Here is a 72,089-nt window from a genome sequence, read left to right as displayed (position 1 = left end):
TCTCACTCTTAAAATGGGACTAAACTAGTTAGAATAAATGAACACCTCATACCTTAGGTTAATGTAGGATAATAGGTAGGTTGATCTTCAATCCAAACACATATATGTTGGAGGTGCCTATGCAATGTGCATTACCCAAAAGTTGAAAAACACATTACCCTTATTGCAGGTATTCTTTCTTCTGTCATCACATTTTGTTTTAGACCTATCATAGGGCATTTCAATGTTTTTGAGTAATGTCTAACACTAAAAGAAAAACGTGGATTAGCGATGGACGCTATCCATCGTTAATCCGTCTCTAATCTGTCGCTAAAAAGTTTAGCGACGGATTAACGACAGATAGCGTCTGTCGCATAATCCTGGTCGCTAATTAGTGATAGAACTTATTTGTCGCTACTTTCGTTGCTAATTTGCGATAGATTAGCGACATACATGAGTCGTCGTGAGTTTGTCGTTATTTTAAATTAGCGATGGTTCTAGAGAGAGGAAAAATTGAGTTTCGGTGTGGTTGGTGCTAAAAAGAAAGCTTGCTAATCACGCACATTAAGAGCGTGATCACGCCTATATCACATGGGTGCGGGTACGGGTGCGACACGGGTGTGAAGCAATTTCAATAATTTTGGACACGGGGACACGTCTATATATATGTATATATATTTTTAAATATATATATATATATAACAATAATAAGAGTCGGTCAAAGTTGTGCCCATTAGGGGACACGACTATATATATATATATATATATATATATATCATTTTTTTTTAGTTTTTATACGTCTTTTGTCCTAAAAATGGATAAAACTAGACTCGGTCAAAGTTCACCGAGACCAAAATATGGACGGACTTGGCCCCGGTGCCTTGACCGAGTCCGACACTTGGTTGATCGTGTCTGCCCCGTGTCAGAGCGTGTTGACGCAGGTACGTTGACCTTACAGTCGAGTCTGTGTGACTTAGGATCACGCTATTTGTAGCTGATCCGAGTTGTTGTGAGTTCTGGTTTCACGTTATTTATTTTGATTTGTGTTAGTTTTATTTCAAAAAGAAATGTCATCCTGTTTTGCGTGATTTGCAGATAACGTGACTATCAAAATAACGCAGACAACGTGTTTCTGTAATGAAGTGGATCGAATCCGACGAATGTGCAAGAACACACACCTCAATCAAGTGGGAACATTTGATTGAATAATCACACCACCCACACAAGGGTCAAATGAGAAAGTATATTGCTTACAAAACTCTCTTGAAAAAGAGATGAAATAATACAAAGGCCATGAGGACTATTTATAATAAAAGAGGCTAAAGAGGGCAGCCAATATGGCTGTTGGGCTGCTCCCAAGGTCATATTTATGACGGTTGGAAGCAGCTCCAACAGTTATATTGGAGCTAGCCCAACAGTCAAAAACAAAAAATTATAAAAAACAAAAAATAAAAAGGTGAAAAAGGGTTGCCAACCCCTAATGGGCTAACACCTATTATAGTGAAAAGATTGAAATACCCTTATTGGGTATTTCAGTTACAATATATATATATATATATATATATATATATATATATATATTAACACCCCCTTCAAACTCATGGTGGAACAATCGAGAGTTTGCCAAGAAGTGAAATCTTGGAGACGGAAGTGTTTTGGTGAAGAAGTTTGTTAATTGATATTCAGAGGGAACATAGGGCAATGTGATGGTCTTTCTCATAAATTCTTCACGAACGTAGTGGCAATCCATCTCAATGTGTTTCGTCCTCTCATGAAATGTATGATTGCTTGCAATGTATACGGCGCTCTTGATGTCACAACATAATCTTGAAGGTTCTGCAATATGAACCCCCAAGTCTTTGAGAAGTTGTCTTAACCACACTAACTCAGATATAGTTGTTGCCATGGCACGATACTCAGCTTCAGTGGAGGAGAGTGACACCTTCTGTTGCTTTTTGCATCGCCATGAAATTAAGGAGTCACCTACAAATACACATAAACCAATGGTTGAGCGAGACACCTCTGAAAATAATGCTTGTAATGCTTTTGTATGGGTTCAGCTTGAAAGTCATTCCATACCTGCTTCATCAATGCCTCCTTCGACCTCCCTTTTTGGAATTAGCAATCCTATCCAATCCCGGTATCCAATTTGATTTCCAAAGACTTGAACATCTGGGGGTGGTTGTGGAAAAGGTCAAGGTCAGGCCAATCGATGCTGATCAAGCTCATATATTTTCTCTGGTCCCTCATAACCCTCTTGGAGTTTAGAAGGTGATAGCTGATCATCCTCATATATTGTTCTCATCGCATTTCCAACTCTATTTCCCTTTTCTGGGTGACCTTCATTCAAAGTTTGAAATTCTTCTAGGGTTAACTGTTCCAGCCTTCTTTGGAAATACTGTTCCCATGTTTCTTCTATGAGATTTTGCTGGTATTCTCTTTGGATGATTTTCTTCCAAGCTATCTACTATTTGAGACTGTATTACCCGATTCAATTGTGGTACCCGACATTAACATGATTTATTCGAGTTGGAGATGACAGAATCTTTAGATCATTGGAAGAGCCAATAGAGTCCAGATCCAACCAACCTGTGATTGAAGAACTCTTCATGACCGAAGCCTCTATTTCCAAATGGTGCGATTAGGTCCATGGTAGTATCTCAAGTCCAAATGAAATATATAGCAGCACAAGAGTTCTGTTAAGTCCTTAGCCAAGTCTTTTTGTTTCTTAGCTAGAAGATTTGAGAATTATGGACACCAACAAAACTTGAGGAAAGTAAAGGAGAAAAGTGATAAGAAAACAACAAATAAAACAAAAAACTCCTTTGTCTTAATCTCCATGACTGAAATCCTACAAAATCACCTCACAAACTTAGACTTTTATTGTCCCAAGGGGGTTGGCGTAGTGGGGTGGGGCTTTGGCTGCTAGACGGGCAGTCAAGGTTCGATTCTCATGGGTGTTGCCCTTATGCGCAAGCCAATAGGTATCATAGTTCCTCGAGAAAAGGGTCGAAGTTTTACACTGATGGCACAACCACCGTAGGCATGGCAGGCTGAGCCAGCCTGATGTGGTCTTTGTGCCGGATACAGTTTCTTTGGGTTATAAATTCAAAAAATAATTAGACTTTCATTGCCTATTTTTTCTTAGCATCTGATCATAAGGATGCATTATACATGCTTGATTTTGTAGGAATTAGCTATATGAGTAATTTTTTTAGGGCTTGAAAATCAAGAACACAGAATTTTAAGCTTAAAAAAAATCGTTTTTCATTGACATGATCCAAGTATTGATTATTAGCAAATTAATGGTGTTGGGTTTGCAAAAAATGTTCAGTACTTTGTAGCTTGTATATTTTGGTTCCCAAAAATCCAAGTATTTCTCTTTGGTTAAACTCTCTCTCTCTCTCCACCGATGTGAGACAAAATAGTGATCAAGGTGATAAGATTTGTGGTTCTAATGACTCAGGTCTAACCCGAGCCATCAACTTTGCAAACTATTCAGCCACATATAGCACAGCAAATGGCTAATGTGCCTTTTTTTTTTTCTGAAGGCAAACTGGGTTAGGCCGACCCCACCAGTTATTTTTGAACTTGCAACGTCCCAACACATGGTGACGTGCACAAACAGCTCCTACCAAACAAGTGGAGGCCCTATTGGTACGGACAGCAATTTTCTGTATAAAACAAAACATAAAAAATAACTAGAAGCGCAATGATGTGACTGTATCACCATGGGGTTTGAAGGCACCAATTGGCTTGTGACACTAAGGACGTGATGTATAGTGGGACCATTGAATTGTTAAGGCAACCAAGTCTGGGTTAGGAGACTCGGCGTGTTGGAAAGTCTGGCCCTTCACCCACCAAGAAGCATGCTGCTTTACCAACCAAACTCTGTTGGGTTATATATATATATATAATGTCACAAAGGATGGGACAGCCAACCTATGGACTCCTACTGTATTATAAATTCCTCTTAATTTTAAAATTTCATTCCATCAAATTAATTTTAAATAAATTCAAATAAAATTTTATAAAAATTCAAATGTGAAATTGCATAAAATGACACTAAATAAATTTGAATTAGACTTAAGTGTAAATAGATTTTATCTATACATTTTTGAACTTTTATTTATTTTAAATGTTCCTTAAAGGTTTAATTTGAATTCTTCAAAAATAATTTATGAAAAATTTAAAGCTCAATAGGGTTGATGGGACCCTTGGGCATGTAGAGTATTTTTTTCACACTTAATATATTTTTTTCTAAATCCTACAAACCCTCTAGCACAGTGCCTACTACAATTTAAAATTTTGATTTACTATTCAATAAAGAAAAATGCAAAAATTCACAAAAAATCTTTAAAAAATTGCTAGTATTACATCTACTTCCCTTAAAAAAATTTGCTCTCAAAATTTGGTTAAGATTAGATATTTCACTCTCATATCCGCCTATCCGCCTCGAGCTCTCAAGTGCAATCTTCAATCTCATGGTGCTGTTATCAAACTTTCACGAGAAGGATCATCTTATGTCATAGCCCATGGTGCTTGCACCATATTATTTTAGTGAGATGATAGATAACAATGTGTTCTCGATGCAGAATGAAGGAGTCAATTCTAAGAGCACCGAAAGTTATCAAAAAACTAGTGGAGGGTCACAATTGGACCCTAATCGAGAGGATGAACTTAATTTGGGTCAATCGGAAGAGGGAACCCTTGAGATTTTCTGGGGAAAAGTCCAGGAGAAGGGCCTCCATGAATCAATCTACAAGCTTGTGTGGAGCAACAAAGCTAGGCCTAAGGCAGCAATCACATTGGGGCCATTAAGAATAGATTATTAATGAAAGATAAACTTCAAAGACTAGGTTTCCATATGACAAGCAGATGTCCCTTGTGTAATAGTGCAGTGGAATCCAACCCTCACCTATTCATGAAATGCCACCCAAACAGATAAGTCCTCATACCTGTTTGGAGTAGGTCAAAGAGTGAAGATCAAAGTCATGACCAGATAAAGCCGTCCTCCATCAAGCATTGTGATAAGCAAATCTAGAGGGGATAGAATAGAAGGTTAATTATATCATTACCATGTGTAAAATGTAAAAGCGTAAAATGTATTTTAAGTGGGTTTTCTTTAGACATCATGGTGTGTTTTGATTTGATTGAATTCAAGAGAATGAGAATTCAAATTACCTACCAACTCCAATTATCTTATTTATTTCCACCTTGAGATGTGGCTGTTAGAATTCTCATGTCCCTCAAATTCTTTGTTTAGATTTTCCACCTCTAAGTGAGAATTCTAATTCTTGGAACCTTCAGTACCCACAGTGTTTCAAATGGGTAGGATACAAGTTAGATCATGTTAAATCAAAACCTGAACCTAAAGTATAAGATATATATCCATATCCAAATATAGATCTGAATGATATCCGATGAGATGGATTGAATCGAAATAAAAATAGGAATATTGGATCCATAAAAAGGTTCAAGAACAAGCTTTTTACATGTAAAGATGCAATTAGATTAGATTTGATCTGAAACCGAACATAAATCAAGTAGAAATTAGGATTTGAAACCAAAAAGTATTCTGATCAAGTGACCTAGATCTGATCCAAGACACTTTTGAATCTCGTGTTAAGGGTAAATACCTAGAAGTATCTGACTTGGATCAAATTTTTTTAGTTCGACTTCTAAACCAATCTAATTAGGCAATATCAGATCAAGTTAGATTTAGTAACATATATATACAAATGGATTTAGATCCATTTACAAAGCTACTAGTATACCTTAGTTTTTGGGCTGCTTTAACACCAAAAAATGACAATTCTCACATCAGTTCCATGATAAATCCATATGATAAGAATTCTGAAAAAAATAGGAATGAGTGCATCTAGATTATCCAAACACTAGAAATCTAGAGATTGAGAATTCTACTTGATATTTCTATGGATTGAGAACTCTCTTTTCTACAAGAATTCTCCTCCAAAGTATCCAAACGCATACTTGGTTGGTGCTTTAGGCATAGCAACGAAACCCCACCAAATGTGAGGGACAACCTAAGTGACCGTTGCAATTGTGAACAGCAGCATCCTCCACCACACGAGCGCCTGCAACAACCTCAGAAACAGTCTTTTCCATTACAGAAAAAACCCACATCCTTTTCTTCCTTTTTTGAGCGTCCAACGATCACTTCAGCTAGATTACAGGTAATCCTAATTCTAGAACAAACGAAATCTGATCGAGGTGTCTTAAAATTCAAATTCCACAATGTGTGTGTGTGAGATCTGTAGTGTCGCCTTCCAAACAGTGCCCATCAAAATTTGGGGAGTTCAAGAAGCTGTTTTGCCTCAGCATTTCCAAGATGTTGACATGTAAAAGAGAAGCCAAGTTAAAAAGTACATGCATCAAATGTATAGATTATAAAGGATACCCTCTCTCAAGTCATTGCAAATCGACACACCATATAACTTAAGGTAAACGCATCAAATAGCAGAGCCTAAAACATACTCAGATAATGGCCGACACAGAAATCAGCCTAACACATGGTCGACATATATAACTAAAGCTTCAGAAGCCATTTTTATTATTCTTCCTCCTCAGCCTCCTCCAGCCAGTTTACAAAAGGCTCCAGCGCTTTCACGAAAGTTTGCCTGTTCATTGGGAGCATATTGCACCAGCAGAGAACAAACGAAATCAATATAAGAACAGGTTAGGAATGCAAGCGTTCATACAGTAATCAGAGTTTTGACTCGAAAACAACTCAACAAGGGTGTTGTACCCTTTGTCCACACTGGTACTGGTTCTGCTAATTCATAGGTACGGGTCAGAACAGATTTAGATCTGACCCAATGCAAACCTGACCCATTACCAATCATGTCATTTATTCATCATGGTTTTCTTAATCTGTTGTATACTGTTAAAAATATATATTTATCTATCTATTTATATATAGACACAAGCATGTGCACATCATATAAATATATGCATATATGCAACCTTTTACCAAAAAAAACATTACATAACATATCCATATCCATATATAAAATAGTCCAAACTCCGGTACCATGTTTTTATAAATTTGCTTGACGTAAACTATACATCCACACCTGAACCATACTCAGACCCGTATCTACATTACAGTTTTCTCTACAGATGGTAATGTTTAAAGACTACTAGTTACATAATTTTTCGGTCAAGAATTAAATTTTATTGATCAGACAACAGGCGATAAGATGTCAGCCTTAGGTAATATATATATATATAGAGAGAGAGAGACTCCTTGTTATATAATTGCAACATAATCACGGACGACAAATCTAACTGAATCTGACTCCCATTATTAGTCGGATTTGGTAAAGCAAGTTAAATCCAATGAACAATCGGATTCAGATTCAGTTTCGGATTTTCATCCAAATTCGATGGATATAAGAATCCAGATGTAAAAATCCAGATTTGATACAAGAATCTCCAATCCAAATTGGAATTTGACTCCGGATATGATTATAACCAATATCCAATTAGGTCAGGTTCAGCTAACACTACATCTAAACCAAACCCATCCATTTACATCTCTGAACCTAATAAATAGGCAAAATAACATAATTTGTGCCCCAGCAAGGTAAAAGGCAGATAAATACCAGAAACATATAGAGAATTATGAAAGTTCAGAAACTCTGACAAGTAAAAAGAGAATAAAAATAAACTCAGGTGCTTTTCACATGTTTCTAACGTATTCTTATGGTAAATTTTTAAAGTTTTAACCATTTTAGTAGTACGAGTTCACCTACCTTAAATTGCCCTCAAGGCAGAAGCTTTTTTGTGGCAAATTCTTAAAGTTTCAACCATTTTAGTACAACTACCCTAAAGTACCCTCCACGTAGAAGCTTTTTTTTGGAACATTAGTTATTACTTTAAGTGTTAAACGAATCATTTTTGGATGTTTTTCCAATTATCTTGCTATTTTAAAGAGGGGCCGTCATGCGTCATTTCATTGACTAATCGGTTGTTGTTTACCCACCATAAAATTAACAAATTTTTCAAGATCGCAGTCACCACCACAGGGCTAGCTTGAAAAATTATGCTAACTTAACAGAAAAAGGGAAAATGAAAATAGTCTTCCATACCTTCCTTTTGGGTTGGTGCCCCTACGAAACCACATGAGAATTGTGTCCTCTGCAACCACATCCTGATCATAAAGAGACCTTATAATTTCAGGGAACAGTTTCATGTGCTTGGCATCCTCATAGCATTGAATCTGAACCTTGTATATGAGCTCAAGCTCGAGTTTTGCATTCACACAAAATGTACTCAACAGTTTTGCCCATGTCTTCACCTGTTAAACAGAACAAAAATACTAATGAATCTTTCGCGCGCACACACACACACACACACACAACCCCCTTTGGCAGCATATTCAACATTTACAATGTCAGCGTCCAACTTCACAGTGAGCATGCATGAGCACGTGTTCTATCTTTTACTACCCATCTTCATGATTCCCTAGTTTACCTTTATGCTTTCTATATTTTATAAGTTAATCTTTTTACAATATTTTAAATGCTTAGCTCTCGTCAGTTTTAAAATTATAACTTGCACCATTTGAATGATATCATTTTCATATAACTTAGACTCTTGAGATTAATGGTACCCATAATGTTTCCAATAGTTGCATAATATCAGTAGTCTTTCTAGTTCAGCACATAATGCAAAAAGAGAGGAGGAAAACAGAGGAAAAGTCAAGAAAGATTAACCTGGCGAAGTGCTGCATTTGCATTCTGCTGCTGATTTTTACCAGACCATTGGACAGCCTCCATAATGACATCCCACAACATCCTGACGACATCTATATCTGGTAATTTAGCATCCCTGACACGCTGCTTCACTGTCTCTATAACTTCAGATATGTCAGCCTCCTCTGATATCTGTGCTATAAGAGCAGATTTCATCTCCTTCAATTTGACCTCAAATATCTTCTTTTCATTGTATTCAACCAGAGGTATGATACCTTCCTTTCTGCAAAAATGCAGCATCCACTAATAAAAAATACTGACCACAAAGAGAGATCAACTTATAAATTTCACTCTCATTCACCCACACACTGCCAGCACGTGCATGCAATAATAAAATTTACTGAAGACAAAGAGAGATATCTACATATAAAACTCCCTCTCATCCACACACACATATAGAGGCACAAATACATGCACATATGCATGGACACATTGACACGTGCACGCATTCACACACGTGTGCCCGCCCACTAATACACATGCAAGATTGAAAAAGAGTAATAACTGTAGAAACATAAATAAAATAAAACAATTCACCACATAAGCACACCGGCTCAGTTCCCAACCATCAAGATGTATCTTCTCAAATTTATTGTTATACAAGCAAAACAAGTATTTGTAAGCCAAAGATCAAAATCATCATGAGATGGAGATGACGGTTACATTGCTAACTGCTTAATATCTCAGACCAACTGAAAGAAAAGGGATACTTTATCACAAGAAAAAAAATCCCACAAGTCAACATTTAAAGTGCAAGTCCTCTCATTCAACATTTTAGAAATGCTCTGGCAAATTAATAAAACCACTTGTTCTATTAATCCGATAAGATGGAGAACTGGTAAAAAACACAGGAATAGACAGATGGCTCCACTATCTATATACCACTTAGAGAAGGGTACCGTGAAACACATGGGAATACGTACATGGGTCCACTAGTTATACTGCTTAGAGAAGACAAATAAACATTCAACTTTCAGCAACGTTTTAAGAAACACTGCAATGTTATAATGAATGGAACACTTAATTAGTCACTGGCTAGCAAAACTATGAACCATGAAAAAGAATATCCACCTGAAATGCTCAGAGAAACCTTCTGCAGATCGTTTTGCAGTGGGCAAAAACTCCAAAAGATTGTCTTCCATTTTCCCCCGCTTTAGAAGGGATATCAGATCATCAAGACTGTTCTCAACCAAATACTCTTTGAAAAATTCTGTTATGAACGAAAGAACAAGCCCCTTGGCCACAAGGCTGTCATTGAGCAGCGGCTGAAAAACCGTCTCTGGCGGAAGCCCCGATAGCTTCTGAGAGAATGTAAGGGCTGTGAAGATGGCAAGTTTCTTCCTTTCATTCTCCTCAAAAAGTTCCAGTGACTGCAGGAATCTTCGCATAACATTTTCAAGATTCTTTATGAGAAATGGCCTTCTTCGCAAGATCTTCTGTATGTAGAGAACATATGGGAGGATTGCTTCACGCTTTGGCTCACAATCTAAAACAGAGTATGTGTGACGCTGTCCTTCATCGGGCTTTACCGTTCCAGGTTGTGTACGTCCACCAGTGAAGACCACCTGCAGATTGCAATTTAAGGCAGGCAACATACAAATAGACTATAAAAGATTACACTCAAAAAGATCTTCTACAAAAATTTTGCAAACCTGGAGTAGGTAACATTTTGTCAGGAAAGCACAGAATCAGAACAGATTGCACTCAAATAAGAGAAAAGTTCACTATAACTGATTCCCTATAGTCTCGTTGCGCAGGGAACTCCTCATTCTGGTTCTTTGTCATGATCTTAGTTTTACCTTATCATGTATTTAATTTATCAAATTCAAGATCAAAGACATGTCAGGCTGAAAATCAAAACTACAAGTTGTTAAGGTATGAACCAAGGTTGCCAGAAAGAGAAACGGAAATGGGAAACATCTTGGGACAGAGAAATGGGAAATTAGGTTTTTCAGGCACATGTGAAACGGGAAACCAGAACAAATCGGGAAACAAACTGGGAAACTATTGGGAAATGTGTGGGAAACTATTGGGAAACAATGAAAAAAAAGGCCTTAATAACATAATAAATTAATTAAACAAAACATGAGAAACATGTATCTCATGAAAGGGAAATACTTGGGAAATGCATGGGAAAAGTGTGGGAAACTAGTTTCCCAAATATGGGAAACGTGTTTCCCTTAAATTTTTTGGTGTTCACCAAACATTTTGGAAACACAGCATTTCTCGTTTCGGAAACGGTTTCCCAGGAAATGTGTTTCCCATCCTATTAGGGCATTTCCGGTAACCCTGGTATGAACTATCAACCAAATCCCAATAAAACATCCTTGCTATGTCCAACCTACTCTGAAATTTTAGATATAGACTGCTGTCATTATCAATGACTAATCCAAATCATAGTCACAAATATCGTGATATTATCACTGTAAATTCAGCAAACGATAATATAGGTAAAATATTGTGATATTTTGAAAATATCACCAATTTGATAATATTGTGATATTATCGGGAGAATATCATGATATTCTCGTGATATTATCAATCAGTTTTACTGTTTTTATTTATTTTTTACATTTTAAATATGTTTTTCTTCTTTCTTTTATAATTTTTACTTATTTCCTTTATCATTTATTTATTTTTTGTCTAAACATGATATTTTCTTACTTATTTTTGTTATTTTTTATATTTTTTAAGCCCAGAGATTTATCGCCAAACCTATAATATCATGAGAAATAGCCTCGACGAGATATACCTGATACCGATATTTGTGACTATTATCCAAATTAATTATACTGGGGTATTCAACACTAACATAGGGAATTATGATGAATTAATTGTTTTTGACTGAAGGAAAATATTGAATCAGGCAGTTCATAGAGGAATCACCAGGACGTAAGCATTAGATTGAACATTTCTGGAGAATGAGCAAGATCTAACAAATGTGTATCAAGATTCAGAATCACCACCCATTTATGTCATACAAACCCTTCACCCAGCATATTTGCCCAGTATTGGTACTTCAAATTTTATAAAAGAAAAAACTAACAACCGAATAGCATCATACCTGCATCACTATTATTTTACAAAAAATTCTAACATCCAAATGGTTTCATGACTTGGAATCAAGATTCCCATGGCTAACCTGCTTTTCTTTTCACATGTTGCAAAATAAAACTACAAAAAGTAACAATTGAACAGGAAAAAAAAAACAAGTTTTCCACTGAAAGGGAAAAGCACCCTTTCTTCCTTTATGCACTCACAAGATTTTGCAAAAATAATTCTTCCATTCTAAATTCACCAAAATTAATGTGCACCATAAAATTCATAAGATAACAAAATTACAATAAACGGACCAAGAGATTGATATGATAATCATCATCCGATCAAAACAATGGTCAGGAGGACCTTGCAATGCAAAGAAAAAAGAGAAACAGAAAAAAAAAAGGAACAAAAGATACAAAAGCAAACACAAAAGGGAATAACTAGAACTGCAGCACGAAAATGGATCTTATATATAAGATGGGAAAGAAATTGTCATCTCTATGCACCTCAAGATGCTTCACACCAGAATTTATTGTCTAAAATATTTTCTTTCGTAGTTTTGAAGGAGAAAAAAGGAAAAGAAAGAAAAGGTCCAAGGTACGGCAAAATCGTCTATTCCCATGACTAAATAAGTGAAAGAAATGTAAATATCCATTCAGCGCTTAAAGTATTTGAATGAGCAAGCCTAATAATAAGTACCTCAATAAAGGTGTCACCATATCTTGAGAAGTCGAGATCTGCTGATTCAATACTCTTGGCAACAAGTTCCTGGATATTAAAAATATATATAGCAAACAAAGTAATCAGAAATAAGTGAGTGTGTCTTTAATTGTGCATGTCGTAGTCAAAAAATCTCCCAGTATTTTCAAAATATAATAATTTAAAGGTTCGTTGACAAAAAAAAAGACTAGAAATATTTTAAAATTGATATCTGAAAATATCACGACAATTGAAACATTTTGTAAGAAATTCAATCTTTTGAAGTTTCAGATATTGATTTTTATAATTATTTATTTTAAACTTCCCAATATTTTGCTAAGAAAACCAGTGTTTTTAAGTTCTTCCCAGAAAAAATGCTGCACAATATAATTGCAAGACCCAGGTTAGTGACTATGATGTACAAAATACAACAAGAAAATAAACTCCATGTGTGAGATGGCTGATGACCAACTCATCAACAAAGCAAGAAATTCTCTATTTTAAAATTTTTTCAATGAGTAAACCAGCTCCCTGAAATATGCATTGCTATTATTCACTAACAAGAAGTTCAATTAATGAAGATAGAGTAGTACGAACCAAATCACCAGCATTATCCAAATAGACCTGGACCACTGCATCTGCAAAAGTTGCAGGGTCCAAAGGAGCTGCGATATTCCGTTTGCGGGTCCTAATCCGCGTGCCACTAGAAGGAAAAAAATAAAAATGAAACCATCAGGAAACACAATTTCCAGCTAAGAAAGAAAAGCCAAAAAACAATAGTAATAACAACAATAAGGCAACCATGAGAGGAAAAAGATTCAAAGAAGCAGCATCTCCGGACAAACACAAATCAAACTTAATAGTACACAATGTGATGGTGAACTCATTTCAACAGACTCATGGCAAGAAATAATGTCTTTTGAGTCGAACCAACAAAAAAAAAACTATGGCAAGTAGAAGCATTAATGACAGAGATAAATTTTCCTCCTGAAGAAGCACCAAAATCCAAGTGCACCAGTTTTCTTCATGATCACATATATAGCAAGAGTACACATTTGAAATTAAGCTTTCATAAGGGATATTGACTATTCAAACAAAAATTATCGAAAGCATAAACCAAAAAGCAAAAAAAACTTAGTTCGGCCAGATCTTGACAACAATTTTAAATATCGATATTTTATATAGTGGTAAAGGCAATCGATAAAAAAAAAAAGTTATTCATATGTCACAAAGCAGCCAGCATAAAAACTGTCATATCCTATGAAAATGAACCAATATGAGAATTTCGTTGGGGCGTTCCCTACTGAGCGACGCGCTGTACTCTCTAGGCCCGGAGGCAGTGATAAATGTGCAAGGGTTGCTAGGTCGTCGCCCAGAAGCGACGCGTCACACCGGCGCCCGGGTGTGGTGTCAAATAGGCAAGGGTTCCCTCACTTTGTTGGACGGGTGGGGGTAAAGAAGTTAGTCCAAGACCATAAAATTAGGTTAGCCACTTGGAACATAGGGTCTTTAACTGGTAAGTTGGTAGAGTTAGTAGATGTTATGTGTAGGAGAAAGATTGATATTTTATGTCTTCAAGAGACCAAATGGGTAGGTGAGAAAGCTAAAGTGATAGAACCTTGGGGATATAAGATTTGGTATACAGGAATAAATAGGAATAGGAATGGAGTAGGGATTGTTATGAGTCGTCAGTTTATAGATAATGTAGTTAAGGTCCGTAGGAAGGGTAATAGAATTTTACTTATTAAATTAGTATTAGGTACGGATATTATTAATATTATTAGTGTTTATGCACCTCAAGTAGGTTTAGATGATTCCATTAAGCATCAATTTTGGGAAGATTTAGATGGAGTAGTACAAGAGACATCCTATGGAGAAAAGCTTTTCATCGGCGGTGACCTTAATGGACATGTAGGCATTAGTAGGGATGGATTTGAGAATATCCATGGAGGCTATGGTATAGGAGAAAGAAATGAAAGTGGAGAAAGGATTTTAGATTTTTGTTTGTCCTATGATATGATCTTAGCAAACACTTGGTTTAGGAAGAGGGAGTCTCACCTAGTAACATTTAAAAGTGGGGTTAATACGAGTCAGATAGATTTTTTCCTACTTAGAAAGAGAGATAGGGGTTGTTGCATCGATTGTAAGGTTATACCAGGAGAAAGTGTAGCTACACAACATAGAGTCTTAATTTTAGATCTTAGAATTAGACAATGCCGCAAAAGGGATAGACATAGGATAGATCCTAGAATTAAGTGGTGGGCACTGAAAGGAGCTAAACAAGGAATGTTTGTAGAGCAGGTAGTTAAGGAAGTTGATTGGTGTCTCGAGGAGGATTCAGAATCAATGTGGAATAAGATAGCGGGTGGTATGAGAAAAGTAGCTAAGGAGGTATTGGGTGAGTCTAAAGGCGGTGCACCACTAGGTAAGGATACATCATGGTGGAACGAGGATGTCAAATTAGCTATTAAGGTTAAAAGAGAGTGTTATAGAAATCTAAGTAAGAGTCGTGATAATGAGAATTTGGAGAAGTATATGATAGCAAAGAAGGAAGCTAAAAAAGTTGTTCGAAACGCGAGGGCTAAGGTATATAAGGAGGTTTATGACAAGTTGGATACCAAAGAAGGCGAGAAGGATATTTATAGGCTTGCAAAGATGAGAGATAGGAAATCGAAGGATTTGGGTATGGTTAGATGTATCAAAGATGAAACGCAAAGGGTTTTAGTCAAAGATGAGGAGATTAAGGAGAGATGGAAAGATTATTTTGATAAGCTATTTAATGATAGTCATGCTCAAGATCTTGGAGACTTCTCCATTCCTTTTCATGAGATAAATTGTGACTTCATGCGCAAGATTCAAAAGAAAGAAATTGCAGAGGCTTTGAAGAAAATGAAATCAAGAAGGACATAGGGCCCAGATGGTATACCTATCGAGGCTTGGAAATGCTTGGGAGAGAAAGGTTTAGAATGGTTGACAAATCTTTTTAACTTGATTTGGCGAACAAATAAGATGCCTAATGAGTGGAGGAAGAGTACTTTGGTGCCTTTATATAAGAATAAGGGTGATATACAAGATTGCACAAACTATCGTGGTATAAAACTCATGAGTCATACTATGAAACTTTGGGAGAGGGTGATTGAGTCTAGGTTGAGGAAGGTTGTCATGATATCAGAGAATCAATTTGGTTTTATGCCTGGAAGATCAACTATGGAAGCTATACATCTTCTTAGACAACTTATTGAAAGATATAGAGAGAGGAACAAAGATTTGCATATGGTTTTTATTGATTTAGAGAAGGCATACGATAGAGTACCTAGGGACGTTCTCTGGTGGACAATGATGAAGAAAGGTGTTTCTCTCAAGTACATTAGTATAATTAAAGATATGTATGAAGGAGTAGTAACCAATGTCCGCACTTGTGGAGGGGTGACAACCAATTTTCCGATAACGGTTGGGTTACATCAAGGATCTGCTTTAAGCCCTTTCCTATTTGCGATAGTGATGGATGAGCTTACGAGATCAATTCAAGAAAATGTACCGTGGTGTATGTTGTTTGCTGATGATATTGTTTTGATTGATGAGTCTAGAGCTGGGGTTAATGCTAAGTTAGAATTATGGAGACAGACATTGGAAGCTAGAGGTTTTAAGTTGAGTAAGAGTAAGACTGAATATATGGAATGTCGGTTTAGTAAGCAACGAAGTAGGGATGGGAGTGTAGTGAAGCTTGGTGAGCAAGATATACCGGTGAATGATTATTTCAAATATTTGGGATCCATCATTCAAAAGTATGGAGAAATTGATGGAGATGTAAATCATAGGATAAAGGTTGGGTGGATGAAATGGAAAAGTGCTACTGGAGTGCTGTGCGATCGTAGAATGCCATTGCGGTTGAAGGGAAAGTTTTATAGGACGACTATTAGACCCGCTTTACTATATGGTACGGAATGTTGGGCTGCCAAGAGACATCATATTCAAAAAATGAGTGTAGCTGAGATGCGGATGCTTAGATGGATGTGTGGAAATACAATAAAAGATAAGATTCGGAACGAAGAGATACGTAAGAAGGTAGGTGTTGCACCCATTGAAAATAAGATGCGAGAGAATCGTTTACGGTGGTTTGGACATATTCGGCGAAGGCCTAATGATGCTCCAGTTAGAAGGTTGGAGAAATGGGAAAATATATTAGTTAAAAGAGGTCGGGGTAGGCCTAGGAAGACTTGGATGGAGATGATAGGAAAGGATATGAATGCTTTGAACCTCACCGAGGACATGGCGTTGGATAGAAATGATTGGAGGAAAAGGATTCATGTGGAAGACCCAAAATGAATTTCTTTTTTGGTTCATATCGCTGACCCCAATTGTTTTGGGATGAAGGCGTAGTTGTTGTTGTTGTTGTTGTTGTATATGTCACAAAGAAGGATGCAAATAAATAAAATAAACAGGATAAAAAGATCCCAAGGATGGAGCGATCATCAATTAGTTGCATAATTGCATATCAATTACTTGGAATAAAAAAGGAATCCATCTAGCATGTGCTTTAAAATTGGATTAGACTCATGCATAAAGAGTCCTAAATATATACATAACTTATCAAAGAACACCAAGATCAATTCATAAATCAGGAAGCAGATCTACTCGAAGGCATACTAGATTACTAATATTACTGCAAATGGGCACGACAGATCGAGAACAAAGGGTCCTAACTTACCCAAGAGTGGGTCTCTCCTTCGAGCTGCAACCAATAAAATAGGGAAAAAAATCAACATCATCAGACAATGCAAATAGAAAACAGAATCCAAATTCCAAACAGATCAGTTAACACATATACTACAAAATCATAAAAACCAATCACCCACAGCATACAGTAATACCAAAATAACCAAGATTATCTAAAAGAAAAAGGCACAAAAATCCCATCAAAAAAAGGGAGCATAATTTTTCTCAATCCAAAGGGGGCGACAAACCCAAACAAAGCGAAACCCAGAATAGATCTACAAGAAAACATCGAATCCAATTGGTTTTAGCATCGAAAAAGCCATCAAAATCCAATTTTTTGTGATATTACGAACAAACCTATGAAAGCAAGAAAAAAAAGCAAGAAATCAAGAAAAACATCAAAAAAGGTCCTTTTCTTCGTTTCTGCTTTCTTTTCTTCAGAAAAAAGACGGAGGGGTTCCACAGCAAGAAAACCAAAAAGCGATAAAGAAAAAGGTAGGGAAAATCAATATGAAATGTCCAAAGAAGATGAGAAAGATTCCAAAAGAGGTAAAAAAAGAAAGAACAAGGGTTTGGGGATCAAGAAAAGCATACCTCATAAACCAAGACGGAGAGAAATCTGAGAACTCTCTTCTGAGGAAGGGAGAGTGAGAGGAAGAAGGGTAGGGAGGAAAGAAAAATCTAAGTCGCTCTCCCTCTCTTTCTCTCTCTAACCGACCTCTCCCTTTCTCTCTATATTTATTATTTACAGGGGGAGTAGTGGGAGGATGTCTCTTTTCCTCCAGCTCTATTAAAGGACCCTCATATTTATGAAAATAACTAAGTTACCACTCCCAAATTTAGCAGGTATTGGAAAGCCCTTTTTATTTCCCTAATGTTTTCTTTTTCTAGGGTTTTTTTTTTCTCTAATGTTATGCAACCACTATCAGTAAGCTATGAAGTCATTTTGCCCGGCTTGCTTCGATTTTAATAGACCTTCATTAAGTCTTGGATAATATATATATATATATATATATATGCAATTTGTACTTGAAAAGATCCAACTCAGATGCAATTTGTACCATAACCCGAATCAAACCGACCAGGTTAGGTTTTCGTGCCTCCTCTTTGTTCGTTTCCCAAGAGAAACATATATCACATGACGCGCAATAAAACATGGCAAAGCTGTTTAGATTATGGTCTTCGGAGGACTTTCTCGTCATTTTAGTGCTAAGTAGTTTAGTCGGACACGAACGACCGCTTTTTCTGGACTGACTAAAGTACCCTTAATGAAAGGTTATTGCTTTCGTTTGGCTGCAGTAAAATCGACGCGGTATGATAGTCTTTTAGTGATAAAGCATCATTGACTATATCACGATGATACACGTAAACACGAGGACACGGTATGCGGACTCGACTCGAAAGTTCCAAAATATTTTCTTAAAAGAAAACTTAAAGACGGTCGTCTGAAGTTTTTCAATATTTACTCTATAAAAGTTATTTTTTGCTATTTTAATAGTAAAAAACTTTTTTTATTAAAACATTATTAAAAAACATGAATCTAGGTCCGAGCAGTGTATCGGTCCTGTATCGTTTGGCCAACGATTTGGCTTCAAGTGAATCGTTCTGAATTGGCCAAAAAATAATTAAAAAATATTACGTGTCAATTAGAACATGGCACATGTTAAAGTCATTAAAATAATATTAAAATATATTCGAGAGTGAAGCGTATCGATTTTTTGCCAATACTACCCATTGGCCGATACGCACTGATATTGACAACATCACCTAAGGCTCACCCAAAATGATCGTATTTAGAGCTGAGAAGTGATACGATCAGCTCAGGGTTTGGCTCGGCTCAGCTCAGCAAGCCAAGCTACAAAACAGCGTATTTTTATCAAACCCAAACATATCAAGCTCCGATTCTATAGGCTATAAAAAATATTAGATATTAATGAAGGTAAGGAACTAATGAGCTAGAAATCATTAGTGCAAGTTGTATAGACCCAATCTAACTACATGATGTGTTCAGCACGGTTTGATTGCTAAAGATCAAGCCTTGGATCATGTGATTTTTTGAATTATAAAATCATTGTTTTTTTAACTCTTTAAAAACCTAATTACTTGTCATAATCACATGATTCAAAACAAGTTTCCTAGTGAACAAACCATGCAGATGACAACATTTGACCGTAAAAAAATAGAAATTTTTGAAGAAAAGAGTGATTTCAACTCATTAATGTCTTACCCAATATATATATATATATATATATATATATATATATATATATATATATATATATATATATATATATATATATATATATATATATTCCATTGGTCTAACATTTTGCCCCTATTTTCAAAAATAGCGCTCATGTTTTTTAAATCTCATATATGAGCCCCTGTTTTTTCCTGGAACAAGGGCCTATTTTCATCATTGCCCTTTAACACAAGTTAAATCATAAGTCAAATTAAAATAATAGTTTCATTTTTAAGAGTTCAAACTGTTTACCTTTACCATTTTTTTTTTGTTGATAAACGAGAATCTTTCAACTCTCAAAGGACAATACAGGATAAAGAAAAATGAGTTACATTTTTTAAGATATAAATGTTGATTTGAGGCTCCTATTTGATTGTTTTTAGAAAAAATATGACTAATATTTGAAATTTCAGAAAAGTGCAATGCATTTTTAAAATTAAAGGTAAAAAGACCCTAAATAAAAAAATTTGTATATATAATTTATATATTGTCAAGCTTTAAAAACACTTAAAATGTTTTTTTTTTTTAAATAAGCCAGATCAAGATGGGCATGTAAAGCTCGGTTAGTAACGAGCTTGAGCAGGGTTGCACCCTTAACGAGCTGACCTTGAACAGCCCAAGCTCAGATGGTCCTAGACGTATCCTTGCGACTAGGGATGGCAGTGGACCAGGGGAAAATATGATCTTGTCCCGTTTGGACTGGGGATGGAGAACATGAAACCAGGATGGAGGCGGGGATGGACCTTAAAATCAAAACCTGTGTGGGGATGGAGGCGAGGATGTATTTATGCTTTCCCCCGCCTCACCCTGCCCCGTTCCACTCTACCCCTGATCTCAGTTAGTAAAATAATTAAAATACCTTTAAGGATGGCAGTGGACTGAGGAGAAACACGGCCCCTCCCCGCCTCGCACCATTTGGACCGGGGATGGAAAACATGGAACGTGGATGGAGGTTAAAGTCAAAATCCATACAAGAACGAAGGTGGAGATAGAGGGCAAAATTTTGATACAGAGGCTCCTTGCGCCCCCCCCCCCCCCACCACCACCACCACCACACACACACATACCGGTCCACTGTCCCTACTTGCGACATAGATAGGAATAGGGGTGGCAATCGGGTCGGGTTGGCGGGTTGTGTCAGCGGGTCAGCATACCTCAACACGAACCCAACCTGTTTATTAAATGGGTCGGCTGTGGCAAACATGAACCGGACCCATTTATTAAACGGGTAACCCGACACGACACGGTTAACCCGTTTAATAAATAGGTCGGGTAAACGGGTTAGCGGGTCAGGTTCGGGTAAACAGTTTGGCGGGCGGGTTGGGTTTGGGTAAATGGCTTGACCCGCCCGCCTAACCCGTTTATTAAACAGGTCAGCTGGGTTGGCGGGTTGGCACACCCTTAACACGAACCTGACCCGTTTAATAAATGGGTTAGGCGGGTCGACCATTTACGACACGAACCTGTTTAAGCCAAACACAAACCCGGCTAAGAAGTGGGTTGGCGGGTCGTGTCAGATTTTGCCACCCTTGGGTAGGAAGCAAGTAAGGGCATTCCCTGGTAATTTTAAGAATACTCGGTGGCCTTTTTTCTTGTTATTTCACTTTATGCGAGAAAAAATCCTGTAGAATAAAAGCGTACAATTCAGAGGATTTGTTTATAATTGGGTCAATGAGTCACAATGGGAATGAACTATGTACATATTCTGCCTTTATACGGCCGAAAAGGAGGGTCCAAATGTGTCTGGGTCAGATCCATTCTATTAAGGTATACATGCAAGGTCCGATAATGGCTGGACGTCGCTTTGCAGGTCCAAACTAGTTTCATTAGCTTAAGTAGTACTGCAGTTAATTTCTGGTTGTGTCTGATCTCTATTCGATTCAGTTTGGCTTTGCAGGTCCGTTTAATTAGCTTAAGCAGTATTTCTGTTCATTTCTGGTTGGTCTGATCTTTATTTGATTCAGTTCCAATCTTATCAGATCTGGATTCAGACTGGAAGTTTTCTGATATCAAGATCCATTTCCCCTGATTGATGGTCAAGACCGGCCTGATCGCTTATCCTTACCAGTCAAGCATAAGAGAACTAGTTTGCCGGGTCAACCAATCAGGGCTCCGACCATCTGGTAAGAGCACTTTGTGCAGGTCATCATGTGATGGGACGTTGCAAATTCAAACCCCACTGAGATACGAGTGGTTGCATAAGTGCCTGGTAGTATGAACAGGCTGGCCTGTTTGGGTTGGATAAAAGCTGTTTGTAAAAGCGAAGGGGATCTAATTCCCCCATTATGGAAAAAGCATAAAACGGGTCAGATATTGTATGGCTCCAATCCTTTCAATTCTAAACATTATTGGATTCTGTCTTTGGGAAGGTGGGCACCTGATAACCGTCAGACTAACAAAGAAAGAGCTGGCTTAGGAAGCTTACTCATCTCTCCCTAAGGTGTTGTGATTGAATACAATCACATTACACAAATGCAATGTGCAGCTGCACCTGATCACCATTGTTGAAAGTGGGTCCCCCTAGGACACCTGACTTGCTTAGCCTTTTGTCATGTCTTAGGGGTTGACATGTGTTTATGAGCGAGCCAAAATTTACAGTGATGTCCTCAAAAGAGTTGTTAAATTTTGTTTGTTGCAAACCTGAGAGAACTTTCATAGGTACATTTTTTTGGCATATGAAAATAACATATTTTTTGTTTTTTGCCTTTTAGCTTTGAGAAAAATCAATCACATGTATGCAAAGCTCTACTCATAAAAAACCAAAAGGTCAGCTCCGAACTCATATACGAGGCCTACATTTCAACCCTGTTTGGAAACTGGTTGTTAGAGGTAGCCGAAGTGGGAAGTGAGAAATACCTAATGCTAAAGTCGTTTGGAACGAATGGAGTTGTAGGAAACGATGAAACTGAGATGGTATTTGACAACTCCAGTTCCACATTTCATTTCACCTACATGAGGTGGTAGTTACCAAATACTGCACTAGTGACTGCTCAGATGAGCTTCCGGATGCTCAACAAGTATTAATTTCAGTTTTTTAGCTGCATTCCAAACAACTGCACAAGTGAAATTGATAAAAACTCAAATTGGACCATTGCACTTATCCCAAACAACTATGTGGATTTGATAAAACTATAAATTTTAGGGATTTCATAACTGCATTCTTAGCTGCCACCCACTGGCAGTTTCCAAACAGGGACTTCAATGCTTTAGTTGCATCTCATGTCATTTAGAGTCATGTGATTTCAAATCATATAATCCACTTTGTGAGTGAGAATACTATGAGATTCACTCCACCTTTTCTCATTTTCATTTTTTGATGCTTGGTTAGTTGTGCAAATGAGAGATTAATTCTCTCATTTGCAGGAGATTCTGAATCTCAGGAGAGGTTAATGCTCTATAAAATGGTTTGACCAGCTTCACTCAACTGCAGTGCATAAGCCCAGTGAGTGAGTCAGTGACCAATCACCCAGACCATCAAATATATATATATATATATATATATATAGAGAGAGAGAGAGAGAGAGAGATTTGCACATAGACTTAATAGTAAAATTGATCTTTCTCGAATCAAGATGGAAGCATTTGGTTAACCAAGCCAAACTACAATTATCTAGGTTGAGCTTTAAGCTGGCCATCTAAGCCACTACGTACACTCACAGCCTATGTCAAAAAGATATTGGTATGACCTCGCATGTGACTCGAGTTTGACACGTTAGTTTGATATTTTTTTGAAAAATAAGATACAAAAATTTAAAAAAAAAAAATTAAATTGTATTATTTTATTTTTCTTTCTTTCAAAAAGAAAAATAAGGTACAATATGTTTTTTAAAATTTTTAATCAATAAAAACTATTTTTGATATTTCAATAAATAAAAACATGTTTAATTATGTCATCCAATTGATAAGTTTAATACTAGAGCATGTGAATGCCGCGTGATGTGTAAATGTTGTCCAAGTGATAAGGTTTATAACAGAACATGTGAATGTCCGGACCTCTGCACACTGAAATCTGTGAATGTCGTTCAATTGATAATGTTTATATTAGAGTGTGAATAACATGAACATTCATAAACTTCACTGTGTGAATGTCATCCAATTGATAAGGTAAATAACATAGTGTACGAATGTCTTCATATTCACACACTCTAATATAAACCGTCATCATTCAAATACACTTTAAACATATGTTACTTATATACGTTCATATCATATATTCACATATTCACAGTATAAAAAACTTGTTACAATTTATATATACATCCATACATAGAAACCCGTTATAAATTATACATCTATCCATATACAGAAACATGTCAGTAAATCCATAAATAGAAAACATAATATATACATCCACACATTAACAATATATACATTCAAACATTGAAACAAAAATATATACAAATATGAGTATACAAGTTTGTTCCAATTTAAACCTGACATTCACTTACAACAAAAGTATTATCTCACCACCAATGATGTGTCGAACGCTAAAAAAGTCACCAATGAGGTGTCGTCACATGACAGTGAAAAAGCAATAATCTTGGAGATTCTCTAAAAATAGTTGCAGGACAATCACCAAAAAATTATGTTAGACAAAACATGTTGAGGACCACAAAAACTCTAATTTCTACGAAAATAATCCTAATGTGAACCATACCTTTTGAAAAAATAAAACATCACATTTAATGCTCGTACGAAGATTCAGAAAAGGATGATAAGATTCGTAGTAAAGTCATGAAAAAAATTGTGAATCTCATGTCAAATGTGTAAATGTTCGATACGTCTGCAAATGAAGTAAGAAGTTCTACATGGACAAAGGATGTTCATGATTCATCAAGCGAACATCAAGAGGACATCTGCAAATATGTAACAACATCCGCATGTGAACATCAGGACATTCACATTTTAGTTATATTTAGTTACAAGAGGTTTGCACAGTTTGGTTGACATTTACAAAAATGATTTGTGATAGTCGTACTGTATTTGTGAACGTCCTTTGTGAAATATAGTTAAAGGAGGTCCGCACAATTTGAGTGACATTCTCAAAAATGATTTGTGATGATCGTACTGTATTTGTGGACGTATGTCAAGATTATTTAATTAAATGAGGTTTACACATTTTGAGGATATTTTCATAAATTATTTGCAAAGATCGTACTGTATTTGTGGATGTACATCGAGAGTATTTAGTTAAAGAAGCTTCACACATTTTTGGGACACACACAAATTATTTGTGAAGGTCGTACAATATTTGTGAACATATGTCAGAAGTATTCAGTTAAAGAAGGTTCACACATTTTGAGGACATTCGTACAAATTATTTGCAAAGGTTATATTGTATTTGCGGACATACGTCAAGAGTATTTAGATAAATAAGATTTGCACATTTTAGAGACATTCGTACAAATTATTCATGAAAGTCATACTGTATTTACAGACATACGTCAAGAGTATTTAGTTAAAAGAGCTTCACACATTTTGAAGACATTCACACAAATTATTTATGAATGTCAGATTATATTTGCATACATAGGTCTGAAATATTTATTTAAAGGAGGTTCAAACATTTTGAGACATTCACATAAACTATTTGCGAAGATCTGTAAATGTACGTCAAGAGTATTTAGTTACAATATATGTGACGATCATACCATATTTGCGGAAGGGCAAAAATGTTCTAAAAAAGTCAAGAATCGGAGATTTTGAACATGGTGGGATTTCACAAATTGGTAGGCATTTCGGGTAGAGTTATTTTCTGAATTAGGTCCGCTGGATCGATTTGTACCAATCTGATCCGATATTTACAGTAACCAAGTGGATATTTATTGAGATTGAATTTGTATAAAAACTGATAAAAAAGGTAAAAATGCATAAAAAACACTTTTTCACCCATTTTAGCCGCTCATGCTTGCAAGTGCATTTGATTGACAATTAACATGTAACAGAAATGTATAGGCACATGCAAAACACTGTCATTTTGCTCAAGTAGGCCTGTAGTATATAGGACGTTATACGGTGTGCCATCTTCACGTGTAAAGACTGGTTCTGATATTTGGTGGATTAGAATTTTGATGATGATCAACTTTTTAAAAATTTTAATTATGAAATAGGGAAAAACTATTTGACCCAATTTTTGTCGTTTTTTTCTGATCCAATTTTACCTATATCCAATGCCATTTGAATTGTATAACATTGGCCTGTATCATATAACATGGTACTCTATCATACTTTAACATGGCATAATGTGGTTCGACAGGATATGATGCAACCCTTCTCCGATATAAGGGGTGTATGCTATCGCATGCCACACTACAATTTATCATATGATATCGTATGACACAATGTGATTTTATAACATTATTATAAAGTTGGTAGTTATTTCATAAAAGTAAGCCATGGTTTTGGAGGGGAGGACAAGGAAGCAAAAAAGGTAAGATACACTAATATGGCCTATGAACTTTAGACATAACAATGGTTTTAACATCTATTCTCGGTCATGTTTGCAATGCCCCATGATTCTTGGATTTTATCAAGATCCAGTGATTATAAGGATATGTTTGGGAGCCCTGCAATGGGATGGAAACAAGGTTTCAGTGTGTGGGCAAAATATCGTTTTGCCAATGTGTGAAGTTGAGATATGGAGTTGCCAAAACTATCCTCTCGTGAAAGGTGTTGAAATGTGGTGTTGGGCCTGCCAACACCAGTCCCAATGCATTGTTTTAGCAACACCATTGCTTTCAAACAGCGAGAGCATGGTGGAAACCACAATACAACCGTCGATTCAAGGCTCCCAAACATAGCCAATACTTTTTCAAGGTTAGTGAAACATGAGAAAGTACAAGTCATGATTGTGACTGCCAGCTGTGATTGTTCTCACCTTGAATCTTCTGAAAGTTTAAGTTGGTCACAAGATTGACCATGTGATCAACAATTACAATTTGATTCTCCGCTTTGACTGTTAATCCCACTTGTGACTAAAGCAAATGTCCCCTCGACTGGTTAGGTGTTGAAATAGACATTCCAATTATAAGAAAGGCATCTGTGAACCAGGGCCTTTTGTCTTAAAAAAAGGCTACAGACCATTTGCTTCTTATCTGATATTTTGCAATCCAATGGAGCATTTTTCTTTCTTCCAAAAATCAAATTCTTCTCTTGTATTTTCTCTTTGTTTTCCTCCTCCCAAATCCCCTTCATCATGTCCATGATTTGATTCCTATTAACACCACAAAAGGAATTGATATAGGCTAGAACAAGAATTTGACTAAGCCAGAGTAGGTAAAACATTCTAGGATGACTGGGATTCTAGCTTCAGACAAGAATAACTCTAAATAGGACGACAAAGCCAAGTTCCATGTAAATGGAACAGGGCCTGAGATGGTGGTGATGTTAACAGAAGTTCTCTTAAATAGCAACATTAAGCCATCAAAGTGTCAATTGGGCATTTGACTGTCATGTAACCTGTAAACTAACATTTTCAATCTTGTTCAACTCAAGCAGTAAATTCATAATTCTCGAAAAAAATTAAAAAAGCAGTACATTCATAGCAGTGGCAGATGTGGCTTTGCCAATGTAAAGGAAATAATTGCCAAGTAAATGATTAATTCTCCCACTATCACTAACAGAATATCTGTAAGAAAGCCCAATCCCTTGCCCATGTAGGAGTCACTGAACTCTATGACTGCCAGGGTAGAGTATAAGCAAACAGTAAGATGACACAAGGAAAACCATATGACCGATTGATGGAAGATGGCAAAGGCACCTATATTCACCTGGGCATGACCAACTATATGTTCTAATAAAGTAACCACGTTAGATGGGTTATTTTCTATTGAGAATTGCTAAAAAAGTGGTGTTAAACATAACTGACATGGAAATGTTAGAAACTTGGGATCAAGAGGCAAAGATTTAGGTTGGAACTGCAATAAAGCTAAATGTCCAGGATCTTTCATGTGTCTTAAGTAAATTATCTTACGATTGTATTATTGCAAGAATTTATCTTAAATTTATATATTCAGCTTACGCTTGTTTAAACCAAGACCCATAGGTGGTCATAATTGGCCAATAGTGCAAAGGGTAGGTTCTGCATACTTAGTAAACAATGAATTACATCAGCTATGGTCGCAATGTGTATGTCTGATAATACATATAAAAAAAAGCAACCTGCTAAACCCGTGGGTATTGATCAATACGAGACTTTCGAGGAACAAATTTGGATTGGAGGACAATGGGCATACTTAGTAATTTTCTGATATGGATGCTGAACCAATTAATTTAGACAATATTGAAGTGTGGTAGATAAGGACAACCATTTTATGTACTTCAAATATCTTCAATTGCCTTAGCCAGTTTGTGTCAATTGATCCATGGTAGTTCAGTCTTGAGAGAAAAACTGCTCATTGACTGCCTGTTGACTCTATCAAACGATTCAAACCATTTGACTCTTGGAGATGAGAAATGGGAGTTATAAAGGTCAAGATTTCACAGCTCCCTATTTGGCAAAAGCAGAGTTATGGAAAAAGATGGCTTGTAGCAACATATACTTTTACCTGTCAAGATTCATGATTGGCAAGAAAAGAACTGATTTGAGTTTAATGGAATCCAATCATGGTTGAGATATCCCAAAGGATAATACAATTTCTGTTTCCCCTAAGATCAATTCCAAGTGGCAAGGATGCTATGGATTAGCCACCTTTACTTCCGGTCATAAACTTGCTAATCCTAGTGATGTAGCAAAGCCCAGATCAGTTGGAAAATCTGGTTGGTTTACTTGAAAGATTAGTAGTAGTAACCACTGCTTATACACTTGATATTCCATATCACAACCTGAACACAGAAAGACAACAGGGGACTCGACTATTTGCTCATGAGGTACTGGAGAAACCAAATTTTCAACATAGAAAGCAAGTGAAACTTAACTTCCTCTAGATCTTTTATGCTGAGGTTTCCTGGGCTGACAGAACAAGCCAAGTATGTTATCTTCAGTGCAAGCTGTTAAAATGTATCTCTTATATATATATATACATCAATACCCGATAGGGGTATTTTTGTAATTTCACATAGTTGTTTAGAAAACAACTATTTTCGATTTTTGATAAAATGTATTTTTTCTTTTTTATTTTTTACAATTCTTTTTTGTTATTTTTGAGGACCAAAAGGGGCTCCAACTATAGAGTCGTTGGAGCCCCCAACGGTCACAAATGTGACCGTTGGGGGCTCCCAACGACTCTATGGGAGCCCCCTTTTGGGCTCTCCTTTTTAGGCCTTTGGCCTCTCCTTCTCTCCTCTCCCTCTTGTATAAATAGGGGTGAACCCCTTGTATAATTTTCATTCTTGAGAGCTTTCTCTCTTCTCAATAAGAGGCTTTTTATATTGTTGCCTTCTTAAAGGCTTGTGCTTGTATTGTCCCTTTGTGGACTTGTGATATTATCTTTTTTTCATTGTTGTAAGTGCTTGTATGCACTCTTTATATTTCCACAATATCTCATTACACAAGCAACCAAGGAGTTGTTCACAAATAACAATCCCAAGTTATCCAAAAAACAAGTGGAAATTTGAACGGGTGGTGAAGATGGGAGGTGAGAATGAGAGACTCAAGAGTATATAGCCAGAGAGAGAGAGAGGTCATTCAATGGCCAACCTGGCCATTCGACATAACTTTTCCAAATCCATACATTTAAATAAAGGTAAATCTGCAAAAAAACAGGCACAATCATCGCCCTTGCTGATGCAGAACAAGTAATAAGAAAAGAGAGGAATAAGGACAAAAAGGGAGAGAAGCAAAGTCACAATTTTGTTTTTGTTGAATGGAATAAGCAAAGTCACAATTAGATCAACTAATCTGATTTGAGTCACAGTGGAGGCTCAGTCAATTTTTGGTGTTCACCAAGGCTCATGAGTAACCAAGTAGGTTGTTTGGATCACTAGGTTATTTGAGTTCACCACCTCCACGGTATTAGGCCCTTCATTGTGGTTCATATCTGAAGGATCACAAAATCCAAGTTGAAGCTAAAACACACCACATCTTTACTGTAGAAAAGACAAACATCTATAATTAATTTAGCCAAACCAAAATATTAATCTAACTTTCAGTAGCATCAAGCACAACAATCATAGCAGGTTGTTCAATGAAATTATGAACAGATATACTTTGACTCCAAATCATTCAAGAAACCAACATTTGCACAAATCATATTTGTTAGGACAAAAACCTGACACAGTTAATGAATACATTCTTTGAAGCAATCTTATAAGTAGATACCAATCAAAAAAATTTGACCACTATGATGCACTCAACCTGGCTGTCTTTACATGTAGAAATAAACATTTACTCACCTAGAGCAAGAACAATAAAATCTATCTCCCGGTCTGACTAGCAGAATTCTAATTTCAAAAGTGAACCAGAGTAACCTTCTCTGTCTCACACCTGATGTGACTGATCACCCAGAAAGACAAGTTGAAAATTTGAAATAGACATGCTTTCTCATGTAGGCCATCCATATTTGAAATGGCTACTGGACGTGAACATAAATAATGGCTGATAAGAGGGCTATGTACCATTTGTGCATATCAGGGAGCCTTCCTAGCACTAAGCAATGTCAAGTCTATTACAAGTGTATGTGCTGCAAGCTGCCTCACTAGAAACATTGTGTGGGCCTATCTCTCAAAGGCTTCATCGCTAGGAGGCCCTACTGCATGGAGGCTTAGAAAGAGACATGATCTATGGTCTACCATCCTAACTTAACTAGGATCACATCCTATGTCACATGGGTGCGGGTGCGGGTGCAACACAGGTGCGGCACAATTTTAAAAATTTTGGACACGGGGACTCGGCAAAAAAAAAATATATATATATATATATATATATATATAATTTTATTTTATTTTTAAAATGCCACGGCACAGTCCGTGTGACAGACTGTGACTGTGCACAGTCCACAGCACTGTGACTGTGCACAGTCACACAGTCACACAGTCACAAACTGTGCACTGTGCACACTGCACAGACTGTGCACAGTCTGTGACTGCAGCATAGTCACAGTCTGTGACTGCAGCACTGTCACTCTTTTTATATATATTTTTTAAATAAAAAATATAAAAAAAAAAGTTTTTTAGGGACATTTTTGGACTCGGTCAAAGTTGACCGAGTCCAAAATGTGGATGGACTCGGCCTAGACTCGTTGACCGAGTCCGACTCGGCGTTGACCGAGTCCGGGCCGAGTCCGAAGCCGCACCCGAGTCCGCACCCGTGTCGGGGCGTGTCGAATCGGGTGCGGCACCTCCTTAGCCGAGTCCGTGTGACATAGATCACATCCTAATCCAGTTTGTAAAATGACAAAGTAGCATGCCTAAATCATAATTTCATCTTATCCAAACCTATGTCACAGGGATTCGGCTAGCATGGTGCCGCACCGGCGTCGACGCGGGTGCGGCACCGGGTGCAGTCAACCCGACCCTGGGTGCGGTCAATGCACCCAGGGTCATTTTGGTCCAATTTTTCGGACTTAAAAAAAAATTTGCCAAGAAATTTTTTTTTGCCCTATATGTCACAGGGATTCTCCAACTAGATGCCGCACCCGCACCCGATGCGGTCAACTTGACCCTGGGTGCAGTCAACGCACCTAGGGTCATTTATGTCCAACTTTTGGACTTTATATATATATATATATATATATATATATATATATATATATATATATATATTTTTTTTTTTTTGCCGCACCCCTGCACCCGGATTTTTTGGAAGTGCCGCACCCCTGCACCGGCACCCGCACCCATGTGACATAGCTCCAAACTAACATAGAGTTCAGGAAAAATGCATGTAAAGCCAAGCAAAATAAATCTGATAGCAGCCTGGAGCCACCCTCATGATTAAATGGTAGCAGCCCAGGTTGGAGAAGGCATGGGTGAGAGAGGGAGAGAGAAGTTAGGGAGGTGTGAGATAGAGAGGTTGATAGGCCATGAAAGAGAGAGCTTGCCGGGGAGAGAGTGAGTGAAAGAGAGAGGTTCACACCACTGTCACCGATATCACCAATATTTTGAAAATAGTGTGATATTATCGGCAATTTCAAGGTTGCTGATAATATCGGGAATATATCGCGATATTTTTGAGATTTTTATTTTTTTTAATTTTAGGTTTCCATTTCCTATTTTTTTGTTTTTTTAATTTCAAAACCTTTAAAACATGTTTTTTTATATTTTTGAAAGAAAAATAATACAAAACTTATTATTTTCTTAGGTTTTTTGTTGTTATTTATATTTTTTTCAAATTTTTAAACTCCCGAGATATTCTTGAGATTTATTAACTTTTGAAAATCTCTCTGAGAAATACCCTCGCCAAGAAATTACCTTTAACGATATAGGTGACTATGGTTCACACGTATTTGGAAGGAGGGTGAGGAAGGAATCTCCTTTGGAAAGGATCCAGGATAGTCAATCTCTACCAAAAAAGAAAGAGTCAATCCTATTAAAATAACCAGTAGGCCAAATTGAGAAATTCTTAACTGAAATTGAATTCAGAATAAAATCTCTTATATATTGTCTTACACAGGTATTTATAGACTTCTCATCCTCCTAGTCGTTCTATCTTAGGAGGATCCCTGGGAGAGATTGTCACCTCAAACACAAAGAACATATTGCCCTTAGGAGGGCATTGAGCCTAATAGAATGACCACATTGCCCTTGGTGGGCCATTGAACTAGAAAGAACGACTTCCTTGCCCTTGACAATTTGAATAATACCCATGCAGCCCGTAATAACCCTAAAATATTGATGTATCCCTCTCATTATCGCCTAATCTCCCAGACACCCACTTGGATCATCAGATCCAGAAATTCCTAATGAGAGAGATATTCAAACCCGCCCTAAACAGAAAAATACAAACACAAAGAAAATCATGAGAGTGGTGTCAGACTGCTATCAATCCCACCCGCTTCAAATCAGCCTTGTCCTCAAGGCTGGAACTCAGTAAAGTGCTCCTTCAATTGGTCTTCTATCGAGGAGCAATGAGTTTACGGACTCGGATCATGTAGACCCATATGTATAATGGACTATGGAAGGAGGTGTCTTTCGTACAGTGCGTTGATGTCAACTACAAAGGTTTGCTCGAAATCTGATAGGGCTAGGACTAGAGTGGTCAGAGTTACCGGAAGCGCCTAGGCAAAAGGGGAAGCGCGCTTCGGAAGCGCGAAATGTCGCGCTTCCGAAGTGTGAGGGGAAGCGTCCCCCTTTTTTGGGAAGCGCGCTTCCCCCACGCTTCCCCCACGTTTCCCCCACGCTTCCCCCTCGCTTCCCCATTTTTTTCATTTTTTTTCGCTTCCCCTCGCTTCCTAGGTCGCTTCCGGTTCGCTTCCTAGGTCGTTTCCGAGACGGTTCGGAATTTTCTTCTAAGTGGTCCCATGCTTCCCCGCTTCCTAAATTTTTGAAAGTGCCTCACTTCCCGCTCCCACTTCCCGTATCGCTTCCCGCTCCCGCTTCCTCGACTGGTAACTCTGAGAGTGGTACTCATAGCCTTCTTAAGTGTTTCAAAAGTTTAAGTCACATTGTCATCCCAAGAAAAGGAACTTGTCTTCTCAATTTCATCCTTCTACACTTGGGCATCCTGATATGGACTGACATTGGCCGGCTGGGCCCTGCCTACAATTAGTATGTAACAGTAGTGGAACCTTTTTTGGTGGGGGCTCCTTGGGCTCCGGAAGGACTTCATAACTGCTACATATTCGCTCCAATTCGAGAGAAATGGGTTCTTGAGAACCCACATCTAAGGTGTGAAGCAGGAACAACTACCCACTTTGGCACATCACTTTGAGCATAGGTTTGGAACAGAGTTACCGGAAGCGCCTAGGTAAAAGGGGAAGCGCGCTTCCCCGAAGTGCGCTTCGGAAGCGCGAAACGTTGCGCTTCCGAAGCGTCCCCCTTTTTTGGGAAGCACGCTTCCCCATTTTTCTATTTTTTCGCTTCCTAGGTCGCTTCCGAGACGGTTCGAAATTTTCTTCTAAGTAGTCCCCCGCTTCCCCGGCTTCCTAAATTTTTGAAAGTGCCTCGCTTCCCGCTTCCTCGACTGGTAACTCTGGTTTGGAACCTATTATCTTCAGGGAAGACTAAAGAGACACAATCTCCACATTTTGGGTCTCATGCTCGAACGTCATCTTTATGGACTTAAAGTCCCACTTGATGGTTCCTAAAGTTTGCAACCACTGCATCCTCAAGACCAAGTATACCCCTTTCATGGGAAGGACAAACACATCCAAATAGAAGGTAGTGTTTTGGATCTCGAGAGCCAAATTGGTGCATTTGGCTTGGCAACGTAGCTTGCTACCATTACCCACATCTAAGGTGTGAAGCAGGAACAACTACCCACTTTGGCACATCGCTTTGAGCATAGGTTTGGAACCTATTATCTTTGGGGAAGACTGAAGAGCCGCGATCTCCACATTTTGGCTCTCATGCTCGAACGTCATCTTCATGGACTTGAAGTCCCACATGATGGTTCCTAAAGTTTGCAACCACTACATCCTCAAGACCAAGTACACCCCCTTCATGAAAAGGACAAACACATCCAAACGGAAGGTAGTGCCTTGGATCTTGAGAGCCAAATTGGTTTAGTTGGCTTGGCAATGTAGCTTGCTGCCATTACCCACAATGACTGCAAAAGGAACATGTGAAGTGCTTGGGCACTTCTCTTTTTTGGCCATTTGGACACATGAAATTGTGTATGCTACTTGTGTCGATGAGGATAAAAATCATAGTACCTTTGAGAGTCCCTTGAACCTCATGGTTTGGGGCACTTCCACTTCATTAAGTGCATGAAAGGATATCTCCATAACTTTCTCTTGTGGGTCCTCCTAATTCTCCTCTTCCTCCTTTCTCTCACTTTCATTTTCACTATCAAATACATAGTACATATGCATGATCTTATATTTGTGGTCGGGGCTCCATATTTCATTATAATGATAACATAGCCCCTTTTTTCGACTTTCAACCATTGCATCATTGGACAACTTTTTAACATGAAATTTTACATTTTTAGAACTATCAAAGGAGAATTTGTAATCAGATCTGAAACCGTCTTCGCCGGTGGCTGCATTGGACCCGGCTGATCCACTCTTCGAGGAAGAATGCGATGTGAGCTAATTAGGTTTCAGATCCAATCTTATCCGAATGCTTTTTCTAGACTGTTTTTGCAACTTTTCTTCAGCCAATCGTGTTTGTTGATAGCACTCCATGATGTTAGTTGGACGGCTAGCCTACACTTCGATTTAAAGCTCATAGAGAAGGCTGACTATAAAGGCCCCTATCAAGACCTCCTATGACCAATCTCGTACCAAGTTGTTGAGTCATTCAAATTCAGATTGGTACTCTATTATGCTGCCCATTTGACAGATTTTTGAGAAAGAAACATTGTGGTTAACATAGGCTGATGGCCCCCAATGTAGCACTAGGGCACGTGAAAAATGCTTCCCAGCTGGGCACTCCTAGGTTTGTATCAAACCAATGATACCAACACACTGCATCTTCCTCCAAATGGATGGAAGCAATCAACACATTCTCTATCTTCGAGGTTTGCATTACCCAAAAATAATGGTCTGCCTTAAAGATCCGGCTAGTCGGATCCTTGCCATCGAATGAAAGAAATTTTAACCAGGGATGCTGCATATGGTTGTTCTCCGTTGAGTTTCCCGAATGGTTGTCATGGTTATCCGACCCACATTGGTTGAACCCTCCTGAATTTCCAGAGGTTTGATTTTTCATGAACTCGCGCATCAAGGCAGCTAGATCATCAATCTTGTTGATAAGTTCACCGATTTGATGTTGGGTTTCAGTCCTCAAAGAATCCACAAGTTCTTGGGCTCCGCGAGTCACCATGGCTTCAAATCAGGTTGGTTTGTCTGCAGGACAGGGTGCTGCTATCAATTCTGGGGTCTAGGTGCAGGTTCAGGCCTGGTAAAAGGGTTGGTCTTGATGTCTGGTGTCTGAGGTAAGGTGCGGGTATTTTTTTGGGATTTTTGAATGATTTTATGGGCTAAGAAATGACTATACTACAGGCGGTGGTTTTATAGTTTTGTGACAGATTCAGGATTCGCCAATCACAGTCTGGTAGGGTTCGGTATTTCAGCTATATCTCAGGACTAGGATATGATTTTTCTGAACCGTAACCTGGGTCTGATTCAGAATAAGTAAGGCTATTTTGTCCTAAAATTTCAATTTTTTTATGGAAGGGTCGCCGAACGACAGCAATCAGAAGTCGGGTTTGGGTTCAACGTCAAGTTCAAGATTGGGTTAGTGGGCAGGTATGAACCATCTGCAATGCGAAGGGACCCAGGAGAGGATACATATTGAATTGTTGATGGCTCTACCACCTGAGTATGACAATGTGAGAAGTGCCATACTACATAGAGCCTCCCTACCTACTCTAGCTCAGACTCTTTGAGCTCTTAACAGAAGAAACCAAGATCAAGTCGCTTGGTACTCGATCATCTAAAGATTTTGTGTTGGTTGTTACTAAACAAGGTGGAGTGCGTATGAGATCAGCTAGGACTTATAGAGGGGACATGAGTGGCATGAGATGCCACTATTGCAAAGAGTTGGGGCATACGAAAAATGAATGCCCAACTCTTAAGAAGAAGTTTGGAGTACCTGCCGGTACTTCTCCTGCTTCTAGTGGTCCTGGGAGTGAGAGGACTCCAGGGAGAGAGGAGGCGGTTTCTACAGTTGCAACTACTTTTGATCCACATGTTACTCTCAATTGTTGAAGGAGATGCGACAAATTCATTAATTCTTGGCTCAGTCATCCATTTCAGCTGCCTCACATTCTCTTGCTCAGTCATCTTATGCTTCCTCTACTTCTGGTAGTGCCTTTGCAAGTATTCCTAACATACATTCAGGTTGGTTAAGAGACTCAAGGGCTTCATGCCACATGACTGCCAATGAGACATTGTTAACCAATTGTAGACCATGTGGTGGAGTATTTTACACTGCCAATGGATCTATAATGAATATATCAAATATTGGTTCTATAACGTCTACTTCTGATTCCAAAAATAAGTTGAATATTTCTGAAGTTTACCTTGTTCCTTCATTTGCTATGAATTTGATCTTTGTTGGTCAAATTACTCAGCAAAATTATGATCTTATTTTCACCTTTGTTGGTTGTTATGTGTAGGATCGGTCTACTAGGTGGAAGATGGAGACTGGTTGTAGAAGGGGACACCTTTACTATGTGGACCATCTTGATATGATAGTCACTGAAAGTCAAGTACACTAGCCATGGATTTCAAAATTTGTTGTGTGAAATGAGAATTATACATAACAAATCTCATCCTTATACCCCTCCCTGAACAGAATGGTGTTGCAAAAAGAAAGAATATGCACATACTAGAAACCACCAGAGCTCTTTTGTTTACTAGCTGTGTGCCCAAAATATATTGGGCTGAAGTTGTAAGAGTTGTTGTTTACTTGATCAATCACATGCCATCAAGTATTCTCGGAAAAGTAACTCCTTTTGAGAAACTGTATGGTAGGAAACTTGATTATGATTTTTTGAGAGTTTTTGGGAGTATGTGTTTCATATTTATTCCTCTTCAGCAAAGGGATAAATTGTCACCTAGAGCTGTAAAGTGTTGCTTTTTAGGATACCCTGATGGTCAGAAAGGGTATAAGTGTTATGATCCTGTTTCAAAAAAGATGTAAATATCATGGAGTTTGTTGAAGATTGACCATATTTTTGTTCTGAGAAAGAATAGGATAACAGTGAATTGGATCTGTCATTTTTTATTCCCTTCCCTAAAAGTACTGAAGTAGAAAAGGAGAATAGACTTATGATCTATAGCAGGAGGGAGCTTAGAGTTGAGTCCACATCACTTTATGACTAACATGCTCAAGAGGTGGAAGATCCTTCTCATCCAAGTCCAAATGTTCCTTCGATTAATCTTGAATAGACAACACAAGACCCTCACTGGTATAGGTAAGTCATAGTACATGTCTTGTTCCTCCCATAGGGTTTGTTTCCTATGAAACCTTTTCTGCTACTTATCAAGTTTTTCTTGCTCTAATTCATTCATATTCTGAAACTAAGACGTATGATGAAGCTACTACAGACTGACAACAAGCAATGAATGAGGAGTTGAATGCTTTAGAAAGAATGAAGGCTTGGGACTTGGTGAAGCTTCCTAAAGGAAAAAATGTGGTTGGCTGCAAATGGATGTATAAAGTAAAGATCAAAGTTGATGGAACAATTGAGCGATATAAGGCAACACTTGTGGCCAAAGGTTACAATGAACAAATTGGTATAGACCAGGGTTACCGAAAACGCTATAGGACTCAGGGAAGCACGCTTTCCTAAAGCGCGTTTCAGAAGCGCGAAATGCGTCGCTTCCGAAATGCTCGGGGAAGTGACTTTTTTAAATGGGATACGTGCTTCCCATTTATGGGGAAGCGAAGAATCCTGGAGCCTTTAACAAAAATTTTTTTGCCCAATATCGGGAAAACTCGATTCCTATTCGCTTTCCACTCGAATCCTAGGTTGCTTCCAGTTCGCTTCCTAGGTCGCTTCCCTTCTCGCTTTCGAGACGATTTCCAGTTTGCCTCTAAGTTGCCCTGCAGTTCCCGCTTCCTAAAATTTTAAAAGTTCCTCGCATTATGCTTCCGCTTCCTGAATCGCTTCCCGCTCCTGCTTCCTCGACTGACAATTCTGGTATAGACTTTGCATAAACCTTTCCACCTGTGGCTAGGGGTGTCAACGGATCGGGTTTAGTTCAGATCCCGGTAGAACCACACTTGGACTAGATTTTCAGGTATGGTATTGGGTCCAGACCCGAGTCTAATTGGGTCCACTATAAGAAAAACCATACCCGTGCCCGATAAGAACTACATGAACCAAACCCGGACCATACCCGATAAAACCATATTTTTTATCATTTTTACATTGAAAAATTGCAGGTCTTAATCGGAACTCGGGTCGGGTCCAAGTCTGGTATAAAATTTCACAAACTATACCCAGGTCCATGTATTAATCGGACCTTCGGGTCTGAAGCCGGGTCTTAATCAGGTCTTCTTATTTATCACCATACCGGGACCCTATAGGGTTTAGTTCAAGTCAGGTCCTGGTAAACCAAGCTCGTTGACACCCCTACTTGTGGCACATATGACTACAATAATAACATTATTGGCAGTCTCTACAGTTAAGAGTTGGGATTTGTGGCAACTAGATGTAAAGAATGCATTCTTGAATGAGGATCTTGAAGAGGAAGTCTATATGAAATTTTCTCAGGAAGTGACATATAAAAAATGAAGAGTTTGTAGACTCAGAAGAGCATTATATGGGGTTGAAGCAAGCTCCCCGAGCATGGTTTGAGAAGTTCAATGCAACTGTGAAAATTCTTAGATTTAGACAAAGTTTTCATGATCCAACTTTATTTGTATCATTATCTAATACTGGCCAACGCCTAATGCAATGTATGTGGATGATATGATCATTGTAGGTGATGATCCACTAATTATTGCAAATGTCAAGAGGAGACTGGCTGATGTGTTTGAAATGAAAGATCTTGGAGAGTTTAAATACTTGTTGGGTGCTAATAGAGGATATCTTTTGACTCAGCACAAGTATGCAACTGACCTCATAGCTAAGGCCAGATTGATAGATGACCATAAGCATATTGATACTCCCATAGAGCCAAATGCTAAGCCGAAGCATGAAGATAGAGAACTGTTGGAGGATCCTACTGTATATAGACAACTTGATTTACTTGACTATTTCTAGACCATATATCACTTTTGCAGTACATGTAAGCCAATTCATGAGTGCTCCAAGGTCGGTTCACTTGGGAGTTGTTCTCCGGATCATTCAGTACATACATGATATTATGCATCATGGATTGTTTTTCTCCTCATCATCAAAGCTGGAACTAAGAGCATATTATGACATAGACTTTTGAGGATCATCCAAAGATAATTATTCTATATTTGGATTTTGTATTTAATTGAGTGATTCTCTAATATCTTGGAAGAGAAAAAAGCAACAAATAGTAACACTATCTACTGCAGTAGTCAAGTATAGAGCCATGGCTCAAGCCACTGCTGAAATAATATGGTTGAGATGGCTACTCGAAGATATGGGAGTAAAGTTGACTAGTGGTAAAAAATTGTATTGTGACAATCAAAGTGCTATTCATATAGCAAAGAATCCAGAGTTTCATGAGCATATGAAGCATATTAGATTGATTGTCACTTTACTAGAAGAGCATATTTGGATGACATTATTTCTTTGTCCTACATTGGTTCAACACATCAGATAGCAGATTTCTTAACTAAAAAGCTTGTCTACTTCTCTCTTTAGAACATTCCTTGCCAAACTCGATATGATTGTTTCCACATCTTCTCGACTTTGAGAGGGAGTGTTAAAGCATACATGTATATTTAATATTGTAACAATAAAGTCAATGTATAGTGTGCTTTAATGGTCAAATAAGTCCAGATTTTCATGTATAGGTCAATGTTGTAAGTATTCATATTAGTGTGGGCACCTTAGTCCAGAAATTATTGTGTTAAGGGGTCAACCCCTATATGATGTACCTCTGTTTTCTTTTGAGCTAATGAAGTCTCGTTCCTCCATTATGTGCATTTCCCTCTTCTCTTCATTGTTGCACAGTCATCCCCTAGTGATTCTTATAAAAAAAAATAATGCATGGTGACATTCAGTAAAAAAATAAAGGAGATGTATAATTCCAAATTAACTGTTCAGCTTGTCCAAAGGTGCTCCAACCCACTTCCATCCATTCAATTTTTTACAGGGTTCTCATTGAACAAAAGGGATCACAATAAAAAGGGGGGAAATTAGCACTGTTTCATCCAAATGCTGAAGGCTTACTGTTCATACATGAATATTCAAAAGCTATCAAGTCAAGATAACTGTTCCTGCTACACCATACATGTAAATATTTAGAGAAGAGAAGAATACTCAGCTGTGATATATAATTGAACAGAATGGAGCCATCAAGGTCTCAATCAGCTGGACATAATCCTTTTTTCACCTCTTTTATTCACCTTCACCATCATCCAGAGTCTAAAAGCATCCTCCTGTGCATCCTTTGCCTACCTCTTGTATTGATCAAAGCATGTTCCTCTGAACTTGAATCTTGACACATTGCTAGGTTACTTTTAACGAATTGCTTCCCTTGCCAACACTACACCTTGACTCCCTAAGCATAAGTTTGACATTCTTACATGTTGATAGAGCCGGGAATCTTAGTTTGCCTTCTAGACTTATTGTAAAAAAGCCTATCAACATTTCCCTATCTCATTTCAATCCTTGATATATTGGACACATCCGCATAAGGTGTACCTTGGCAACTTAAATTGTACACAGATAAATGTACTTTATGGGACCCTTTCCTCCAAGGAACACATAATGAAACTTCATCAATATCTTGCAAAATCAGACCACAAAGCCCTAACATTGTAGAAAGTACAAATTTTCAAATGCTGACTATGCAGGTTGAATAACTTAGTTGATTGCTAGGTTTTTCATTTTTTTCTTGGAATTCACAGTGGTGACTTGAGAGGAATTTAATCAAATATTTGAAATTTACAATTCTTTGCATTTCAAAGGAGCATCACCAATCTGATAAGCTGTGCGTCTTCATCATAACAGATTGCTTATGTTACTTCTCAAGGAAAAAGGAAGTGCACTCAACAGTCCAATGTATGTGTATTAAGAAGCTTGATTATCTAAATAAAAAGTTGTACAGAAGGTTTCATTTCTGAACTCCATCCGGGACTAGAAGTATCAATAAAACATTGCACACAGCCTTAAAAAATATGAACCTCTGAAGAGGTCTGCCACTTATCCAGTGGCATGCTTCTTCATGCTTGACCAAAGGAGTAAATCTCTTTATACATACCTATGTCACAAATATCGGCAATGTTTTGAAAATATCACAATAATTCAAACGCTGATAGATTTGCTAAAAGAAGCAACATTTTTAATCACCTATTTTGAAAATACCATGCTTTTTCCTAATGTTAACACGACAAAAACAAAAACAAAAACAAAAACACCTTTTTAACATTTTCACGTTTCTGTATTTTTTTTACAATTTTACATTTTTTCATTTTTTTTAACATTCTGATATATGCTGACATTTTTGCAAGATTCCCCCCCCCCCCCAAAAAAAAAAAAAATTTAATCAATTTATCACGAGATTGTCCCGAGAGACAGACTAGTGACATTGATCGACCCTCACCCTTCTAACATAAAAAATGCAGGTTTCACTTAACAGAATTCAAGCCGTCGGTTTCTTATCACATAGTAATAAGCAATGCACTCCTGTTCTGATCCATATTTTCATTATTTTATGATCAATTCAACGTTTAAGAGATGGTTTAAAAAAATTGGCATCTACCTTCCTTAAAAAAATTACAGATGAATGAGCTCTAATGGAGAACATGAATTCAAAGTTTTCCCGAATTCTCAGGCAATGACACGCCATAGAAAAGAAAGAGGCAAATAAGCGAAGATCAGAAGAAGGCTGTACAGGTCCAAACAACACAGGAAATCAAACGGAAACTGGACTAGCTGATCCGATAAACCCTAGCAACAACCTTCCATGCTTACCCATCAATCTGTCGCGACGTCTCGATCCATCTCGGCCGACACTGTGATCGTCTCGTCGGCCGACTCCGCCTGCTTCAATTGTGCGTCCATGAGAGCCTCCATGTCCCTCAATCTTCTATTCACAACGGTGGTCACAAGAACTGCGTTTCGAAAGTAAACAGAAGAATCAAGAACCACAAATCGTTCGCACAGAGAAAACAAGCGCGAATCAAAGAACTGGAACCATGAAGTAAACCAAAAGTAGAAGTTGAGAGAGAGAGAGACCTCCGGCGGTACCAATGGCCCAGAACCAGAGGATCCTAACTCCTGGGTTCTTCCCCAACATCGCCTCTAACGGGTTCTTCTCTGCGTCTTCTCTACCCGTTCTGCTGCTTAGAGTTGTGAGAGTGGCTCGGCTTGTTTCCCAACCCTATTGGTAAACTGGCCGAACGAACTGAACAGAAGGTGTGTTCAACAAGTTCGGCTCGTTTCTTGTATTGAGTCGAGCCGAGCTTGAACTCATGAAGATTACAGCACGCGCTTGCTCATTTACAAAAAACAACATATAATTTTTAGGATTGAAAATAATAAAATTTAAACCCTAAACAATTTTGAGCTAAGCTTCTTTGACGCATTTACAAAATAAATAATTGTTTCAAACTTGTAAGGAATAGGACTTGAACTCTAATTTCTTTTTTTTGAAAGGCAAGCTCTGGGGGTTAGGCAGAACCCCACCAGAGACATCTCTTAAGCCCCATGTGTGTGTGTGTGTGTGGGGGGGGGGGGGGGGGATTCGAACCTGGGCCTTCAGCTTGGCACAGGACCCTGCTTACCACATGAGATACCACCTGGGTGGTTGAACTCTAAATGTATTGTTTATAAGCAAACCACTTCAATTATATATGCTTTATGATATAAAGTATGTGTAAAATGAGCTGAACATTGGTTGTTCATGTTCAGCTTGCCAAGCCTATTTCACAAGTTTGAACGAGCTCTTGACGGGCCAAACCTGCGCCTTAAACACCCTGTCACTCATCTCTTTTCCCAAACCTACCTAGCAGAAAACTCAGAACCAAACCCAAGGCCACAGAGACTCAGATCAGGTCGGATTAGGACACTAACCCAATTCATCAGTCATTCAAACTCAGATCAGGTGGGATTAGGACACAAACCTACAATTCCTGTCGTACAGGAAGTTAGGTCCGGTGGTATTGGGCTGACCGAGCTCAGTCTGGCTCCCAAATTAGTCGAGTTCATCAGTCATTCAAACTCCGGCAATTGAAAGAAAAAGTCAGGTCCTATCATGAGGGGCATTTGTTTCATGACATGTCTTGTGAAAGAAGCTCTCTTTCAGGAGCAGTTAGTTCACTTCACCTTGTGTTGTGTTGAGACGTTGCAAGCTCGAATCCCAATGGTATATGGTTGTATAACTTGTAGGGATCTGTCCAACCCTAACTTTCTTTATTTTTTGAAAGGCAAACTGGGGTTAGGCCGACCCCTAACAGTTATACAACTAGGGGTGGCAATTTCTGACACGACCCGCCAACCCGCCTCTTAGGCGGGTTCGGGTTGGGCTTAAGCCAACCCGTTTAATAAACGGGTCGACCCGCGTAACCCGTTTATTAAACAGGTCGGGTTCGGGTTGGGGGTATGCCAACCCGCCAACCCGGCTGACCCGTTTAATAAACGGGTTAGGCGGGTGGGTCAACCCGCCAACCCGTCTGCCAACCCGACCCGCCAACCCAACCCGTCAACCCGACCCGCCAACCTGCCTACCTGCCAACCCGATCCGTCAACCCGCCAACCTGACCCGCCAACCTGAAAACCCGTTTACCCGACCCAACCCATTTATTAAATGGGTTGGCGGGTCGTGTCGGGTTACCCATTTATTAAACGGGTCGGGTTCGTGTTTGCCACAGCCGACCCGTTTAATAAACGGGTCGGGTTCGGGTTGAGGTATGCTGACACACCAACCCGCCAACCCGACCCGATTGCCACCCCTATATACAACTATACCATTGGGTGTCCCAACACAAGGTGAAGTGTACTAGCGGCTCCTACCAGCCAAGTGGAGCCCCCCTTGTTAACCCCAGCTTTCTCTGTCAAAAAACAAGGTCTCTTTTCTAGAAAAGGTGAAACAAACATGTCCATTAGATTTAGCAGAACCCACTTGATAAAATGCAAAAATGTAGCTTCCTTGTCAAAAGGGTTCATATCTCCTTCCCTTGAGAAAGTACTTTCCCTCCAAAAGTGACCCTTCAAATAAAAGAGGCTTGGCTTGGCTGGAATGAAAACTTAGGTCCATCAGGCAGCCTGCAGCTTGCCTGCTGATTAATGAAGGGCTAGGGCTGCCAACGGCTAGGGTTCTGAAGTTGGGTATGTAACCAACCTGCATACAAAATCTCAGGTTCGGCTGTACGTTACAAGGACATGTGCGGGACGCAAAAAAAAAATTAAATTAGAAGGCAGGGACACAAAATTTGTTGTTTTTAATTGATAAAAAATTGATATTAAATATATTTATTATTGAAAATAATTAAATATTAAAAACAATGTAGATGTGTCATGACATATCACGTGTCGTGTCCATGTGTGGTGTTCTTTTGTGTCACTAAAATAATGGGTGAGAAAAGTTTTGCCAATTCGTGTTTGCTTGGTTTATCCAAGAAAAAAATCTTGCGTGAAAACTTGCATTTGCTTGTTTATACAATATCAGTGTTTTTTTTTAAATGAAAAAATGTTAGTGTTGTATTTCCAAGTGGTAATCTCTTGCCTTTAACTGGTGGGTTCCGTAAGGGCTTGGGTGTCGTCACAACACCCAGGGTTTACCTCGCAGGGGGGCGCCCATTAAGCAGTCCGGTTCTCGGTGAGGGTTCTTGGTCATAAAAAAAAATATTCTCCTGTTTTAATTTTCACTTTGGATTGAGGGAATTTGAAATCTGATTCCATAAATCTTTTCCCTATTTTCTAGCCACAAAAAAAAAAATCAATGGAATAGGATTCCACTTTCACTGAATCCAAACATACCCAACAACCTTATCACTTCTCTCTCTCTCTCTCTCTCTCTCTCTCTCTCTCTCTCTCTCTCTCTCTCTCTGCGCTTACAGACACCACAAGCATTGGTGAACAGAAACTAATCAATGGAAAAAAACTAAGGTTTAAGTACTACATTCATTTAGGTATAGACAAAAATTAATCTTGTAAATCCTGACCTTTGAAACAACTCAAGGCTGTGTTTAAAAGTTACTTGGAAGGAATTGGGGGAGAATATCTAGAAGGAAATCGCAAGAATTGATTTGAAAGGTTATATATCTTTTTCTTGTTTGTGAGAAACAAGTCATTCTTTCAAATATTTAGGTTACAATTCTATTTGATTCTCTAATTTCCTTAAGTTTAGAAGTAGAATTTCAACTTAAAGAAGGATTTTGATACGGTTTGACTCTGCCCTTCCATAATATAAAACAAACATCATGTTTGGTTTCAGGAAACAGTGACATTGGAATCATATTCCCCTTAAGATTTTCTTTTGTGGCTGAAAAATAGCCAAAGGATTTGTGGAATCAGATTTGTGTGAAAGCAAAGGAGAATGGAGAAAGAAGAAAAAGGAAGATGAAGAAAGCAAGAGGCATGAAGCCAACACACACAACATATATGAATAAAAATTAGTTGAAGACCAATCGCACAATTAATATACTGTTGTAAAAAAAGAACAAAGAATTAGTGAGCAAGAATTTCAACATATGTTTAAGGGATTTTTTTTTAATATTTAATACGGGAAACCCCGGTTCAGGTGGTGGAACATGGGAGAAAAGATTGATGTCCTGCCGTGTGGCCCACCTCTACATGTAACGTGGTTAAAACGCCTCAGCGGCCCCTTTTGTCCACCAGGGAGCCTGCTGCTTTGGCCCTAAGGTAAGGTACACACCAGATGGCTTCCACTCATCCCTTATGTCATCCCCATCTTCATACCCTTTCTTGGGATTTCATTGATGCAAGTTGTTTTGATCAAATTGGACTCCATAGATATGATGTACATCATTCATTTAGTGAAGAACACCATTTAAATCGTTGAAATCCGACTTGTGTGCAGGATTTTTTTGCAATTCAAAAATCAATAGTTGACAAAACACAAAAATGTGATTTAAAAATCATATTTTTTTTTTGAAAAAAATACAATCCAAGGGTTGATTCTTACTAAATCAACCGTGTTGAATCCATCATGAGGTCAGATTTGATCCAAACAACTTGCATCATCAGAATTAAGAGGGGGTATGAAGATGGGGGCTGACATAGGGGATGAGTGGAACCGAACTCAGGTACACACACCCCAGGTGTAGCACTTTTTGCCTAAACTTGAATGCCTTAAGCTGACCAAGCTAGCCAGGTGTGCGGAGCCGTTACAACAACAACAACTACTACGCCTTCATCCCAAAACAATTGAGATCGGCGATATGAACCAAAAAAGAAAATCATTCTGGGTCTTCCACATGAATCATTCTCCTCCAATCATTTCTATCCAATGCCATGTCATCGGTGAGGTTCAAAGCATTCATATCCTTTTCTATCACCTTCATCCATGTCTTCCTAGGCCTACCCCGACCTCTTTTAACTAATATATTTTTCCATTTCTCCATCCTTCTAACTGGAGCATCATTAGGCCTTCGCCGAATATGTCCAAACCACCGTAAACGATTCTCTCTTATCTTATTTTCAATGGGTGTAACGCCTACCTTCTTATGTATCTCCTTGTTCCGAATCTTATCTTTTATTGTATTTTCACACATCCATCTCAGCATACGCATCTCAGCTACACTCATTTTTTGAATATGATGTCTCTTGGCAGCCCAACATTCTGTACCATATAATAAAGTAGACCTAATAGTCGTCCTATAAAACTTTCCCTTCAACCGCAAAGGCATTCTACGATCGCACAACACTCCAGTTGCACTCTTCCATTTCATCCACCCAACCCTTATCCTATGATTTACATCTCCATCAATTTCTCCATACTTTTGAATGATAGATCCCAAATATTTGAAACAATCATCCACCGGTATTTCTTGCTCACCAAGCTGCACTACACTCCCATCACTACTTCGTTGTATTCTGTCTTACTCTTACTCAACTTGAAACCTCTTGCTTCCAATGTCTGTCTCCATAATTCTAACTTAGCATTAACCCCAGCTCTAGACTCATCAATCAAAACAATATCATCAACAAACAACATACACCACGACACATTTTCTTGAATTGATCTTGTAAGCTCATCCATTACTATAGCAAATAGGAAAGGGCTTAAAGCAGATCCTTGATGTAACCCAACCGTTATAGGAAAATTGGTTGTCACCCCTCCACAAGTATGGACATTGGTTACTACTCCTTCACACATATCTTTAATTATACTAATGTACTTGAGAGAAACACCACAAAATGAACTTTTAGATCTGATTGCGTATTGATCTCAAGCTGGAGCAAGAACAATAATAATAGCTAAAACATTGCAGACAGAAAGCTAGAAAAAGAGAAGATACTATCAGATCAATAAATTTAAGCAGTGAATGGAAAACCATGCAAAGGCCAACCATGACAGTTTTAGACAAACTCTCAGAATACAATCTTCTAATCCTATTCTTAAGTCGGTCTTATACAAGCATCTTTTTCACCATAAACAACAATTACATGTCTAGTATTTGCCTAATAACAAGAAATATTTTAGGTTAAAAGCACTGTCCAGCTAAGCTCACTGAGAGGCTCCTCAGACTGCAGAATCAATAGCATGGACATCAGGTACCAAGATCAACTGTCTGCGGGCTCCATGCTTGTCTAGTGTTTGCCTCCAACTTGTGAACGTTTTCCGAAACCAACACTAGCAGATACTGTTCTTGATAAACAGCATCAGCATCAAGTACCAAGACAAACTCTGTCGGGTGTAGGCTTGTCTCTATGTCTGTCTTGATCCATGGATGGAAATCAACACTAGCAAATATCCGACCAGCTTGCAAATATTCATTATCAAGATCCAACTCATCGTCATAATAAAGATTATCCTTAGAGGCTTAGACCAATAAAAGCCATCTGACAATGTATTCACTTTAGACAAAAAAAAAGCATCAATTTTTCAACCATAATGGAACACAAGATTTACTGTAACTTATTTTAGTCACTGGTTATCAATAATTTCCTCAGCATGTGTCTAGTTATGATCATATCAGGCATAACCCTGAAAATTAATTCTAGATAATGGTTGATGAGCACCTGTAGGTATACTCAGCACATCCTTACCCATGTCAACGACTCCAGTCAGTTTGGCCACATAGAAGATGAACCAAGGATGGATTACTTCATCAGATTGCTCGCTAATTGGTATATCACAGACAACTTTTCCACAAGTTTGAGTACCTTCAACTTGGACCATCTCACCCACTATGATAATTTAAGTCTCCCATTATATACCAAAAACATCCCAAGCTACAGCCATGTTTTACATGTTACCTTATTAACTTCCTCCAATGCACCAAGTCCTGATCTTAGTCGCTCTCGTTACTCTATCAATCCACTTTAATAATCACACCACAGCAATGGTCGCCAGATCTTGTACTCAGTTCTTCAACATTCAAAAAACACAATTGCTGCCAAAGACTGCGTTTTTGTGATGAGAAAATATTAGAAACAAGGTGATGTAACACAACAGACTAATCAATGTCACAGCTTCCAACAACAACCAATCACAATTAGGATTCCTCAAAGTTCTTTACTGCTGAACATCTTTAGTTTTTCCAGCAGTTGTTCATATCATGCTTAATTTACAAACACAAAACAGCTAAATCAAGAATTTATCAAAAACAAGATAACCAACCCAAGGTCAATCATATTCAACCCAAATGAGAATTACCACAATGAAGTATTTCAAATAACATGAAAATGGTAAGAGGTTTCTGAATACAACATCGCAGAGGGCATCCCTTTAAGGCCAATGGTTGGTGGCAGCACTTATGTCGCACAATGGAAAAAAGAACCACATGGATCTTATGGTAACAGGAAGAAAACAACTTCAAATAGAAACAAATTCTCTGTTTGTTAAATATCCCCTGCCCCTCCCTTTACTTGAGTTGAGTAGGGAAATAGAAATTTATTAAGTGATCTGAACCCCAGCACCACTCGGATTTCACAGCAGAATGAACAGGGGGAGAGGAGAAATGCAAATGCGGATTTAAAATTGGACATTCAATATAAGATACTTAAATCAAATGATACTAAAATGAAACATTGTGATTAGGAATAGTAATTTAAATTGTATTGCAAAAATAGTTGCATTAGACATTACACTATTCTACTGAAGCAACTGAGAAAGAAATTTTAGTAATTGGATTCCCAGTTAGCAACTTCTATTTCTTACCTGTATTCTTCTTCTTCAGATTGAAGAAAAGAAGAAAGAGTTGAGGGGATCCAAAATACAAAGTGAACACGTAATTGCAACCCGTGGTCCAAACAATTATTGAGAGTTCTGTTAGCCCCTTGGCTTGGCTTTCTGGAAACAAGTTCTCAGACCTGATTAATCTAACATTTACTAAAGCACCACTATGATATGAAGCATTGTCCTGCTCTTCTTTTGAGAAGCCAATCGAAAAAAACATACATTGCAAAACAGAACAGAAACAAGTGAGTGAGCAAATCAGCAGTCAACAACATTAATATGCAACTATTTTTGAAACAATGCTCAAACTCTGTTTTTACCCAGAATTGAAGTGAAAAAACCACGACATTCCCTTAGCACCTGCACAAGAGAACCCCTTGACTTGCCTCTACCATGAGTTATCAGGACCTTGAAGCAGAAAAGACCACCGCGCGTTCCTCTTCGGGAATTACACACCAATTTGGTGATGGTGTGGCTCTCAACCACCTGAAATCCTCCACATTCCTCCAATTCCCACTTTCTTCGACGAGACCAGACTCCTTCAGATCATTCTCGATCCCCTCGTAGGAGAAAGCATAGGGCGCGAATCGAACTCCGTTACAGAATTCAATTATGGGCTTGCTCCGCACACGAACATAAAAATCCGTTCTTTTCGCCTCGTGAATTCGGATTTGATGAGAGGCCACCATGAACAGACAACCCTCGACGTCTTCGATCAGGACCGATCCGATAATCGGACCAACGAAAACCCTGCAATCTCGCAACCGGTGCACGAACACCGCCCTCGAACATCCCTTCAGGTAAACTTCAGAACCCCTAAGATCAGAAATCGTGAAATCCCCATCCCTGGAATCCCCAAAATCCTTCACCAACACATTCCCCTCTACATTTCTGAAGCCCGGGGTCTCCCTCACCGCAAAATCCGAGCTTTCCACTTGGGTGGTGTCACCGGAAACCGGAAAATCCGATTCCTCATTTGAAATCGCATCTTGGGGGGCGATCTCGACCGGGTTTTTCTCCATTTTCGCCGGCTTATTGCCGAAAGAGAACTTCTTTCTGGGGAAAATCTCCGCATTGGAGCTCTCCAACCGTTCCTTCAAGTCGGCGATCGTCTTCTGCGAGGATCGGACGTCGTAAGAGGGGAGGAAGTACGAATTCTCCGCGACGAGCTTCTCCAGATCGGCGATGGCGACGACGACGGCCTCGAGCACGGGCTTCAACCTCTCGGCTTCGTCTCCGCCGGGTCTCGGCGGGATCGATCGGCACTCGTCGAGCCTGGACCTGATGGACCGCTCGGCGTCGGAGAAGCGACGGAGGAAGACCTGGAGATTCTCGAAGGAGGGGGTGACGTCGGAGTCGGATTTGCGGGAGAGGGATTGCTCCGCGCGGGATTTGTGGCGCTGGGCGAGCCGAGCGAAGATGGAAGCACGCTTCTCTTCCATCGAGGGGCGAGGCTTCGGCTCGGAGGAGGCCGAGACCGACATCGTAGCGGTCGCTTCGTCTTCCATTTTCGCCGGTACTGTTGCCGGAAGTGGTAGTGGTCGTCGGCGGAGAGAGGGAAAGAGGCGGAGACGGTTTCGCCGGACTTCAACTTTGAGCCGACGTTACAAATCTCGTGCTTAGGAAAATATCGGCGAGGAAAAAGCTGGCGATATTTTAAATTTTAACTTTTTTGGGGAAAATGACAAGGAAATATCGGCATAAACATTTTTATGGATTTTATTTTCTTTTTTTATTAAATCCAACCGTACGGATGTGATCTATGCTCTTGAATCATCCTATTATAATGCATAAAACAAGATTTTTTAAAGCTTGAAAATTAACTGACTCTTAATCTTTATAAAAATTTAAGCATTCAAAAAGTATAATTTTTTATTGAAAATACAAGATCCAACAGTTGATTCTTACCATGTCTTACACATCTACATGGTTGGATTCGCAAAAAAAAAAAAGTGTTGGAAATACCCAGTTCACATGATGGTTCTCATATTCTACTGACTTTACAAAGTGTATGTAAAGATATAAATAAAACATAAAACAAGAAAAAATGTTTGGTAGAGTGAGAATGGATCGGATATGGGTCATTCAAATCCATTTGCAAACGGTAGATTTCAATCTGAATATAGATCATATTCAATGAGGTAGGGTTGAATTCAGCTCTAAAATATATGCTTCTATACTGGCTGAATGAAAAAAAAAAACAAAACAGAAATGACCTATATGGTACTCACTTTTAGCACAAATCTGAGTTTTGACTACAAGTAAAAAATTATTGTAAATATGGCCAATTTATTACTTAAAATATAACTAACATGGCCAATTTACTGTTTACTTGATACTTAAAATTGGCCATGTTTGTTATATTATCTAACTTGAGGTTAACAATGGTATTTCCAATAAAAGCGAGGTCCATCTATGTTATTGTCTGAAAAAAAAAATTAAAAAGAAGACTAGTGCTTTAAGACCTACGTTAGATGCAATTGGACCCGATTTTATTTGAACCTGAATTAGAACTGGCTCCAAAATAATTCGACAAAACACATCGGAATATGATCCAAATGCGCATTTAAATCTTAATTTAAGAATTTATATAATATATTGGATTCATATTAGATATATAATTATATTGGACCATATAGTTACCAGAAAACAAAATGGATACAAAAAGTCATGTGTGGAGCAGAAGTATGGAAGTGAATATTAGAAAGTAAAATGAAGCAGGAAGCGGGGGATATGGTTGTAAAGCAATTATAGAAGCACATGAGATTAAAAAAGGTAATACATAAGCAATATAAGGCAGGGAAAAAGCTAATAAGAAACAACACGAGAATAAGTAAAAATGAGAGGGTGTTGCTTGTGCACCCCCGGAACAGCACTGTAGATAAGTGTATGTTCCGGAGCACCGCATGGTGCTCAGTGGGGTGTACAGAGAGCCATACACTGCTGTACATCAGCCTGCAAGATGTACGGCGGTGTACGGCTTCCCATGCACCCCACTGAATGCCACACGGCACTCAGTGGGAATCCCGGAACACACATTATAGCTACAGTGCATGTTCTTGGGGAAACATATAACCTGCCAGCAGTAAAAATGGGTGCAGGGTCATCACACAAGCTTGTTAACAGTAAATCTGAGTTTTCATGTTGGTTCTAAGAAAAGCAAAGCTACATCATGAAAATGTCTTTGTTGTCTCAAAACTTAAGATTTTTTTTTTATAGGCAAGATGAGGTTAGGCAGAGCCTACCATATGCCTCTTAAGCCCTATGTGATAGAGGGATTCGAAGTTGAGCCTTCAGCTTGGCAGAGGACCCTGCTTACCACATGGGATACCACCTCGGTGGTCAAAACTTAAGAACTTGATATCTATTAGCCAGTTGACTTTTGACCACCCATTGATTTTTATTTCTTTTCTTGATGAATTTATGATAAAGGGCAGGAGAAGCAGGGCAGTAGTGGGACTTTTATGTTCTAAAGCCAAAGGATCATGAAGACTTCTTCTCAAATCGTTAGTCAAAGGAAATGAAGTTTGGCACCAGCGTCTCAGACATTCGAAAATGTTGACAGTTGAATATTTGCGAAAAAATAAGTTTGTATCTAGTTCTATGAATAAATCTGAATCAATATGTAAGAGTTATGCTCTTCTAAGATGTTGACATTTTCTACTTCTGAATATATGAGAACTGATATTTTTGAAAAAGTTCATTGTGATTTGTGGGATGATTGCTCAAGATACGTCTGGATCTTCCCTTTAAGGCAAAAATCCAAATTTATGAATTCTTTTTTAGTTATTCATAAATTTATCATGAATCAATTCGGAAAAAATATAAAGATATTCCAATTGGACGGCGGTAATAAATTTATTAGCAATCATTTTCAAAATGACCTTAAGGAAAATGTTCAAATACCTCTAAAACTTTTGAGTCTACTTCACAAGCACACCAAAAGTTTGAAAGTTTGCAAATTGGCTCAAGGGGGTTAATCAAATTGCCCCAATCATGAATTAATAGGTCGTGGGTTAACACCAACACATATTTTGAAGTTACAATTTTACCCCTACAACTCATGATTTTTTTTTTATTAATTTGCCCTTATTTTATAAGTTTGATGTTACCCACTACACCAAATACTTATTTGTTAACAATTTTTAGAAAAGAAATTATATAACCATGTAAAAATTTCAGCAAGTCAATCAAACAATAATGACCCGAACCACTGATAGCACATTCAGGTCCGTGTTTGCTATGCATGATTATAACTTGGCAAAACCTAAACCCAACAATTTACTATTTTATCAGGTTTGGGTAGATTGTGACGGGTCGGGTACCGAACCGGTTGACAACCCTAAAACCTATTAATATAACAATGACTCAACCCACTAATAGCACAACCAATTTTATGTTTGAAAAGTTGAAACTTTATGCCAGGTTGTACTATTAATGGGTTGGGTCATTAGTGGGTTGATTGGTTTTGGAATTTAGACATTGTTATATAATTTTTTTCTTGAATTATTAATATTTATGTTTTTGGTATAGTGGTTAGCCTTTTGTTTTATGTTAAAGAGGTCATGAGTTCAAGTATCATTTTAAATGATAGGCCTTACTGGCAAACTTCTAAAATAAGGATAAATTAGTAATTTTATCTCACATATAAGAGTAAAATGATAATTTCAAAGCATTTGCGCATGTATTTGTTGGATCATTTTTCAGATCACGCAGTTTCACAATCAATATCATGATATAAAACATGATATAAATCAAGATATACAGCAGTATACGAATCATGATTAACAGTAGATCGAAACAGGAACATAGAGCAAACATGTCGATTTTTGCATCATACCAAAATTCAAACAAAAGCAAATCACAAAACTGTTGCATAGAACATCATAAAAACAACATGAACATGTTAAGATTACGTAATAAACTAAGGCGTACGAAAGTACTCCCCTTAGAGAAGATTCGCCTCGACATATAGTGCAAACAGGGTCTGGCGTCCACTACAAGAAAATTGTTAATTAGCGACGGAAATTAGCGACGGATTTTTTCCGTCGCTAATTAATGACAGATTAGCTAGAGATAGAATCTGTCGCTAATTCGCGACGGATTAGCGAGGAAACAAATTATATCGCTAATCTGTCGCTAAGTGCATTTTTTGTCGCTACTTTTTATTACAAGAACACCATTTTAGCGATGGATTTAGAGAGGGAACTCTGTCGTCGCTAATCCGTCGCTAATTAGCGACGGCGTAGCGACAAAATATATTCCGTCGCTTTTTTTGTATTTTGATTTAGCGACGGCTTAGCGACGAAATGTTTCCGTCGCTAAATGTCGCTAAATGTCGCGTAAATCCCTAATCCCATCCCTCTTTTTCTTTTTCCTGTTTCGCTGTATTGCTCCCGCCCGCCGCCCTCTCCCTCCCGCCGCCCGTCGGCTCTCGCCACCGTCCGGCCGCCGCCGCTCCCCGTCCACCGCTCGCCAGCCGGCGCTCGCCAGCTGCCGCTCCCCGTCAACCTCCCGCCACCGCCCGGCGACGCGCAGGTAATCTTCTTCTTCTTCTTCTTCTTCTTCTTCTTCTTCTTCTTCTTCACGCTGTCGTTGGTTGTTTTCATGAATGGCGCTGTATTTTTTGCCTAATTAGGTTTAGTTGTTCTCTTTAAGGGGAGTTTGGGCATCCGGTCTTTAAAGTTTGAGTTAGTTTGAAACGATGAAAGTGTTTATCGTGATTTTGGTTTTAGCTTTCTGACTTTATGATTGATTTGTAATGGTGGGTGGGTGTTAGGAACTATATTGTGTTTGTTTTACTGTTGTATTTTTTCTGTTGTTCTATTTATCCCAAAAGGTACGATAATTTGGGATATTTTTCTCTTCAAAATGAAATTATGATGATTCTTGTTTCTTGAATTATGATACATGTATCCTGAAATGATAAATGTGAAAACTGTGATACAACTTCTCCAAATAAAGTCTTCTAGGTTGTTACCTTTATCTAGATGAATGAATCGGTCTAGATAAATAGTAATTGGTTACTTTGGGCCTTTGGCATCAGTGAGGGAGAATTCTTCGTTAAGATGTCTTAAGTTCAGGTCGACCAACTGTTTTATTCAGTTGTTGTTAATGATCTCCAATTGTGGAATAACCAGCTTTCTATGTAGCACGAGAAAGTTTTTCTATGCACAAATACACAAGCAAAAAAAATTATCTTTCATTTCCATTCTGTTTTCTCATGCTAAACAAACAAGCAAAAAAAATCTTTTGGAAAACTTCTCATAGGCAAATCTTTCATTTCTAATTTGTTTATAACTTTGTGCTCCTATATCAAAATGACATGATTTTTGTTAAGTCAAAAAACTAAGATTGACTAGTTTCAACTTTTTTTAAAAAAAATAACTTAAAAAATGCAGTTTTGATATATATAAAAAATGCAGTTTTGATATAAATGAATATCGGCTCTCTTCTTCTTCTTCTTCTTCTTCTTCTTCTTCTTCTTCTTCTTCTTCTTCTTCATACATGGTCATGTACATGTTACCATTAAATGTATGCACCCTATAGGCATTCTAAACACATGTTATTGGAATCATCAAAATCACATTTCTTCCTTAAGATTTCACATGCTTGTGTTAATTTTTTTCTTCTTTTTCCACTTTGGTGATGATCATGAATGTGTGCATCAAGCATGAAAGAATCAGATTTCTTTTTTTTTTCCTACTTTGGGCGAAAAGTTTTGTAACATTAGTGCAATTTTGAATTATACTGAAAACATGGGAGTAATTTGAAAAATTAGCCTTTAGTTTTTTCATCGAGTTCTCACTACAATTTGATGTTCAAGCTTCAAAAACAAGGTTCAGAGTGCACTTATAATTTTTCTCCCTTTTTTTTAGGGGAAGACGCTAGTTTAAAAAAATATATCATCAATGCTTCTTTTTCACTTTATTTCATCGCATTTCATCATTAGATATATCATCAACAGTTTAGTTGTTTTTTGCATTGTATAAGTGTTTGTGTTTCCCTAATTAGCTTCAATATTCATTTTAACACAGTGTTTTTTGCAGATTTCTCAACGGAACTCGCTTGTGCCCCGCCACCCGTGGTAAGTAAGTGACAAAAATAATGCAAATCGAGTAAATACCCGTGGTGAGTAAGTGATGCAAGCGCATCACATGTTATTTAATTTATTGAATGTAACACTTTATTGTTCACACACTCACTTAGTTGTTGATATCTAGGACTGCTTTGTTGGAGTTCGGAGATCATGCTGAGCATGATTTTAATGTATGAGAATAGAAGTGTTCTTATTTTTGGAGTACGGAGTCCATGCTATGCATGGTAGTAGTTAGTGGGATATTGAAGTGTGTTTGCTGCAGGTACATGTTTGACATTTGTTTGATATGAATTATTTCGATGTATTGCAATGTTTGATGTGATTGTATCCATGCTTACATGTTGTTACTTTCAATTTGATTATGTCTTCCATGTGAAATTGTATACTGAAAGCATGCTTCAAATGAATGTATCGTGTCATGAATAGTTTGCACATGAAAATATTAAGTTATCAATGCATGCATCATAATTCTTGTGATTGTATGACATCATATATTGCATGATAAATTTGATATTTTGTTCATCATAGCATTCTGATGGTTCTCTTTTAACTGGTTAGGATACTATTCGTAACATCATACGACAGAATGACTGCAAACCGTGAATGGATGTACCGTAGGTTAGTGGACAATGAGTTATCGCATGAATATATGGATGGTGTCGATAGTTTTATTGAATTTGCAACGGCAAGTGTCAGTACGGTAGATCTCACAGGTCGGATTAGGTGTCCCTGCAAGATTTGTAAGAATAATCGATTTGTAGAACCTCATGGCGTTAGACATTACCTATACAGGAAGGGTTTTGTGAGTGATTATCAGAACTGGATGTTTCATGGAGAAGAATTTAGAAACGATTTTGATGCACGGGTGAATGTGGTGCACAATAATCCATATACGAATTTGATATTTGATGCTGCAGGAACAGAACTGGGTTCTGCTATGAGTTCTAGTGATGTAAGAACTGCCGTAGATAAAGAATCACCAAACGATGCAGCTAGTAGATTTTATGATTTACTTAGAGATGCTGATGAGCCACTTTGGAACGGTTGTGAGAGTCACACTATCTTGTCTGCAGTTCTTCAACTAATGAATTTGAAGTCCGAGTATAATTTGAGTCAATCATGTTTTGACCGTTTGTACATGATTGTGAAGAGTATGTTGCCTAAAGATGAGAAATTGCCACAAAATTTCTATCATGCGAAAGTTATGGTCAACGCTCTAGGTATGGGTTACAAAAGGATTGATGCTTGTCCAAATCACTGCATGTTGTATTTCAAGGAGCAGGAAAATGACATATCATACCCGTCATGTGGGCATCCTCGGTTCAAGCCAAAGACAAAAGGCAATGGTAGCACGAGATCAAAGAAAGTTTTATACAAGTCGCTCCGCTACTTTCCTATCACTCATAGATTGCAGCGATTGTATATGTCTTCAAAGACAGCTAAACACATGAGATGGCATGCAAATAAAGTTCGACACGATGAAAACAAGATCACGCATCTTGTTGACGCTGAAGCTTGGAAGCACTTTGATCGTACTCATCAGAACTTCGCAATGGAAGTGCGAAATGTTAGACTCGGTCTATGTACAGATGGATTTAATCCATTTGGGGGTAGATCAACTCCATACTCATGCTGGCCAGTATTTGTAACTCCATACAACCTTCCACCAAGCTTGTGTATGAAACGTCCAAATCTTTTCTTGTCTCTGTTGATCCCTGGTCCGACCTCACCTGGCCAAAATCTTGATGTATATCTAAGGCCATTGATTGATGAATTAAAAGTACTGTGGGATGACGGTGTTACCACGTATGATGCCCAAAAAAAACAAAATTTCAACATAAAGGCCGTTGTTCTATGGACAATCAGTGACTTCCCTGCATATGGTATGTTATCTGGTTGGAGCACACATGGGAGGTTGGCTTGTCCGTACTGCATGGAGGATTCCAAAGCTTTTAGATTGAGGCATGGAAGGAAGCCTTGCTGGTTTGATTGCCATCGTCGATTTCTACCCAGCGATCATCTGTTCCGACGTCAAAATAATGCATTTACAGCAAGCACAACTGAAACGGAAGGTCCATCCTCAAGATTGTCTGGCATAGAGAATTTAAGAAGATTGCGATACTTTCCAGATGTATTAACAGATGCCCGCAGTCCTACACCCTTCCGTGGATTTGGGAAGGAACACAATTGGACGAAAAAATCTATTTTTTGGGAACTACCGTATTGGCCGACCCTATTGATACGACATAATTTGGATGTGATGCATGTAGAGAAAAATGTGTTTGATAATGTGTTCAATACAGTAATGAATATTAAAGGAAAAATGAAGGATAATCCGAAGGCCCGTATGAATTTAAAATTAATATGTAAAAGACCAGAATTGGAACTCAAAGAGTATAATGGCAAAGTACTGAAACCAAAGGCGAAGTACGTGCTCGGACCTGATCAAATAAAACATGTATGTCAATGGTTGAGACAACTGAGATTTCCAGATGGATATGTCTCTAACATTGCTCGGGCTGTGAAGATTGACGATGGACAGTTATATGGGTTGAAGAGCCATGATTGTCATATCTTTATGCAATGATTGATACCCCTAGCATTCCATGATATGTTAGACAAACGTATATGGGGGGTATTGTCTGAGTTGAGCGGATTTTTCAGAACATTGTGCGCATCGGAGGTCGTTGTATCAGATGTAAAGAATCTCGAGGACTCTGTCATCACCACAGTTTGTCTGTTAGAAAAGATATTTCCGCCAGAATTTTTCGATGTTATGGAACATTTGATCATACATCTGCCATATGAACTAAGGGTTGGTGGCCCTGTGCAATATCGATGGATGTACCCATTTGAAAGGTATATGTTTTTTTATATTTGTCTTTTTAATGACAGATATTTAAAATTTGAAATGTATATTCTTGTCAGATGCATGTTCGACCTAAAAAAAAAGGTTCGTAATAAAGCAAGAGTAGAAGGCTCTATTTGTGAGGCGTACACTTTAGAAGAGATTTCAAATTTCTCATCTATGTACTTCGAACCTCATATTCCAACACGTTACACATGCCCGCCCCGTAACGATGATGGAAAACAAGTAACTGTAGCTGACAAGCTGTCGATATTTCAACCACTTGGGCATGCATTTGGTAGTTGCCGATAATGGAGTTGACTTACTTAGGCATGAATAACAGGGTTACGATATTCAAGTGTCATTGGTTTGATCCAACTGCAACAAGACTCGACAAAGCTTCAGGCATTGTGGAGGTGAATCATAAATCCAGGTTTGGAACATATGAACCATTCATATTAGCCTCGCAAGCTCAACAAGTTTATTATACTTCATATCCGAGTATAAAAAAGTCAGATAGAAATGAATGGTAGGCAGTTTGCAAGGTGAAATCCAAACTATACCCCGAGTATGATCAGTTACAGGAAGATGAGTTAGCTGAAGACAGTGATTACTATCAATCAGATGATGTCTGTGACTTCGCTTATGGTCACGATGTTGCGCATGATATGCATGTCATATCTCCATTGGCTGATGAAACATTCATAGAGGAATGTGATCCAAATGATGTACCAAGTGGATGGGCAAACAATGAAGAAGAAGAAGAAGAAGAAAGTCAAACTAGTGACGAGGAAGAATTCTCAAGCTAGTGAGCAAAATCTTATACTACAAACCTCTATTTAAATGCACTGTAATACTTGATGTGAGTTGTATTGCAATACTTGGTGTGAATGATTAAAAATTTTATTTGAATGTATTGTAATACTTGATACGAATGATTCAAATGCATTGTAATACTTGATGTTAATGATTTCAATTATCTGAATGTATTATAATTTATGCAATTAACGAATGATTTGAATTAGTGCAATACTTGATGTCAATGATTTGAATTATTTGAAAGCATTGCAATGCTTGATGTGAATGACTCGAATGCATTGTAATACTTGATGTGAATGATTTCAATTATCTGAATGTATTATAATTTATGCAATTAACGAATGATTTGAATTAGTGCAATACTTGATGTCAATGATTTGAATTATTTGAATGCATTGCAATGCTTGATGTGAATGACTTGAATGCATTGTAATACTTGATGTGAATTATTTGAATGTATTGTATGACATATGTTATTTGTTAGAATATGGTTCGTGGAGGTTATAGTGGTCGCTCATCCAGTAGTAGCCAGACTCAACCTTCATCTTCACGGGCTCCTATGATAGGTATATCATATAACTAATTAGATGCTTGATTAGTTCAAATGCACATTCTGAGAATTTCTAATGTATTTTTTTACAGATGATGTTGCGCCTCTACACGACCCACCTACACCAGTTGATTACACAAGTCAACAGCCAACACAGGAAACAGGGTCTTCTCAGGCTAGCACAAGAAGACTCATTCGAATAGTGTATATCGATAATCGACCGTAAGTATTTTGTTTTCAATTATTGCATATCTTTTAAATATTTTATATTGATATTTACTGTGTAACAATTCATGTGCATCACGAGGTTTGAGCCACAAGAAGTAGTACGGGAGATTAGGAATTCACTTCTTCAACATCTACCAGGACCAGTTGCTTAATGGAAAGAGTACCCAAAGGAGGTGTTAGACAGATTGTGGTCCTCATTCATGGTATACGGTTGTTCCTCATAGTTAATGTGTTTCATATTTAATTTATTTAAGCAATGTCTACTAACTTTCTGAAAATATTTGTAGGCTTCGAATCGCTTTGCAACTACGGTGGAAGAAAATGATGCAAGGAAGGTGTGACAGAAGGTGGCTGCCAATCGATTTGCAGACATGCTGCACACTATGAAGACTGCAGCAAAAAAAGCATCTGACGTAGTAGATGATCCATTACTGTGGAAGGGCCATGGTCCTATTACTATCAGGAGAGATTACTGGGATGAAATGTGTGATAAGTGGGCGGGAGATGCATTTAAAAATCGCTCTGCGAAGGCTTCACAAAATCGATCGAAGATGCCCGAAGCCCATCTACACACAGGTGGATCTAAGACATTTGGGAGCCACTTAAAGAAAATGGTAACTCATCAATATATAATATTAATTTTATAAGTATTGTTGCAAACTTGTGTACTAAATCTTTTGTCATTTAACTTCGCAGGAAGCAGAAAAAGGAGGCAGTGTACCATATAAGGATGTGTTTGTAGAAACACATAAACGGAAGACCACGGGAGTCTTCGTATCAGAGAAGGCGAGAACGACAACGGTATGTATTAATTCTATTAATAATCATTGCAATATATATGCAAGTTATCATAATGTTATCATTAATTATTAATGAATACTTTAAACATTATTTTGTAGGAGGCATATGAAAAACAGATGGTAGAGCGATATGGCGAAGACGCTACTCAGCATCCATCATTTGATCCTACAGCATGGGTGACTGCAGCAGGTGAACCCAAAAAAGGTCGCGTGTTCGGGTTTGGAGTAATATGAACACTTCACCAGTTATTGGTTCTTCCAGTTACGGCTCACCGACTTCTTGCGCCGACATAAGCTCCAAGCAGCCGACTATCCTTTCCGGTGATGATATACGCGAGATCATTAATGAATCACTGAATAACTACTTCCAATACACCGTCGCCCCCTTTCTCCGAAATGAGATCAAGGCCGCTGTTCAGGATAAGGGATCTTCGATTCCAGGTCCTTCTCAGGTATAATCACATATATAGTTTTTTTGACTGTCTTAAAGCACATCTGAGCATGGTAGAATCACATATAGAGTTTTTCTAGATACCTTAGAACACATATGAACATGCTATAATCACATATTCAATTTTTTTACTGCCTTGGCACACATATGAGCATGATAGAATCACATATAAAGTTGCTTTGCCTGCCTTAGAGCACATATGAGCATGCTATATTCACATATTCAATTTTTTTACTGCCTTAGCACACATACGAGCATGATCGAATCACATATATAGTTTTTTGCCTGCCTTAAAGCACATCTGAGCATGGTAGAATCACATATAGAGTTTTTTTATATGCCTTAGAACACATATGAGCATGATAGAATCATATATATATATATATATATATATATATATATATATATATATATATATATATATATAAAAAAAACTTTTTGTCTGCCTTAGAGCACATATGAGCATGATAGAATCACATATAAAGTTTTTTTGATTGCATTAGAACACATATGAGCATGCTATAATCACATATTCAGTTTTTTGACTGCCTAAGAACACATATGAGCATATTATAATCACATATTCAGTTTTTTGACTGCCTTAGCACACATATGAGCATGCTATAATAACATATAGAGTTTTTTAACTGCCTTAGAACACATATGAACATGTTATATATCATTTATGATAGAATCACATATAAAATTTCTTGCTTTGCCTGCCTTAGAGCACATATGAGCATGTTATATTCACATATTCAATTTTTTACTGCCTTAGCACACATACGAGCATGATCAAATCACATATATAGTTTTTTGCCTGCCTTAAAGCACATCTGAGCATGGTAGAATCACATATAGAGTTTTTTTAGATGCCTTAGAACACATATGAACATGCTATAATCACATATTCAATTTTTTGACTGCCTTAGCACACATATGAGCATGATAGAATCACATATAGAGTTTTTTTATTGCCTTAGATCACACATGAGCACATGATAGAATCACATATAGTGTGTAATTTATTTTATTATATTTTGTTTATCAATACTGACTGTTCTTTTCTTGTGTAGGCTGCTAGCGATAATCAGGGTAGTGGAGCTGAAGGGACAGATAAAGACAATGAACAAGAAGACGCACAAAATCTTGGCGATGATTAGAGGACTGTGTTGAAGAAGTTCTATTTTTTTTATTTTTCCTAAATGTAATTGTTGAATTGTAAATAATTAAACTTCTTAATTTTAAGGTGGAACGATTAATTATTGTAGATACTTGTTATATGAATTTTTTTGTGTGGTTTGTTTTTTTACAGGAAATATAAATTGTACAGGAAATAGAAATTGTACAGTTCTCGGTAATTAATTTTTAAATAATTTTTTTTTTGATTTTTTTTCGTGTTTGCGACGGATTAGCGACGGATGATTCTGTCGCTATTCATATTAATCTAGCGACGGCATAGCGACGGAACCATCCGTCGCTATTCATATTAATCTAGCGACGGCATAGCGACGAAATTAAATCCGTCGCCAAGCCGTGGTCGCCGTTTAGTATCGGCGGATTGGCGACGGAATATAGCGCTCGTTATTCCGTCGCAATTAGCGATGGACCTGGCGACGGAATAATTCTGTCGCTAGTTAGCATCGAAATATTCGCGATGTAAGCATACTGTCGCCTCGTTGTCGCTAATCCGTCGCTAACCATGTTAGCGACGGATTAGCGACGGAATTTGGTCGTCGCTAATCTACTGCTTTGTTGTAGTGGTCCTTCCCCCAGGATACAATGGCATCGATGATCAGAACCGGTGCACTCCGACGGATCATCCTTCGAAGACAACCTCTATGAATCGATGATGCAGAAAAACCCTTCAGGGAAAACTCAGGAGAGAGAGAGAGAGCAACAGGGAGAGAAAACGCAGAGCCTTCCTCAGAATAATGTGTATAGCATCCTAGTAACCCCAACCCTAACTACGTTTTATAACCCACGAACGGTTACAAAATGTGGAAGGGACCCGTTACGGAATCCGAGGCACCGAGACCCGTTAATGGGCTTCGAAGAGTCGAGATCCGTTAACGGAACCCATTAAAGCATCCAAATAAACACAGGAACTTTGAGCAAAAAGGTACTTTGGTCTTGATTGGATATGGCCCTAAAGGGCCAATTACCCGACCCGAACTCGAGCCCGAGCCCAAGCCCGGCCTGGCTCAGCTCGGCATGACATGGCACGGTGTGTGTGTGTGTGTGTGGTAGTCATCTCATCCTCTTGTTCTTAGGAACAAGTGTAAAAGTTTACATGTAGGTTATAAAGCCCACAACAAACTCAAACTTCTTCAATATGGGACTATTCCACATCATCAAGTCCAACCTTTTCCAAAAGGAAAACAGCCCACGTTTTCTTCATTTGAATTCTCTTTCACCTCTTCTTCTTACACCCAACATTCCCCCACAAATTCAAAGAATGAAAACTGGAGAAAACCAAGATGAAGATGGGATAATCTGCAACATGACATATCATGCTTTCAACAATGGTACCTTCCGGTTTGAACCACTACCTTAGTTGACTAACTTTACCCCCACAGGAATGAAGTGAACTGAAGTCTTGAACTTGAACCTTTGGAGTAGGAGTTTTCATTAGCAACAGCACGATAAAGGTTCTAGTTGTAATTTTTAGGGGCGGCGCATTAAAGGCCATGCGCCCGAATCCTGTTTCATGAGTGACTTCATGAATAACCCAATTCCTTAAACTGCGGCCACACAGTCACACTCACATAGGTGGGCTTCTCCAGAGATGCACTGCTAACATCTCGCCTATAAGGCTTTGAACTTATTCAGAGTTTTAACTCTTCCTTAACTTGCAGCTACAATACCTTTTCAGAGTAATCAAAAAACAGACACAGATACATAGTTTCTCAATATAAGGTGCTATTCAGCTCACCCTACAACTTGTTATTACCACATTGAACCTACTTTGTGGGATCTCCACTCAGATAGGTTGGATTGCTATTGTAAATGAACTACTGATGGGTTTCAGTCTCATCCCCTCTTTGGATTTTAGGACTAATGACTTATCTAGTCTTTTCGTTAATGGATCGGTTGTGTTCTCTTTGGATCTAACATAGTCTACAATAACCACTAACTGAGACACCAGTTTCCTTACAGATTTTATTCTGACTTGGATGTGTCTTCTCTGCTTTTGATTATATTTTGTACTTTTAATCTTTGCAATTGTGATCATATTGTCACAATGCATCGATATTGCAGGAATTGGTTTGCTCATTAAAGAAAGTTCCTCAAGAAGTCCCTTTAACCATTCAGCTTTCAATCCTGTGATATCTAAAGCACAGAGTTCAGCCTCAAAAGTAGATCAAGACAAGATGGTCTGCTTTACTGATCTCCAGGCGACTGCGCTGCCACCCAAGGTAAATACATACCCTGTGACGCCATAACTCCCAGAGTTCATGGTTATTCCGCTCGCATCACTATATCCCTCAAGAACTGCAGAAAATCTCTTGTAATGCAAACTCAAGGAAATGGTTCCTTTCAGGTATCTAAGTACCTTGTTCAATGCCTTCCAATGAGTGTGATTTGGACAACTTGTGTATCTACTTAATTTTGTCACGAAGAACAAAATATCTGGTCTTATGCAATTTGCAAGATACATTAAACTTCCAATAATCTGGGAATACCTTAATTGAGACACATGGACAACAGTCGTATTCTTATGAAGAGGAATAGAAGGGTCATATGGAGTTGCTACAGATCTCCCTTGGTTATAGCCAAATTTCTCAAGTATTTTCTCAACAAAGTGAGATTGAGAAATGGTTATCCCTTCAGCTGAATGAGTCAGCTTTACACTACAAGAAAATAGGTGATTAGCGATGGAATAATTCTGTCGCTAGTTAGCGATGACTTAACGAGAGAAACACATTGTCGCTATAATCAATAAAATTTACGAAAATAGCGACGGAATATATCCCTCGCTAAATCCATCGCTAATTAGCGACGGATTTTGCAACAGCACATTTTGTCGTAATGGATGCACCATATAGCGATGGATTGTGCGACGGACAATTGTCCGTCGCTAGTTGGCGACGGAATATATTCTGTCGCTATGTTCGTAAATTTCATTTATGACGGCGTAGCGACGGAATTTATCCATCGCTAATTATCGATAAACCTAATCCAGGCCTCTTTTCCTTTTCTTCTTTCGTTGCTCCCACCGTTCGCCCGCTCTCGTCGCTCCCGCCGTTCACCGTTCGCCCGCTCCCACCGCTCTTGCCGTTCGCCCGCTCCCGTCGTTCGCCCGGAGGAAGGTAGGGGTTGCGTTTTTCGACAGGGGGTTAACCCCCCTGTCGAAAAGGCAGGGGGCAGAGGGTTAACCCCTTGCTGGAACCAACAAGGGGTTAACCCCGTAAACATGCAGGGGGTTAACCCCCTGTCGGAACAGGCAGGGGGTCGACCCTGACCCCCTGCCGGAAAGGCAGGGGGTTAACCCCCTATGTTCCGGAAGGGGGTCGACTCCCCTGCCGAAACGCAGAGGGTCAACCCCCTATGGTTTTCGTTAGGCGATCGACCCCCTGTGTTCCTGTAGGGGGTCGACCCCCTGCGGTTTCGGTAGGTCATTAAGTACTGGGCTTCTCAAGGCCGATGCAAAATGTTTTCATTTGCCTCAGTTTTTTTTTTTGGTGACTTTATTTTAAAACATTGTTTTTTGTAGATTTCTCAACGAAACCAACTCGTGCTCGGCCACTCGTGGTAAGTAAATGACAAAAACAATACAAATCGGGTAAATACCCGTGGTGAGTAAGTGATGCAAGCGTATCACATTTTATTTAATTTATTATATTTAACACTTTATTTTTCACACACTCACTTAGTTGTTGATATTTAAGGTTGCTTTGTTGGAGTTTGGAGATCATGCTGAGTATGATTTTAATATATGAATATGGAAGTGTTCTTATTTTAAAACATTGTTTTTTGCAGATTTCTCAACGGAACCTGCTTGTGCTCAACCACTCGTGGTAAGTAAGTGAAAAAAATAATGCAAATCGGGTAAATACACGTGGTGAGTAAGTGATGCAAGCGTATCACATGTTATTAATTTTATTAGATGTAACACTTTATTTTTCACACACTCACTTAGTTGTTGATATTTAGGGTTGCTTTGTTGGAGTTCGGAGATCATGCTGAGCATGATTTTAATGTATGAATATGGAAGTGTTCTTATTTTTGGAGTACAGAGTCCATGTTAGGCATGGTAGTAGTTAGTGGAATATTGAAGTGTGTTTGCTGCAGGTACATGTTTGTCATTTGTTTGATATGAATGATTACGATGTATTGCAATGTTTGATGTAATTGTATTCATGCTTGCATGTAGTTACTTTCAATTTAATTATGGCTTCCATGTGAAACTGTATAATAAATGCATGCTTCAAATGATTGTATCGTGTCATTAATAGTTTGCACATGAAAATATTAAGTTATCAATGCATGCATCATAATTCTTGTTATTGTATGACATCATATATTGCATGATAAATTTGATATTTTCTTCATCATAGCATTCTGATGGTTCTCTTTTAATTCGTTAGGTTATTATTCGTAACATCATAAGAAAATGACTGCAAACCGTGAATAGATGTACCGTAAGATAGTGGACAATGAGTTATCGCGTGAATATATGGATGGTGTTGAAAGTTTTATTGAATTTGCAATGACAAGTGTCAGTACAGTGGATCCCACCGGTTATATTAGGTGTCCCTGCAAGATTTGTAAGAATAATCGATTTGTAGAACCTCATGGCATTAGACATCACCTATACAGGAAGGGTTTTGTGAGTAATTATCAGAACTGGATGTTTCATGGAGAAGAATTTAGAAACAATTTTGATGCACAGGTGAATGTGGTGCACGATAATCCATATATGGATTTGATATTTGATGTCGCAGGAACAAAACTGAGTTATGCTATGAGTTCTAGTGATGTAAGAACTGCCGTAGATGAAGAATCACCAAACGATGCAGCTAATAGATTTTATGATTTACTTAGAGATGCTGATGAGCCACTTTGAAACGGTTGCGAGAGTCACACTATCTTGTCTACAATTCTTCAACTAATGAATTTGAAGTCCGAGTATAATTTGAGTCAATCATGTTTTGACCGTTTGTGCATGATTGTGAAGAGTATATTGCCCAAAGATGAAAAATTGCCATAAAATTTCTATCATGCGAAAGTTATGGTCAACGCTCTAGGTATGGGGTACAAAAAGATTAATGCTTGTACAAATCACTGCATGTTGTATTTCAAGGAGCAGGAAAACAACATATCATGCCCGCCATGTGGGCATCCTCGGTTCAAGCCAAAGACAAGAGGCAATGGTAGCACGAGGTCAAAGGAAGTTTCATACAAGTCTTTCCGCTATGTTTCTATCACTCCTAGATTGCAGCGATTGTATATGTCTTCAAGGACAGCTAAACACATGAGATGGCATGCAAATAAAGTTCGACACGATGAAAACAAGATCACACATACTGTTGACCCTGAAGCTTGGAAGCACTTTGATCGTACTCATCAGAACTTCACAATGGAAGTGCAAAATGTTAGACTCGGTCTATGTACAGATGAATTTAATCCATTTGGGGGTAGATCAACTCCATACTCATGCTGGCCAGTATTTGTAACTCCATACAACCTTCCACCAAGCTTGTGTATGAAACGTCCAAATTTTTTCTTGTCTTTGTTGATCCCTGGTCCGACCTCACCTGGCCAAAATCTTGATGTATATTTAAGGTCATTGATTGATGAACTAAAAGTATTATGGAATGACGGTGTTACCACGTATGATGCCCACAAAAAACAAAATTTCAACATGAAGGTCGTTGTTTTATGGACAATCAGTGACTTCCCTGCATATGGTATGCTATCTGGTTGGAGCACACATGGTAGGTTGGCATGTCTGTACTGTATGGAGGATTCCAAAGCTTTTAGATTGACGCATGAAAGGAAGCCTTGCTGGTTTGAGTGCCATCGTTGATTTTTACTCAGCGACCATCCGTTTCGACGACAAAAGAATGCGTTTAAAGCAGACATAACTAAAATGGAAGGTCCATCCATAAGATTGTCTGGCATAGAGATTCTAAGAAGATTGCAATACTTTCTAGATGTATTAAGAAATGCCCGCAGTCCTATACCCTTCCATGGATTTGGGAAGGATCACAATTGGACGAAGAAATCTATTTTTTTAGAACTACCGTATTGGCCGACCATATTGATACGACATAATTTGGATGTGATGAATGTGGAGAAAATTGTGTTTGATAATGTGTTCAATACAGTAATGAATGTTAAAAAAAATGAAGGATAATATGAAGGCCCGTATGAATTTAAAAATACTATGTAAAAGACCAGAATTGAAACTCAAAGAGTATAATGGAAAAGTACTAAAACCAAATGCAAAGTACGTGCTTGGACCTGATCAAATAAAACATGTATGTCAATGGTTGAGACAATTGAGATTTCCAAATGGATATGTGTCTAACATTGCTCGAGTTGTGAAGATTGACAATGGACAGTTATATGGGTTGAAGAGCCATGATTGTCATATCTTTATGCAACGATTGATACCCCTAACATTCCATGATATGTTAGACAAACCTATATGGGGGGTATTGTCTGAGTTGAGTGGATTTTTAGAACATTGTGCGCATCGGAAGTCGTAGTATCTGATGTAAAGAATCTCAAGGACTCTGTCATCACCACTATTTGTCTGCTAGAAAAGATATTTCCGCCAACATTTTTTGATGTTATGGAACATTTGATCATACATTTGCCATATGAACTAAGGGTTGGTGGCCCTGTGCAATATCGATGGATGTACCCATTTGAAAGGTATATGTTTTTTTATATTTGTCTCTTTAATGACAAATATTTAAAATTTAAAATGTATATTTTTGCCAGATGCATGTTCGACCTCAAAAAAAAGATTCGTGATAAAGTAAGAGTAGAAGGCTCTATTTGTGAGGCGTACACTTTAGAAGAGATTTCAAAATTTTCATCTATGTACTTTGAATCTCACATTCCAACACGTTACACATGCCCGCCTCGTAACGATGATGGAGAACAAGTAACTGTAGCTGACAAGCTGTCGATATTTCAACCACTTGGGCATGCATTTGGTAGTTGCCGATCAAGGCTCTTGACAGATCGAGAGCAAGACGCAACACACATCTATATTCTTTTTAATTTCTCAGCGATCGACCCATACTTCGAGTAAGTATATGTAGACGCAACACAATTATAAATCTTTTTTATGTTCTATACGTGCATATATGGTTCAATAATATAAGTATTTGTGGTTTGCAAATGATTTGATCTGGAGTTGCAAAGAGAAGTTTCACATCTCACTGATGCAGAAGTACAAAAAGAACGTGAAACTAAGTTTGTGGAGTGGTTGAAACAGTTGGTAAAGAAGCTAACATAAATTTTGTACTTGTAAACAACACTAAGTTACTTAATTGGTCGTGATCACAATCAATGTTTATGTCTGTGCGTAGGTCCGTCATGGTGATGTTAAGGATCAAGGAATATGTGATTTAGAAAATGGTCTGACCAAAGTTGTGCAATGCTACAACAAGTACATCGTAAATGGTTATCGATTCCATACAAAAGATTACGGTATAAACAAATCAATGATGAATAGTGGCGTGTGTGTCAAGGGTAGTAACTACGGTGAAAATAAACATGATTACTACAGTGTTATAGAGGAAATAATGAAGTTGACTTACTTAGGCATAAATAACAGGGTAACTTTATTCAAGTGTCATTGGTTTGATCCAACTTCAACAAGACTCGACAAAGCTTCAGGCATTGTGGAGGTGAATCATAAATCCAGGTTTAGAACATATGAACCATTCATATTAGCCTCACAAGCTCAACAAGTTTATTATACTTCATATCCGAGTATAAAAAAGTCAGATAGAAATGAATGGTGGGCAGTTTGCAAGGTGAAACTATACCCTAAGTATGATCAGTTACAAGAAGACAAGTTAGTTGAAGACAGTGATTACTATCAATCAGATGATATCTATGACTTCGCTTATGGTCACGATGTTGGGCATGATATGCATGTTATATCTCCATTGGCCGATGAAACATTCATAGAAGAATGTGATCCAAATGATATACCAAGTGGATAGGTAAACAATGAAGAAGAAGAAGAAGAATATGAAAGTCAAACAAGTGACGAGGAAGAATTCTCAAGCTAGTGAGCAAAATCTTGTAATGCAAATCTCTATTTGAATGCATTGCAATACTTGATGTCAATGATTTGAATTATTTGAATGTATTGTAATACTTAATGCGAATTAATGAGTTCTATTGCAATACTTGATGTGAATGATTTGAATTATTTGAATGTATTGTAATACTTGATGTAAATGATTTGAATTACTTGAATGCATTGTAATACTTGATGCGAATGAATGAGTTCTATTGCAATGCTTGATGTGAATGATTTGAATGCATTGCAGTACCTGATATGAATGATTTGGATGCATTACAATACTTGAAGTGAATTATTTGAATTATTTGAATGTATTGTAATACTTGATGTGAATTATTTGAATTATTTGAATATATTGTAATACTTTATGCGAATGATTTGAATGCATTGCAATGCTTGATGTGAATGATTTGAATGCATTGCAGTACCTAATATGAATGATTAGAATGCATTGCAATACTTGATGTGAATGATTTGAATGTATTGTAATACTTGATGTTAATGACTTGAATTATTGTAATACTTGATGTGAATGACTTGAATGTATTGTAATA

The 72,089-nt window shown here is 38.1% G+C and overlaps 1 protein-coding gene, 1 long non-coding RNA gene and 1 pseudogene across 4 annotated transcripts; all 3 read right to left on the bottom strand.

Annotated features, from left to right (window-relative positions):
- Positions 1 to 6,289: 6,289 nt before the first annotated feature.
- Positions 6,290 to 17,936, bottom strand: LOC149840724 (uncharacterized). The gene is made up of 8 exons (XM_090003287.1): positions 17,811 to 17,936; positions 17,209 to 17,232; positions 13,098 to 13,203; positions 12,501 to 12,569; positions 9,831 to 10,324; positions 8,721 to 8,982; positions 8,094 to 8,302; positions 6,290 to 6,620 (listed from the first exon to the last, which is right to left on the bottom strand). The coding sequence occupies exons 1-8, from the start codon at positions 17,813 to 17,815 to the stop codon at positions 6,554 to 6,556; spliced, it is 1,236 nt and encodes a 411-aa protein (XP_089859413.1). The 5' UTR covers positions 17,816 to 17,936; the 3' UTR covers positions 6,290 to 6,553.
- An 11,145-nt stretch (positions 17,937 to 29,081) lies between these two features.
- Positions 29,082 to 42,469, bottom strand: LOC149840723 (uncharacterized). The gene is made up of 3 exons (XR_016431591.1): positions 42,332 to 42,469; positions 42,068 to 42,207; positions 29,082 to 29,435 (listed from the first exon to the last, which is right to left on the bottom strand). It is a non-coding gene; the product is annotated as an uncharacterized LOC149840723 (long non-coding RNA).
- Positions 42,470 to 48,585: 6,116 nt separating this feature from the next.
- LOC149840722 (tubulin-folding cofactor C pseudogene) lies at positions 48,586 to 51,108 on the bottom strand (annotated as a pseudogene). 2 transcript variants are annotated; one of them, XR_016431590.1, is made up of 2 exons: positions 49,781 to 51,108; positions 48,586 to 48,685 (listed from the first exon to the last, which is right to left on the bottom strand). The product of XR_016431590.1 is annotated as a tubulin-folding cofactor C pseudogene, transcript variant X2 (transcript). The 2 variants fall into 2 exon arrangements; XR_016431589.1 differs by lacking the exon at positions 48,586 to 48,685 and adding an exon at positions 49,390 to 49,652.
- Positions 51,109 to 72,089: the final 20,981 nt, after the last annotated feature.

This window comes from Nuphar pumila, chromosome 4, assembly GCF_984573655.1.
Source record: "Nuphar pumila chromosome 4, dmNupPumi1.hap1.1, whole genome shotgun sequence".
In the NCBI taxonomy this organism is placed as follows: Eukaryota; Viridiplantae; Streptophyta; class Magnoliopsida; order Nymphaeales; family Nymphaeaceae; genus Nuphar; species Nuphar pumila.
Note: the sequence above shows the minus strand (reverse complement) of the source record. Positions and strands in the feature narration are given on the sequence as shown.

Coding starts and splice junctions, on each gene's coding strand:
- LOC149840724 (XM_090003287.1), bottom strand. Junction 13,204..17,208: donor AAGGAGAGACCCACTCTTGG/GTAAGTTAGGAC, acceptor TTTTCCTTCTAG/TGGCACGCGGATTAGGACCC. Junction 8,303..8,720: donor CAAATGCAGCACTTCGCCAG/GTTAATCTTTCT, acceptor TCTGTTTAACAG/GTGAAGACATGGGCAAAACT.